This window comes from Protopterus annectens, chromosome 2.part2 (genome assembly GCF_019279795.1).
Source record: "Protopterus annectens isolate FY-2018-M chromosome 2.part2, PAN1.0, whole genome shotgun sequence".
Taxonomy (NCBI): Eukaryota; Metazoa; Chordata; order Ceratodontiformes; family Protopteridae; genus Protopterus; species Protopterus annectens.
The window spans coordinates 189,253,723-189,325,811 of NC_056730.1; positions in this window are offsets into that span (position 1 = coordinate 189,253,723).

The following is a 72,089-nucleotide window of genomic DNA, read 5'->3' on the forward strand; positions in this document are numbered from 1 at the left end:
AGCAGTAACCCCCCCCCCACACACACACACACACACACATATGCGCACACACACACACACACACACACACACACACACACACACACACACACACACACATCCATCCAGCCACAACCCTTTTTCACATTTTTGCACATAGGGTCAGAGTGTCACTTCAACGGTGACAATCATCTACAGACAATATTCACACCTCTGAATGGCTAGCCCTTCTATGGGTGTTCTTCCTTACCATGCACATGCATGCACACTCACACCTATGGCCAGTCTAGATTATCCAGTCCTCCTACTATGTGTTTTCTATGGGGAGGCACTACCATTGTTACCTGATTAAATTTGCCATGTTAGGCATTCTTATTATAGGGTCTATATCAGATTGTCGAATGCTGACAACTTCGACGCTTCACACTTCGAACTTGAAAGTTCGAAGTCTAAAAACATTGAATGTCAAAAAAAAAAAACCCACCCAAAACAAACAAAAAAATGCTCTATGCAGGGGGGCAAGCCCCCCTGCACCCCTCACCCCCCTGCTACTTAAATATACCAACTCCAAAATCGCACTACAGTGCAGTAAAGGGAAATCTTCCCTTCCTACACTTTATGGTGATCTCCGTTATATGTTTCGATGATTTTACACTTTGAACTTTCAAGTTCGAAGTTTAGTGCTTCGAACTTGTCAGCATTCAACATTATGATATATACCCTTATTATAAACTCATTATTGCATTTCACATGCTTTCTCCATGTGCTTGCTTACTATAGGCATTACCAACTTTAAGCAATCCTGCAAATTAAGTATTCTTTTTAATGTTGTCCTTGTGTTCTTAAGTAATGTCACTCAACCCTGATGGATGACTGTTATATTGAAGCTCAGATGAGATAAACCCAGCTGAAGCTTGTGGCAGCTCTCTAACTGCAAACAGTGCATAAGGTAGCAAGTAGTCACAGTATTTATCATCTGCATGAAAACTTTGATCAGCATGGATTTCAGTGTTTAATTAAACCTCTTTACTAATCCATCAATCTGCAGGTGGTAGACAGATGTCTTCAACTGTTTGACTTTAAGGCACTGACATTACTGATACAGTAACATTAACATAAAGGGGATGCCATGGTCAGTGAGTACCTCCTTAGGGATGCCCACTCTGGAGACTAAAATTACACATTTCCTCACAATAGCCATTGCATTAGGTTCATACCTATCAATTGTCTGGATGTTTGCAGAACATCAAGATTTTTGTTTCATATTTTCAGTCTGTTCCTCATAAAATTTGTGGTTTTCTGGAAAATAATTGGGGGATGAAGTAACTAAATAATGATGGACATTTGAGTTTCAGGCTTCATATCCTGCATATTCTTAAAGGATATACACACCTCCAGACTAGTAGCCCAGCATAATGTATCTGAGATACTTCAGATACAACTAGCATTAAGTAAGACGGCGATCCAGGTCATAACCTGCTATAGGTCCCCAACCATGTCCCTAGACTCTCACTCCATGTTCCTAAGCACCCTGGAATCTATCAAGGTCCAACATAACAATCTCATACTAGGAGACTTCAACTACCCCTCCATCAACTGGGTAAACTACACAAGCACCAATACACCGGCCCAGCACTTCCTGGAATTCATCATTTCCAATGCCCTGGACCAGCTCATTCTGACCACCACTAAAGGAAGCAACATCCTTGACCTGGTTATTAGTAACATGGGTGACCATTGCTCTACACCAATAGTTAACCCATCCCTGGTCAGATCCGACCATAAACTAATCACCATGGAAATCCACATCTCACCCACACCTCCCGCAAAGGTAATCACCTTGAAAAACTTCTCCAAAGCTGACTTTAGGCTCCTAAAAGCAGAGGTAACTAACTTCATGGCACCCATGCTAGTGGAAAATAGCTGCATGACTGCCAAATCATGCACCAATGTACTGTACGAACATGTACATAAATGCATGGAACTAACCATACCTAACAGAACCAAGATGCTCTCCTCCAAAAAAAGAAAGCCAATCTGGTTGCCCTCTGCCATTAATAAATTCTACAACAGAAGGAAGAAACTGTTGCAGAAAAAGGTGAAGACCCAAGACTGGAAAAACACCCATATTAGCCTCAACAAAAAGTTGAGAGCCCTCTTCAAATCCTCCAAAGGCAGCTATGAAGACAGAATTGTGGCAGACACTAAAAACAATCACAAAGCCTTCTATAGTTATATCAAGAACCTCCACTGCAATACCCAGATTTGCTCTGAGTTACTGCACAATGGTACCTCCTATACTGAGCCAACAGATATTGCCAACATACTGGTCGACAGATTCAGTGCCAACTTTACCCCCCTCTCCCCCTAAAGGACCAATCACAGTACTGAAAGAATGCCAGGCACCCAGCATTACTGCAGCACAGGTTAAATCTGCATTGTCCAAGGCCAAGAATACAGCTTCCATGGGACCCAATAATATCCCTGGCTGTATTCTACATGAACTACAACGTGAACTGGCACCACATCTGTATGCCCTGTTCAGTCACAGCCTCAACTCAGGCTTTGTCCCTACTGAATGGCGCACCACTACAGTCATCCCTCTCCATAAAGGGGGAGTGACTACAGACCCTGGGAATTATCACCCCTTTAGTCTGATGAGTCTGATATGTAAAGCTATGGCGCGCATCATCATGGATCTGATTAACAAATATATAGGAAATCTCCAAATTCTAGACCCCACATAATCTGACTTTGTGAATGGGAGATCATGCCTGCTCAACCTGGTTGACTTCTTTGAGTCAGTCACCAGGGCTGTGGATGATTGTAAGGCAGTGCATACAGCCTACTGCAATCTGGCCAAGGCCTTTGGTACCATTTCTCACTTGGGAATTATTGATAAACTCACCAAACTAGGCATCAACCCCTATATCACTAGGTGGGTTGCAAACTGGCTCACAGATAGAACACACAGTGTGAAAGTAGCAAACTCTAATTTAGATTGTCGACCAGTCACGAGTGGAGTCCCACAGGAATCGGTCCTGGATCCTCTCCAGTTCGGCATCTACTTCTCAGAAGTCCAGACCAACACAAAAGGACTCTGGCTGACCAAGTTTGCAGATGACTGCAAGCTGGGAGCCATTATTAACTCCCCAAGTGATGCAGACATCCTATAGAAAGGCTTCACTGAGACCAATGACTGGTGTCAAAACCATGGCCTTAAGCTTAATGCCAAAAAAATGCATCATCATCCCCTTTGGTAAAAACTCACTTCCCACTAATTACCACATCAATGGGAGCCCACTGAACACTGAAGATGTTATAAGAGATCTGGGGATGCAGGTTGACAGCAACCTCTCCTTCAACCACCACATTGTCACTGTGGTCAGAAAGTCCTTCTATGTGGCACATCTCATTACCAAGGGTTTTGCATCCAGGAAGAAAGAGGTCATTGTCTCTCTCTCTCTCTCTACTCTTCCCTCATTAGACTAATCATTGAGTATAATGCCCCATTTGGCATGTATCACTAGATACCTGCAATGGCTGGAGAGGCCACAGAAGTGCCTCACGAAGAGGAACCTAGGCATTAAATACATGTCCTACGTGGAGAAACTCAAAAGACTCCAGCTATTCTCTGTCTCATATCACCTACTTAGAGGTGATCTCTGCTTGACTTACAAAGCCATGTCTGACCCAGCTCTTTTAGAAATGCTACATCTAAAGAAATCCCAATCCCTCCACACCACATGCTCCAGAGACCTCAACCGCATTACCACAATCAACAGAACATGCTGGAGGGACAGGTTCATAACCCAGAGACTGCCCATGCTCTGGAATAGACTTTCCATGCATGTCAAGCAGAGTAGCTCACTGGTCCTCTTCAAGAGAAATATTGATGAGTGGATGGGTAATAGAAAGTTCACCCCGGGGATCACTCCAGTGACTCTACTTGATAGAAGCACTGGGAATTAACATCGGGCAGCATGATGTCAGGGCACTTTTATGGGCTAGGCTTGTAAAGTCACCAGAGTCATTAGCCTAGTACACACCTATGAACCTATGACAATGCAAATAAATGAAAATCCTTTTATTCTAGCAACTTTCTAAGTTTATAATAGCAATATTTAAAAATTGTCCCTATTTTTGGACGTTTGTCCCCCATTATTTTTCACTTAGTCTCGATTTCTTCCACTAAGAATTGAGAGGCATGATTAGGTTTATGTAATTGCACTGCTTCATGAAATTTGGCAGTATAGCTCATTGTGACTACTATGTATATCCATCTCTCTTTTTTACTAATGGTGCAACAATGTCCACAGCAATACATTTAAGGGGTATTTCTATGATAAGCATTGGGATCAAAGGACTTTTATTTATGGGATGAGGTGCAGTTTTTTTTTTTTGCCCGAAGGTGAAAGGTATAGCCCCCCCCCAAAAAAAAGCACTTGCTCTCAGCTTCTTTTATACATTCTCCAGAAAATGGCACTTCTAAACAAAAAATAAATCACCTTCTGATTCAGTTTCTCTGTTATCAGCACAGAGCACTTGAGTTCTGTTTTCCTTCACCTTCTTTCCCACTACCTTAGTGGAAATGAATACTACCCTCTCACTTTCTTTTCCTTCCATTTGTCACTACAAAGGGCAAGTCTAAACAGAATATATTGTCTGTTTAACTTTTTGCACGGTTTACAGATTTTTGCTACTTAGAGTCTATCTTCAGATGTATTCTTTGTTTTACACTAGCAGAAAGTTGATCAGAACTCTTTATTCTCCTGTTAATTTGACTTTGAGTACTCATTTTGCTTTGAGGATCCTCACACAAATGCATTTCTTTTTCTATGTTTATCCTCTCTGTTTCTGTACAAACATGTCTTTAAGTTTCTGGGTATACTTCCATATTGATTTTTTTACATTATTTATTTTATCATTTTATTTATTTATTGACATTTGTTTACTGGGAAATCTGACTGGATAATTGTATTCATTTTCAGTGGAGGCCCAGGGAAGGAGAAAGTACAGAAAATGCAAAAATATAGTTGAAAATTGGCATCATATTACAATCTAATGTAAATACACATTAATACACATATGGCATGTAGAATAATGCACATATACCTCATTAAAACAATAGAAATACAATATGATGGGGTACTGAAACATGTTGACATGTTAAGTGTGAGAGTTTATTACTCATTCATAAAGCAAATGTGAAACAGTAGTTAAGGAGCAGGAGACAAAGAGAGGGGAGATTGAGAAAAAGTATTTGTCAGAGGTAATACGTGGGGTAGCTATGGGAGGCAAGAGAAATAATGAGTAAAAGCAAGATTAAGAGTTAGGGAAATAAGAGTAAAAGAAATAAAGACAAGAAAAAAGGACAGCATGTATTTAGTTATTACAGAAATAGGAGTTAAAACTTTAGCCAGGAGAACAGCAAGTGCCAGGAGTCAAAGAGGAATTCACTTTGTTGCAGCTAAATGAATGTCATGTAGTACATAGATTAGTGCAGGGATTGTATTCCAGACTTCAGAGTTTCTATCTGTTCATCTTCTCTTCCTATACTGACATCTCTTACAGCTTTAGGTTTCTATTCTGCCATTATTACACATTTCCAATACCAGGGTCCTTTTAACTGTTTAACAGCAACCAAATTCTGGATTCTGTTATAGTTTCTATCCCTTACCCCCTGGTTTTGATTATAAACCACTATATGAGAATTACTGCCTCCGTGACCACTTAGTTCCCTATTCTTATACTGAATAGCTGTATCAAGTTGTTATTCTGTTTCTTTTTTATTAAGTGTATCGACCTGTCGCACTGTGTCTGTGTATTCTCCCTTCTCCCACGTTTTGCATAGTGCTTTAAGATAGGGAAAGGCTTTTTCCTAATGCTACATCTTTAGTTTAATCAGGGGATATGGCTACAGGATGCAATAGCTTTTCTTTATTTGTCTTAATGAATGGGTAACAGGACATTTTTTCAGTCACCATGAATGTGTATTGCATTCATTTTTTTGTTTTTTACTAATGATATCCTTATACAGCAAGGGATGCTTGACAAGGGAAATCATTCTTGCGGAATCTGGTTGGATTTGAAGTTACCTTCCTTCTAAAACATAGCTCATTTCATTACCGTGGTTAAAACACAGTGACGCAGGACTGGCTCACTTATCCGAGCTACAGCTTTATTGCAATACTTAGGATCTGCTTAATCAATAGCGTTCTTTTCGGGTTTTAGGTTTCTGCCTGTCGTACTTTTTCAGTAGCACATAACATTGTGATGTGAATGCTGCCCCCATATATATAATAAATTAATGCATTACCTACTCATTTCTGTTTCACAGCAGATGTTACATTTTTATTATATTTTTAGCCTTAAAAGCAGACAAATCAGTTTTAAACATTGCATCATTAACTAATATGTATTCTACTAAAGTTTATAGCTTAGCAGAGTTCTTGTGATCACTTTGTAGTATTTATTTGCTTATGTTATTAGGTAAAGCTAATTTAAACCTGTCTACTGCTAATATGTTTATGTTACTGCTACTATCAGGTTTAAGCCAGAGCTTTAGCATGTGCTTTAATTCAAACATCTGTGCACTTATTTGTTTTTTCCACATTAAAAGTCCAGTTATAAGACTGTATTACTTGTACTTCATGATTTATCCCAAGTGCTGACCAAAACTTCTTTCTTAAGTTTTTCACAGAACCAGAAGAATCAGTTTCTTCAGTTTCTCTATATGTTTTCAGCGCCTCTCTTGTCAGCTGGTATAATATGACTTTCTGCCCAAGCTGCACAATTCCAGGTGTCTGTGGTATCATAGTGCTCAAATGCCACAAAATAAGACTCCAAGACATCTCCCTTGGTTAGTTTCTTCATAGGCAGTGCAGTACTGAGGTTATCATAAATAGCTAGCCAACACAACCAGTTTTTATAATTCCACAATTGTGGTCAGCAGTTTCTTCTTGGTTGTCATTACCTGTTAACCAAGCCAGAAACAGACAAGTCACAGTGCTGTACACATGTAGTAGCCCTGTTATTGGTTGTATTATCTGTAATAATACATCTGTATCTTACCACATGAGTAGCAAACTGACTCAGTGATAGAACCCACCTAGTCAAAATAGGGAAAGCCACCTAAAGCAGTAGACCCGTAATAAGCGGCGTACCCCAGGGTTTGGTCTTGGGGCCTCTGTTATTTGGAATATATTTTTCTGAGGTGCAGGCCAAAACCAGTGGGCTATGGCTGACCAAGTTTGCAGATGACTGCAAGCTCGATGCTGTCATCACTTCCCCTAGTGATGTAGACATCCTCCAAGAGGGTCTCACTCAGACAAATGACTGGTGCCAGAAACATGGCCTCAAGCTGAATACCAAAAAATGCATCATCATCCCTTTTGGGGAGAGTGACATCCCCACACATTATCACATTAATAACAACATCCTAAGCATGCAATCAGTTGCGAGGGATTTGGGCACCCAGCTTGATAGCAACCTGACTTTTGACTACCATGTTGCTTCCGTTGTATGGAAAGCCTTCTACATGGCCCACCTCATAAGTAAGGGTATCTCATCCAGGGATAAGGAGGTCGGAACATCCCTGTATTCTTCCCTTCCCCAAAAGTTCCTCACCAGGAGAACCCAGGTCCTCAAACATCTACCATACACAGATAGGCTAAAAGCCCTATCCCTCTACTCAGTTTCATGCAGACTCTTCAGAGGTGACCTCTGTCTGGCATACAAGGCAATCACGGACCCCACCTTGATGGGACTGCTGCATATCCGCAAGTCAAGCTCCACTCGAGTAACTCACACATGTGGCCTCAACCTGGTCTGTGACATCAACAGACTTGTTGGCAGGACAGATTTGTGTCCCAAAGACTCCTCCATCTATGGAATTGACTCCCTCTCCACATCAAGCAGAGAATCTTGTTACCTCTTTTTAAGCACAACCTGGATAACTGGATGGGAAACAGAAAATATACCCCTGGGATTTCACCTGTGTCCCTGCTGGACAGGAGCATTGTGTGCTGACTTGTCTAAACATGGGCTAAACTCTTGGCTAGGCTTATAAGGGCTTCAGGGCCAATAGCCTAGTAACCTCCTATGATCTTATTTCCTATAATAAGTTATCAGACCTTCATGCATAGGATAAATTCCACTAGCTTCACATTCTATTTATTATGGAAACATGTTAAGACTTAAAATTAAAGATGAACAAATCATTCATCCCAGTTACACCATCACTAGGAAAGACTAAATAGGTAAACAGGCTGAGGACATGGCCATCATCTTTCAAGCCACCTTGCAAATCCACACCCACTTCCTAACTATTCCACAATACAGCAATGAAGAAATACTAGTAGCCAAACTCCACCTAAACAATCAGAAATCCACACTCATTTTAGCCACCTACACCCCCATCCCCCACGAATGCCAAGACTATCAAAATATACTTAGCTACTTATCATCTACTTCCAACCAAAAAAATCAATCTGCTCAGTGACCTTAACATAGATTGGACATCTAACACACTTAACTCTCCCCCATAGTATTAACCTCAATAATTTCACTTAGCTAATCCAACAAACAACCCAGTTTGACAAAGTATCCCAAAAAATCTATACTTGACTGCATACTCTCAACCAGCCCGGAACAAATAAGCTAACCAGCACCCTTCCAGAGACCTTCAGAAATCAATACCCTACCTGCATCAACAGAGAATACCACAAGCCCCACAAACTCCTATACTTCAGCTCTGTGAGAAACTTAACCAATTTTGATAAATTCATATTTAATGACATACTTAAACAACAAGACTGTGAACCCCTCAAACATCTGCCTCTAGATGAAGCTGTCTGACACTTTAGTAATGCTTTCTCAACCATACTAAACCAACAAGCTCCGCTAATAGATAAAAAGAGTGAAAATGAATTCTGCCTTATATCTAATCCATCAGACTAAACAACTCATGAAAGACAGAGACAATGCTTGGAAACAATGGGACAAACTAGGACACAATCCTACCTAGATAGATATCAGTGTCTCAGAAATGCACAAAGGCACACGTTCATTATGATAAAAGGTACTTCTTTTCCACAAATCAGACCACACATACAAAAAACACCCAAAAGATTCTGGCATTAAACAGCCTCCTAAAACCAGGCAGAAAATGTAACCCGAATCCTTTCCATATGAAACCAGCAGACACATTGCAGACAAATTCAACACACACTTCATATCCAGTATTCTACGTAACTCAAACAATAACAATACACACCTCACCTAACCTCCCTGACCATATTTTCTCACCCCAACTTAATCTAACAACCATCCAAACAAATGTCATCAAAAATACATAAAAAAGCCTGAACCTCACAACAGTAGCTCCAGACCACCTACCATCCAGATACCCCAGTATAGCTGCTGACACAATTTGCTACCATGTCTCTATCTTAAATAATAGATCCATTACAGAAAACTACATCCCAGCACTATGGAAAACTTCTTTCATTTGGAAGAGCTCTCGGATCATGTGGCCCAGGCAGGTATGACCCTAGCCCTGAGTAGCATCCTGCCTTCGCCCAGAATTATACCACAATATAAGGCCAAAATGATTGACTTCAACAATTGGCTAAGCTTCTGGTGTCATTCAAAGGGGATCCAGTATCTGTCTGCCTGGGACAACATGATTGACAGACCACGATGCTTTGCCAGAAATGGTCTGCACCTGTCGCCCCTGGGATTCAGATTACTGGCTAAGGCTCTTGCCACCCCTATAGTGCCTTTTTTAGGCAAAGTTCAAAGGACAAAACCACCACCACAACAGGTACAAGCATGCAAAATCTGAAGGTAATGCTACTCAACGGTAGAAGTCTAAACCTCAAAATGCACTCTCTTGAGGCACTCCTAAAAATGGAGAACATCGACATCTGTGCAGTAACTGAGACCTGGTTCAAGGCTCCAGAGAGCACCCCTGCAATACCAGGCTACAACTCTTACCACACTTTTTGGCCACCAAACCAGGACCGAAACACTAAAGGTGGAGGAGTGTCAATATTCACCAAGGATATTCACATCACCAGCTAGTTGCCCAACACAATGCATCTGAAATTCTCCAGGTGCAACAAACACTAGGTAAGACTGCAATCCAAATTGTAGCTCTACAGATCCCCCACCATACCCCAAGATTCTCACTACACCTTTCTAAACATACTGGAAAATATTAAGATAGAACCAAACACCCTAATACTGGGTGATTTTAACTACCCTGCCATTAACTGTTAAAACTACTCATGTACCAACACCTTTGCCCAACGGTTCTTGGAATTCATAAATTCCAACGCCCTGGATCAACTAATCCATAGTCCCACCAGGGGCTCCAATATTCTAGACCTGGTCATTACTAACATGGGAAATCGATGCTCCACACCTATGGTCACCCCCTCGTTAGTCAGGTCTGACCATAAGCTAATCACCCTTAACATCCACATCCCACCCCACCCCCCAGTAAGGAAACCTCCATAAAAAACTTCTCCAAAGTCAACTTCATGCTACTCAAGTCAGAAGTGACAAACTTTATGACACCCATGCAGACAGGAACTGAAAGTTCAACTGCTGAATCCTACACTAAGGCACTGTATGAGCACATCCACTCATGCATGAATCGTGCTATCCCAAATAGAACCAAGATGCTATCATCCAAAAAAACGAAGCCAATCTGGTGGTCCCCCGCCATAAACAAACTTTACAACAAAAGGAAGAAACTTTTGCAGAAAAGAGGAAAATCCCAGGATGCAAAAAACTCCCTTACCAGCCTCCGTAAGAAACTAAGATCCCTCATAAAATCCTCCAAAGCTAGTTATGAAAATAAAATTGCCAAAGATTCCAAAGACAACCACAAAGCATTCTATAACTATGTCAAGAATCTAAATGGCATTGCTCAGATCTGCTCTGAGCTAAAACAGAATGGCATAAAATATACTGATCCCAAGGATATTGCCAATATCCTGGCAGATCGATTCAGTGCCAACTTCACCCCCTCTCACCCTCTAAATGGCCCATCTCAATACCGGAAGATTGCCAAATTCCGGTAATAACGGTCACACAGGTAAAAAACACACTCTCCAAAGCTAAGAATACAGCATCCATGGACCAGATGACATCCCAGGCTGTGTACTACATGAACTACAATATGAACTGGCACCTCACCTAAGTGTCATGTTTAATCATAGCCTCACCTCAGGTTTCGTGCCCACTGAGTGGCACAGAGCTACAGTTATCCCATTCCACAAGGGGGGATCCACCTTGGATCCCAGAAACTACTGTCCCATCAGTCTGACAAGCCTTATCTGCAAGGCCATGGAGCATATTATCATGGAACTTATAAACAAAGACACTGGCAACCTTCAAACACTGGACCCCACCCAGTTTGGGTTCGTGAAGGGCCGATCTTGTCTCCTGAACCTGATTGACTTCTTTGAATCAGTCTCCAGAGCCATGGACAAAGGTAAGGTGGTCCACACAGCCTATCTAGACCTTGCCAAGGCCTTTGACACCATCCCCCACTCTGGAATCATAGATAAACTTACTAAGCTGGGCATTTATCCCTACGTCACCCAATGGGTTGCGAACTGGCTTACTGATAGAACCCACACTATAAAAGTGGCCGACTCCAAATCCAGTTCCAGACAAGTGACAAGTGGAGTACCTCAGGGTTCAGTCCTGGGACTGCTCTTGTTTGGCACCTACTTCTCTGAAGTACAGGCCAACACTAAGGGACTCTGGCTAACAAAGTTCGCAGATGACTGCAAACTGGGAGCCATTATTGAATCCTCAAATGATGTGGATACTCTACAAAAGGGCCTTACAGAAACAGATGTTTGGTGCCAGAGCCATGGGCTCAAGCTCAATGCCAAGAAATGTATAGTTATCCCCTTTGGGAAAAAACATGTATCCGTGAATTACCATATAGGTGGCAGTACACTAAACACCGAAAGTTGATAAGAGACTTAGGGACACAGGTGGACAGTGGTCTCACCTTCGATAACCACATCGTCACAACAGTCAGGAAATCCTTTGTGTGGCACACCTCATCACTAAGGACTTTTCATCCTGAAAAAGGAGGTCATTGTCCCACTGTACTCATCCCTCATTAGACCCATTATAGAATACAACGCCCCGTTTGGTATGTGCCTCTCAAGACATCTGCAACAACTGGAAAGGCCGCAGAAATCCCTCACTAAAAGAATCACAGGCCTAAAGCAGATGCCCTACGCTGACCACCTTAACACACTCCAGCTATACTCTGTCACATATCGTCTACTCAGAGGCAATCTCTACTTAACATACAAGGCCATGTCAAACCCAGAGCTGTTGGACATGCTACACTTAAAAAAATCCCAATCCCTCAGAGCCACATGCTCCAGGGATCTAAACCTTGTCATCACAATAAACAAAACATGCTGGAGGGGTAGGTTCCTGACCCAGAGACTCCCCATACTCTGGAATAGATTGCCCATACATGTCAAGAAGAGTGCCTCTTTGGCCCTCTTCAAAAGGAACCTTGATGATTGGATGGAAGAAAGGAAATTCACCCTGGGGATTACGTCAGTCGCCCTGCTAGACAGGGGTTCAGGGAAGTAAATAGTGTGGGAAGAAATAGCCATGGAATTGTTATGGCTAGGCGTGTATAGGCCCTAGGGCTGATAGCCTAGTACCAACCTATGAACCTATGAACCTATCATAATCCCATTACATAAAGTTGGCTCATCCACCAAACTGACAAACTATCACTCTATAGCAATCCTTCTTTTCTCTCCATATTACTTGAAAAATGCATACATCAGCAATTCCTAGCCTTTCTTTATTATAACTAGTTACTTTCTCCTACCCAATATGTTTTTTTTACCCCAACCAGAGCACTAAAACTGTCCAACTACGTTTCCTAGATACCATTAATCAAAGTAAAAACTCAGGTAATTTTGTCTCCGCCCTTTTCCTGGACTTGTCAAAAGCCTTCAGTATGGTTTCACATCAACCTCTCCTCCAAAGACTAAATCTTATATACTTCACAACGCTCTCAACTAGCTGGTTCACCAGCTACCTACACAATCACACCCAGTTTGTAAAATGGAATGACTCCTACTTCACATTCCTTCCAATCACCACAGGAATCATTCAAGGCACCAAACTTGGGTCAACACTTTTCAATATCTTCATTAATTATAGGTTCATAGGTGTGTACTAGGCTAATGGCCCTGGAGCCTATAGAAGCCTAGCCCATAGAAGTGCCCTGGCATCATGTCGCCCAGCATTAGTTCCCAGTGCCTCTCCCAAGTAGAGCCACTGGAGTGATCCCCGGGGTGAACTTTCTATTTCCCACCCACTCATCAAGATTTCTCTTGAAGGGGGCCTGTGAGGTGCTCTGCTTGACATGTATGGGAAGTCTATTCCAGAGCATGAGCAGTCTCTGGGTTATGAACCCATCCCTGCAGCATGTTCTGTTGATTGTGGTAATAAGGTTGAGGTCACTGGAGCATGTGGTTTGGAGGGATTTGGATTTCTTTAGAAATAGCATTTCTACAGGAGCTGGGTCAGACATGGCTTTGTAAGTCAAGCAGAGATCGCCACTTAGTAGACGATATGAGATAGAGAATAGCTGAAGTTTTTTTATGTCTGTCCATGTACGACATGTGTCTAAGGCCTAGGATCCTCTTTGTGAGGGACTTTTGTGGCCTTTCCAGCTGTTGCATGTGTCTAGTGAGGTACATGCCAAATGGGGCATTATACTTGATGATTGGCCCAATGAGGGAAGACTAAAGAGAGATGATGACCTCTTCCTTCCTGGATGCAAAACCCTTGGTAATGAGATGTGCCACATAGAAGGAATTTCGGACCACAGTGGCAATGTGGTGGTTGAAGAAGAGGTTGCTGTCAACCTGTGTCCCCAGATCTCTTATAACACCTTCAGTGTTCATCCGGCTCCCATCAATGTGATAATTAGTGGGAACTGAGTTTTTCCCAAAGGGGATGATGATGCATTTTTTTTGGCGTTAAGCTTAAGGCCATGGTTTTGACACCAGTCATTGCTCCCAGTGAGGCCTTTCCGTAGGATGTCTACATCACTTGGGGAGTTAATAATGGGTCCCAGCTTGCAGTCATCTGTGAACTTGGTCAGCCAGAGACCAGAGTCCCTCTGTGTTGGCCTGGACTTCTGAGAAGTAGATGCCAAACAGGAGAAGACCCAGGACTGATCCCTGTGGGGCTCCACTCGTGACTGGTCAGCAATCTGACTTGGAGCCAACTACTTTTACACTGTGGGTTCTATCTGTGAGCCAATTTGCAACCCACCTAGGGATATAGGAGTTGATGCCTAGTTTGGTGAGTTTATCAATAATTCCTGAGTGGGTAATGGTATTAAAGGTCTTGGCCAGATTGAGGTAGGCTGTATGAACTGGCTTGCCATCATCCACAGCTCTGGTGACTGACTCAAATAAGTCAACCAGGTTGAGCAGGCATGATCTACCTTTCACAAAACACATTGTGTGGGATCTAGAGTTTGGAGATTACAAGAATAATTGGAGAATTACATGCATAATGAGGCAAAACTAACACGCCACCATAATACAATATGCTGATGACTCAACTTTAGTTTGCTGAGCCCCAGATCTTTCCATCTTAGAAACGATCACATAGGAATTTTTCACAGTTATATAAAAAAACACTGACCTTAATGTTATCTCCTCTAACAACACAAAGACTGAAAACATCACCAACACAAGATTACTAAGAATGTTCATTGATGACAAGTTAAAAATTGATCTGCACACTCACACTGCAGTCCAAAAGACACACTGCAAACTAAGCCCTCTTTACAGAGCAAATTACCTGCTAAGTGATCATAGTAAAAAAAATATTGCCACCTCCCTTCTCCTTCCTACCCTCCTAAATGCATCATCAGTATTCACAAATTTCAACTCTTCTACCAAATGAAAACTAGAAAGCGCTTACAACAAAATTATCAGTTTCCAGCAACATCCCAAACTGGTCCCATCACTGCATAGCATTCAATACCTTCAATTGGATTGAACTTCCTCAACACATTACCCTATTCCAGCTACTCACAGCACACAAACTATGTAACCATCCACTTAAAACAGCCAAACTGTCAAATCTCAACCAATGACATGTACCAACTAGAACCCTAAGATTGATAGAACTTAATCTACCTTTTGCTAATAAATCTAATAATTATTACATTGACTCTTTATTCACTGTCACCATCTCCAAGCCATGGAACAAACTTCCAAATGGCATCAAGTATATAAATAACCTGCAACAGTTCAAATCCCCCCAAAACATTACCTGCAACTAATAAACTATGCAACTGTACCACACCTACAGTTTGAAGTATGCAGTTTTAATTCTGTCCACTATTCTACTTACAATATCTGGAAAACATGTATTTCCTTAATCTGATATGTTTGTAAATGATGTTTGTTGACTGTTTTCTTTGAAATACTTTATAAATAATGTCTGCTGACCATTTTTCTTTTGAATGGTACAAAATGTATTTCTGTCCTTGTTTTGGAGCTTTTCTCCCTGGGTCTCCACTAAAAATGGGTATTTCAGTTCCCAGATTGACTTTCCTAGTAAATAAAGGTAAATAAATAACTAAATAAGCTACAAATTACTGAAGCACTCAACATTTCTCATTACCTAGTGGTCAACAGTTTTTGTACTTATCTCCCTCAAGTTACTTCGAGGAAACAGCTCTAGTACTTCCCTCCCACACTTGTCTAGAAAAAAAAGTGATTATCCAGGCATGTCCAAGGGACAGCTCCCAGTGTTCTCTCCTGTCTACCTGATGAATCTGGACATCTTGGGGCAATGTAGCAATTGCTTCATGTACACTGACAACCCTCTCCTCCTACCACCCAATACTGCAACCTGTAAGAGATGCATTTATCTAGCCAAGCTGGAGGCAAAGCTCTCTCAAACCAAGACTGAACTTATCAGTCAGGAGAAGAAAGTAAACACTTGCTCCACACCACACTTATCACATAGTCCCACTATACCTACACCACCAACGCTTACACTTAGATAAACAAAAACATTCTCTGAGGCTTTCAACAAGAATCTGCCCAAGCAACAGAGACCTCCAAAGCAGAAACGCAAGCAACCTCCACCCCTCATCACAACCCAAAAGACACATAACACACAGACTCAGTGTGCCACTCAACCACAGCCAATAAGGCAAAACAACGTACCGAACAAATTAGTCATAGGTGACTCTATAGTCAGGCACACTGATGTCCCAGTCACCAGAATAGACAAGGAGAAGTTTACTGTTAGCTGCCTGTCATGTGCCAGGATCCACCACATAACCCATGCACTCAGTTCACTCCACAACAAGTACAAATATGACTCAGCCATTGTCCATGTTGTTGTGAATGACCTGAGATGTACCTCCCTGGACTACATGAAAAGAGACATGTCGGAGCTCTCCAATCTTGTAATCCAGGCAGGTATGACCCTAGCCCTGACTAGCATCCTACCTTTACCCAGAATGATACCACAATACAAGGACAAAATGATTGACTTCAACAATTGGCTAGCTTCTGGTGTCATTCTAAGGGGATCCAGTATCTGTCTACCTGGGATGACATGGTCAACAGGCCACGGTGCTTTGCCAGAGATGGCTTGCACCTGTCGCCCCTGGGATTCCGGATACTGGTTAAGGCTCTTGCTGCCCCTATAGTGCCTTTTTAGGCAAGGTTCAAATGACAAACACACCACCATAACAGATACAGGCAAGTAAAAACTGAGGGTAATGCTACTCAACGTGAGAAGTCTAAACCTCAAAATGCATGCACTCGAGGCACTCCTTAAAATGGAGAACATTGATATCTGTGCAGTGACTGAAACCTGGTTCAAGGCTCCAGAGAACACCCCTGCATTACCAGAATATAACTCATACCATACCTTTCGGCCATCTAATCAGAACCGGAACACCAAGGGCGGAGGTGTGTCCATATTCATTAAGGATAACCACACTTCCAGTCTAGTTGCCCAACATAATGCATCTGAAATTATCCAAGTGCAACTAACTCTGGGCAAAACTGCAATCCATATTGTAGCTTGCTACAGATTCCTCACCATGCCCCAGGATTTCCACTCCTCCTTTCTTGATATACTAGAAAATATTAGGGTTCAGCCAAACACCCTAATAATGGGCGATTTCAACTACCCCACCATTAACTGGGAAAACTAGTCATGTATCAACTCCTTCACTCAACACTTTCTAGAATTTATAAACTCCAGTTCCCTGGATCAACTTATCTACACCCCCACCAGGGGCAATAATGTCCTAGACCTAGTTAGTACCAACATGAGTGACCGGTGTTCCATACCTGAAGTCAACTCCTCATTGGTCAGATCCGACCATAAGCTAATCACCATAGATATCCACATCCCGCCCCCACCCTCCTATTAAGGAAACCTCTGTAAAATATTTTTCCAAAGCCAACTTCATGCTTCTTAAGACAGAAGTAGCCAACTTCACGACACCCATGCAGATGGACAATACAGTTACAACTGCAGAATCTTATACAAATGCACTCTATAAGCACTGACACGAGTGCATGGATCATGCTATCCCTAACAGAACCAAGACGCTATCCTCCAAAAAAGGAAGCCAATCTGGTGGTCCCCTGCTATAAACAAATTCTACAACAGAAGGAAGAAACTGTTGCAAAAGAGAGTAAAATCCCATGAGTGGAGGAGCTCCCTGGTCAGCCTCAGTAAGAAGCTCAAAACCCTCATAAAATCCTCCAAAGCCAGCTATGAAAACAAGATTTCCACTGTCTCTAAGGACAACCACAAAGCATTCTATAGCTGTGTCAAGAATCTCAATGGCAACACCCAGATCTACTCTGAGTTGCAGCACAATGGCACGGAAATTAAGGAACCAACTGATGTTGCCAAAATCCTGGCTGATAGGTTCAGTGCTACCTTTACCTCCCCCTTACCCCCTAAAGGGCCCATATCCATATCGGCAGAATGCAGTGCCCCTGCAATCACAACTGAGCTGGTAAAAATTGCACTCTCCAAAGCCAAGAACACAGCATCCATGGGACCGGACAATATCCCAGGCTACGTTCTACATGAGCTTCAGAATGAACTGGCCCTCCACCTACACACCATGTTCAATCATAGCCTCACGTCAGGCTTTGTACCCACTGAATGGCACACAGCAACAGTTATACCACTCTACAAAGGGGTAGCCACCATGGACCCTGGGAACTATCGCTCTATTAGCCTGAAGAGCCTAGTTTGAAGGCCATGGAATGTATCATCATGGAACTCATAAACAAAGACATTGGTAACCTCCAAACTCTGGACCTCACCCAGTTTGGGTATGTGAAGGGCAGATCATGTCTCCTGAAGCTGATCGACTTCTTTGAAACAGTCACCAAATGCGTAGATGAGGGTAAGGCAGTTCACACAGCCTATCTTGACCTTGCCAAGGCTTTCGACACCATACCCCATTCTGGAATCATAGATAAATTCACTAAACTGGGTATAAATTCATATGTCACAAGATGGGTTGCCAACTGGCTCACTGACAGATCCCACACTGTAAAATTTGTAGACTCCAAATCCAACTTCAAAGCTGTGACAAGTGGAGTACCACAGGGTTCAGTCTTGGGTCCTCTCCTGTTTGGGATCTACTTTTCTGAAGTATGGGCTAACACAGAGGGCCTCTGACTGATGAAGTTTGCAAATGACTGCAAAATGGGTGCCATAGCTGAGTCCCTTAATGACATGGACATCCTACAGAAGGGCCTCACTGAGACTGATGCCTGGTGTCAGAGCCATGGCCTCAAGCTCAATGCCAAAAAGTGCATTGTCATCCCCTTTGGTAACACCTCTGTACCCATGAACTACCACATAGGTGGCAGTCCACTTAACGCTGAAGGTGTGATAAGAGACCTTGGGACTCAGGTGGACAGTAGTCTCTCCTTTGATAATCACATCACCACAGTAGTCAGGAAATCCTTCTACATGGCACACCTCATCATGAAAGGGTTCTCATCCAAAAAGAGGTCATTGTTCCCCTCTGCTCAGCTCTCATTAGACCCATTATTGAGTACAACACCCCTTTTGGAATGTACCTCACAAGACATCTGCAACAGCTGGAAAGGCCACACAAATACCTCACAAAGAGGATTACAGGACTCAAACAGATACTCTACGCTGACCGTCTCAAAAAACTCCAGCTTTGCTCCATATCATGTCACCTACTCTGAGGTGATCTCTGCCTAACATGCAAAGCTATGTCAAACCCAGAGCTGTTGGACATGCTACACCTAAAGAAATCCCAATCCCTCTGAGCTACAAGCTCTAGAGACTTAAACTTTGTCACCACAATAAACAGAAAAAGCTGGAGGGATAGAGTCCTGTCCCTGAGACTTCCCATACTCTGGAACAAGCTACCTATCTATGTCAAGCAGAGTTCCTCACTAGCACTTTTCAAGAAAAATCTTGATGAGTGGATGGGAAATAGGAAATTCACCCCAGTGATCACTTCTGCGGCCCTGCTCAACAGGGGCACAGGAAAATAACATTCTTGGGTGCCAAAAGCCAGTGAACTTTGTGGGCTAGGCTTACACAGGCCCTTGGGCCAATAGCCTAGTACCTACCTATGAACCTATGAACCTATGAACTAAATATTTAGCAGGAGAGATATATATCAAGAAACCAAACATTTATATGTCTCTGGACAACTGCTTTTGTACACACCACCAGTGTAATTCCAAAGAACATACCTCTCAACATGCCGACATTGAAAATAAGTACAAACACAGTTAAAAAGGTAAAATAGCCAGGTAAAATATCTGGACACCTAATTAGCATAATATATAAATTCAGAGTAGTCAATAATGCTTCCATTTTCCAGAAGGATTATAAAAAACAAGTTTAAAAAATTGAAGGTCAAAAAAAATGATGCCCTCATTTGCAAAAAAAAAATTCTAATAATGTAATTTATTTTTGCAACTTAAAAAAGGAGATTGAATATGCAGTTCAGTTTTCTATATTCGTGATGTCACCAGTATTTTGATAATGTAGTCTTGTTTCCTGTGTATTAAACAGCTTCAACATTGTGTATGATAACATGATGGGGGTTCAGAGATTGGTATCAAGGGGAAATCAAGCCTGAAAATAGAAATGTACCTGCAAAAATAGTTCATATGAAAGAGTAAATCAAGCCTGAATCTATATATGGTTTGGTTTTTCCACCTAGTTCACAAATATGTTTATTTCTTGTGGCCCTTTAATTTTTTTTTAACTTGGTTGTCATGTGCCATTTTGTATCTGTTTGGTCACGTGAAATAGCTATCTATTTAAAGAAGCCATTTTGATTCGAACAGTTTTGGTTCTGATGAAATCCTCTTTTGAGTATATGGGATAAAGTTTACTGATTTATAGGGTCTATGTTGCTTCATCGAAGTTTCAAAACTTCGAAACTGATATGGTTGGCATCTTATCACTGAAGTTTTGAAACATTGAACGTTTTAATGGAAATCTCCATAAGGGAAGATTTCCCTTTACTGCACTATAGTATGATCTCGGAAATGGTATATTTAAGTAGTGGGAGATGTGGTTGGCGCAGCCCCCCACGTGAGGAGTCAACGTTTAGGTAAGTTTTTTTTGTTTATTGTTTTTTTTTAACATATTCGAAGTTTCAACACATCGATGATATGGTCTCGACCATATCAGATTCGATGTTTTGAAGCTTCGATTATGTGATATAGATGCATTTTATATTCTACTCAAAGAATAAGTTATTGTGAATTCCCAGTGGATTGTGTGATGTCATTTGTTTTCCCTGCAAACACTGAACACTACATGTGCCTTTGTGGTGTTTTTTACTTTTATCAAGTTTGTTTATGAGATTCAGAAAAATGTCAATCTCCCATGAGTAAAATAATTTTAGTGTTATTGCATTATTCATTACTTGTAAATGTTTAGTTTTTTTCCTGCATTCTTATAGGTCCATAGGTTCATTGGCAAGTACTAGGCTAGCTGCCCCTTGCAGGCCATTTTAATACTAGCCAGTTTCCTTTTTGTGCTCGAAATAACCTATCCCATTTGGTTATAGATTGACCTTACTCATCCCATGTCAATAATGGTATATTACTCCTAATGAGAATAACTGGGATCATACCACAGATGATTTTCTCTTGTTGTTTGTATTATAGCATGCTTAAAAGGTGCCCGTTATTGTTTCAAAACATACAGTTCTTTTGGTTTCAAGCCGAAATGAGGTAACCAAATTGGTGGGGGGAGTCAGATGTATTGGGCACATGCATTCTGTCCTGTTTTATCAGCTCATTTCCCCCATGATTGGGCATTAAATAGCAAAGTGTGTAGCAAAGACATAACAGTATAAGTCCACATTAATTAGATAAATATTTGCTTATTAGCCTATTATGATATGATTATTAGAGAGCGTGCTTTTAATAATCTTGCATGAATTAATCAGAGTATTGCATTCAAGCTATAACATATATGAAACAAACATATTTTAAAAGCACCTGCAACTTGTATCCAATACCTGTGAATTTAAAAAGGAGAAATAACCATGCTACACAAGGATGTGTTTTAGATACTGTCTAACAGATTGGGAAAGTTAGCGTATAAAAATGAACTAAAGAATAACATGTTGTACTTTGTAACTGTTTCAGACAACTCAGGAAACTACATGCTATTTTAATTAATGCCATATTATTTCCAAATGTATCAGTTAAGCAGCTTTAAGATTCTAGAAAGTAGATATGGTGTGGCTATAAAAGCCATGATACATGTTTAGTTAATTGTCCCTCCTGATTTACTTGCTCTCAGGACTCATGTTTGATAACCAGTGCCTGAATTAGTGAACCGGGTTCAAATTGTCATATTTAACATGGTTTGATTTTATATGATTAACTGACTGATTTTATGCACAGCCTGCCTTAGTCAAGCAGCTGCAGCTATACATAGTTGAATGAGGGTCCCTCATATAGTTTACAAGATGTGTTTTGTAAGTAACCAATTTTGTTTGGTTAAACTTGTTTGTTTAATCACACTAATTTTTAGCTGCAACTTGGTGTCTCAGCTCATTCCTCCATCTGTATTCTGGTTTTCAATTTAACCTCAGTATTAAAATACGACCCCAACACACACTAAGAGCAAGTCTGGCCCATAGTCTTGTAACCTTCATCTCAAGCTCCTACTCCTCGCTCTTGTTTTTTCAAACCACTGCTTGCAAAACTTAGCCCTTTCCTTTATTCATAATACTGTTTGGTTCACTCGACATGCATTGCAAAATCATCCAAGATGATTTCAGAATAAACATTTAAAAATAAACCCTTCAGGCCCAAAAGCAAATCAACTAAATGTTTTCATAAAACTCAGATGTCTATTGGTTAAAGGTTTATCAGTCTTTGTGACCACTGCCCAGTACTTCTTCACTGGTCCTATATAGCCTTAAAAGTAACACTGCATGTTACTATAGGCTGTGCCTTTACTAAGTCTAAGTAGAAAACACTGCATACCTTCTTGGACTCCATATACTGGTTATTTATCTATGCTCAATCCAAATATAGATCTGGACTGCTTTATCAAAAATATCCATAATTAACAGAAGGCTTAGTGACCAAACTTGACCCAGGCTAACACCAGGATTAATAAATCAGGCAAAGCAAAGAGACAGTGTATAAAAATGCTGGGAATTTAACCCAGCTGATGTACAAACTCCCCACAGTTGAGGATTAGCATAATGGTTAAGGTGTTTACATCCCAGACAAATTGTACAAGGTTTGATTCTCACCTTTGAGATATTAGCTAGGCTTAAAATGGCCCACAGGGGCAGCCAGCCCAGTATTAACCTATAAGATAGACTGCACATAGAAATGAGCTCAGAATTGCCATTAAGACTGCCTATCTAAGAAATAAACAGGAAGCCCTTTCCACCTCCGCAAAACATTACTGTAGGGTATTAAAACAATTAATAGCACAAATCTCAGGTAAAAAAATTCCTCAGCTCTTACCTCAACTATTAAATATTAACTTTGTGAGAAAATAAAGACAATTCCTTCTTGAAACAATTCACATATTTTCCTAAACCAAAGTACTCCACGATATTTTGATGAGGACATTATAATACAGCTTTATTCCTTGGCTGACCCCATAATTCTACATTCTATATTAAACAGATAATAGTCAAAGAAATGAAAACAAAAACCCACAGCTACATAATTTAGTTTCAAGCTAGGCTACAAAATACAATACATAAGACCCAGCCTTCTAAAAAATGGCAACATCCCCCAGTGCAAAACCAATTACACACATCTTTAGTTTCTCTCTGTACACTAGCAAAGTTCTCAAACTCCTTAAATGTTCATCATAATTCTGTGACTTAAAGCCATTGATTGCAGACCAGTATTGAACCTATGGCTACTGGTGAAGGTGCATGAGAAATTCTTTACAACCAAATATTCAACTACATCAATAGTTATGGGTTGCTGTGTGAACAACAAGATCATTTCTGCAATGCTTTCAGTACCATGGCAGGCCCTCCTCACAGCAGGATGTTTTGCTGATATGATTAGAGTATTCAAACTTGCAAATCATGGCCTCCTTCTTAATAAACTTAAGAAACTTAATTTTGGGCTCCATACTGTAAGTGGTTCAGAAGCTACCTAGAAAGTACAGTATATCAAGTTTATGACAATAGCTATTATATGGATAAGGGTGCAGCTAACAGGACTTGTATAAAAGGTTGGAGGTTGAGGTTAGTATAATGGTTAGGGTGTTTCCCACACAAACACAAGGTATAAGGTTTGATTCTCGCCTTTGAGGGAAATTGGCTAGTCTAAAATGACTCACAAGGCCAGCTAGCCTAGTACTTACCTATGAACCTATATATTGTAAGGCTCAGTACTCACTGAATTACTTTTCTCTCTGTTTATAAGTGATTTAACCGATAATCTGTTGCACCTAAATATAGTTATACATGCAGATAACTTACTATTACTGAACTCTAGCAAAACTATTTTAGAATTCCAGCAGATGCTGAAAGTCATTTTTGCATTTCTGTGCATCTGGGTATATGAAACGTGACAAATAATCACCCCCCCCCCAAAAAAATCTAATCTTACAAAGTTTGCTATCCAGCACAAAAACCTACAAGTCTTTCTCAAATTATTCTAAAAGACAACCTAAAGAATGTGATTTTAAAATGTATCAAAACAAACATATATTGGTGTTATATAGATTAATAGATTCATAGGAGATTACTAGGCTAGCTGCTTAAGGGCCATTACAAGCCTAGCCAATATAACTAGATTTTACCCAATATTTGACCCCTAGGGGCAAGACGATGGCATAAATTTGTGCCTGTGCATTGAGTATCTTACTAATTGTCCTTGTCCATAAGGGACATAGGCACTACCCTAGTTGTGAATTTTCAATTCTGCATCCATTGATCCAAATTGTATTTAAAGAGGGCCAGGGAAGTGCTCTGCTTAATGTGAATAGGGAGCCTGCTCCAAATAAGGGGCAATCTCTGAGACACATATCTGTCTCTCTAGCATGTTTTGTTTGAGTCGCTGACTAAATTTAGATCCCTAGAGTGGGTGACCTTCATGTTGTTTGACTTGCAGATGTTTAGCAACTCCATCAGGGCTGGATTTGTGAGTGTGTTGTAGGTCAGGCACAGGTCACCCCCTTAATAATCGATAGGAGACAGAGTAAAGGTATAAGGCTTTTAGTCTAGCCACATAGTTCATGCTGTTTACACCATGTATTTTCTTTGTGAGGAACCTCTGAGGTCACTCCAGCTGCTTTAAGTACTTAGTCAAGTACTTGCCAAATGGTGCATTATACTCAATTACTGGTCTTATCAGAAGTACAGCTGGACTATAATTTCCTTGGATCTGGATGCCATACCTTTACTTATAAGTTGTGCTACATAAAATGATTTCCTCACCACTGCGGATACATGGTGGTCAAAGTTCAGGCTACTGTCTCTCTGCGCACCTAGATCTCTAACTTCTGAGTCAACTCTAAGGGGCGTGCTATGAAGGTTATAATTTTCAGGGGCATTTGGCTTCCCAAAGGGTATGATAATGCATTTTTTTGCATTTAGTTTTAGGCAATGGTTCTGACACCAATCACTTGTCTGATCTAGACCCTCCTGGAGGATATCTACATCATTGGGCGATTCAGTGTGATTGATGCCAGCTTGCAGTTGTCAGCAAATTTTGTCATCCAGAGACCTTCCACATTTGCCTTGACTTCAGGGAAGTATGTTCTGAACAGGAGTAGTCCCACTACTGAGTCCTGTGGCACACCACTAACAACTGGCATCTTGCTGAATCAATCTAGATTCCACCACATCTGTCCTGTCCATGAACCAACTGGCTATCCATCTGGTAACAGAGGGATTTATGCCCAGGTTTGTGTTTGTTTATAATGCTTGAGTGGGGAATTGTGTCAAATACCTTGGCAGTATGTACAGTTTTACCCTTATCCATGACCTTAGTGACTTTCTCAAAGAAATCCACCAGATTTAGTAGGCATGACCTGCCCTTGACAAGGTTGAATTGGGTCAGGTCCTGTGTTTGGAGGTCTTCTATGTCATTATTTATCCCGTCCATGATTATTCTTTCCATGGCCTTACATATATGACCAGTCAAACTTATGGGTCTATAATTTCTTGGGTCAGTAAATGGTTCCCGTTTATGCAATGGAGTAACTGTTGCTATCCTCCACTCTATCTGGACAAAGTCAGCCAGAGGATAAGGTTAAATAGAGATAGTAACGGGCCTCTCAAGTCCTGATTTATGCTGTTTAAGAAGCAACCTGGTATATTTTCACGCCCCATTGAAGCCGTGCTTTTAGCTTTAGAGAGTGGCAACCTGTTCTTTGGTGATAATTGGCAGTGGAGTGGTGGAGGGTATTTTTTGGGGGAGAACTGGGGGTGATGGGGAGGTGAAATCTGAGCTGAATTTGCTGGCCAGCAGATTTTCTATGTCTTCCAGTTGAGTATAGGTGATGCCATCTACAACTAATTCTACACATTGTTGGGTGTTGCCCTTAAATCATTCACATTGCATACAGATTGACTAGTAAGCAAACTGGTTGTCCAGTTAAAACTCTGCTATAGAATATCTCATCTACTTTCCCCAAAGGGTCATAACAAGAAAAATGTTCATATAAAAGCTAGGATATTATCTTCCCCTTTTATCACTGCACCCCGGCACAAATACACATAAGCTCCATGTATCAGAAAACAAAATGTGCTACTTTGTTCTACTAGCTGACAACTGCATGCACCATTGTGATCTGCTAAAAGGAATCTGATGGCTACTGGCACAGAATAGAGCCACAAAGATTCATAATTTTAATTCCAGGTCAATGCTCTCCCACAAAGATCAGTCTATGCATAAAAGACATAATATGCATCCTCAAGGGTTACCAAGACAACTGCATTATAATTATTTAGGCCTCATTGTGCGTCATCAGTTTGTGAAAAAAGAAAACATTCAGTAATCTAGGTTAGGAGGCTACATGGAATTGTCTTCTGTCTGAAATAAGATCCAAAAAACATTAGAGGGTTTCAAGGTAAACTGAAAGAACAACTTCAGAATGAGGCTACATGTCCATACTTTCAGGACAATGGTTAACATATAATTGCATCTATCTGCTGCTTGCCCATTTCATTGTTACAACTTCTGTTGCACACATGAAAATGACACTTTGAAGCATTTAGATATGCTGCCAGTTAACTGCGTATGATATTTTCCATAGCGAACTTGTAGTACCACCAAATGTGATGAGCTGGTACAATCTAACTAAAGACAAGAATTCAATGCCTTTTAGAGGATCAAAAGCTCAACCTACTTTATGATGCATTTACAAATATTTATATCATAGGACAAATTACAGATGACTGGTCATGCTAGCCTATATAGTAAGAAAGGAAGGTCCATGTTAATTTTCTCTTGTCTGGTAAGATGTAATTGTGACGTAGTTACTTATTCCAAGAATGCATCAATATTTTTCACTGTGTATATTCCAGATTTTCCACTGTGTATATTTCTTTCTCAAAAGCTTATACTAGCTCAGATATTCTGTTTGTTAATAGATTGCCTTGTTTAAATGTTATTTAAGTGTCAGAATTATCCAAGGATGCCTTAAGCAATTTGTACAATTAGTTTGCGTCAGCCTGACTTGTAATTACAGTAAATTAAAATCATACAAAATCAGTTTCAAAGAAACAGTTGAATATTATCTCTCACATGAATTTGATAAGACTTTCAGTACATTAGTTCAAATTTGATTCTATCTAAAGGTGGATTGTTAAAGACAATTGTAAATATTGTAAACATTTCATCTCCTGTATTTGGTATATATTGGTTGTGTATTATGTTATCTATGTATCATCTATAAGTGTTTATATAATCTAGCTGTTGTTCCTCTGGGCCAGGGTCATGACTAAAAAGGACCACTTGACCATTTCAGTTTCATGACAAATTATAAATCTGCAATAAATAATACATACCTAAATAAATAAGGAGATTAGTGCCATTATACAACTTGATAGCTTCATTATCAATAGTTTTGTTGATATTTTTCAGCATTTATTCTCATTATTTCTAGGGACCTTCATAAAGATCAAATAAATTTTTAAACCAGTTTAATTTTTCAGAACTTCATATTTTTTTCCGTTGTTTAAATGCTAAATTTAAACTGCAAAAAATAACCCATGCTATCTTCTGTCAGAAGTCTCAAATCCCATTTCAGATGATTTTCCAACTGAGTTTTACATGACAGTTGTAAATGAAAACAGTAAAACCCTGGTTTACCTCTTTAACTCTTTGAAGCAAATAGCATATATGACTTTTATTTAAACAGATCAGAACCATATCTATTTCCACGTTCAGTACTGATTCCATAAACCCAAATAACTACCATCATACTGCTTTGATTAAGCCTGATTCAAAAACGTATGCTGCTGTATTAGCTAATATGATTAAGAAATGCATGCTTTATTTTGTCTCACCCCCGTATAACTGAGATCTTTAAAATTTAGGCAACTAGCTGATCAAATGACATTGACATTTGAGTCTTTGATATTTTTCAAAGAATATTTTCACTACCCGATATCCATCTTTGCTAATAAGGCTAACAAGCATTTCAGTCACTTTTTTTTAATCAATGGATAAAATGGGGCTTCCCATTTTTTTATTAATGGACTTAATGTTGTTTATTCAAATATCTTCACATATCTATAAATTAATGGTACCTCTTCTTCCTCAAGTACTATTTTAATGAAACTAGAGAAGATTGAATTTATTCTCCTTATACAGCATTCAGTGATGACATCAGTGCGTGCTAAAATTTCCTAAAGTATCTTGCAAAACTTTTACATGCTGTTTCCACTTTCTCTTCCCTTCCAAACTACTAAATTAATTTAAATAAATCTACATTTTTTATGTTTGATAACTTCACTTTTCTCTCCCTTCTCTCTTCTCACATCTTTAAAAATCATCTTCTAACTTAAAATTTATTGGCATTGTCTTGGCAAAAATTATTATAAACTAGAGTCAAAAGTACAAAAAACATGTTATATCTTCTGAAATGGAAAGTTATGAGGCATTCCTGGCTTTACAAAATCTTTATAGAAAAGACTGACATTTTTACTGTTTCTTCTTTTTCTTTGGCTTTGTGTTAGGCTATGCATCTTAAATATTTCAGTGCTGACATAATGGTTAAGGTGTTTACCTTAATGACACAAGGTGCAGGGTTTGATTCTCTCATGGCGTAACTGGTTAGGCTTCAAATGACCCAAAAGAGCAGTTAGCCTAGTACTAATCTATGAACCTATAAATTCATCTGATTCCATCAATTTATTGGAATTTCTTTTCTAGAGTACCTAGACTGTTTACAACTTTGTACAATGAGAATAACAATGGCTGGCCCCCTGCTTGGGTCATGATCTGATATAAACGAGTAACCCTAAAAACATGCAAACATTTATCTACACCCATTCTTTATACTTCAACCCTTCACAAACTGTATTGCCTTCTATTATAGGTTCATAGGCATTACTACTCTTTTAGTCCGGGGGACTACTGAGGAGCCCAGACCAAATTCCCTTTTGCCCCCAGTGAATATCTAGTTAAGTGATAGGTCTTGCAGCAGGAAAACATGGATGAGGAAATCAAACCCTGTACCACAGCTCACAGCCTTAATCCTCTATGCCAATCAGTGTTATTAATAATTTTAAATATCTTCTAAAAGATATAGATCAATTTAATATCTACAATTGTGCCAGCACATCACTTGTAATCCAAGCATTTTAGTTGGAGACACAATGGTAAATTGTGTTTCTTCGCCTTTTCTTCACTACTTTACTGTAAAGGAATTTTTTTAAATTAATTTATCACAGCAGTCAACTCATGGAACAAACATAATCTCCCCATGGGATACATTACCATGATTAATATAAAATGGGTCTCACTTCAAGCAACCTTTCATTTATATTCTGTTAATATAAATATTGTTTATATGCCAAACTGGTGAAAGCAGTGTTAGCTTCAATACCTATTTTCTCTACATGCTATCACTTTTTCAAAATAAATTTGGTGACCTTCCTTTCCACTCCTCATACTGGGCAATATAGACCCTCATAACTAGAAAAACAGTGGGACCAGTCATGACACCACTTGCTGTTTACTCTTCCATTTAAAAATATATTTAGTTAATAATATTTTAATGCATTTTGATTACTGCCAAGCACATCTCTTTCAGCTTCACTTTCTATTCTGTTTGTGGCTACTTTGTTCTTCTTTGCATTTTTAGTTATGTCATCATAGTTAGAAATTGTGGGACTTTGAATACGAGCGACACTAAATAATCATTTAATTACAAGATATTTGTCTTGGCAACAAGGTATTTTGGACTTCGGCATCCTAAGTTTGAAAAGGATAATTAACTTTTGTTAAGTATTGCTGCTGCATTTAGAAAAGTTTTACAGTACTACTCAGTGAATTACACTGTAGGATGTAAGTGCTAAAAACAGCTTCCTGTAAGCATGTCAAAATGCCTAAAACCATATGTTGAAATCAGCAATCTTGGATAAGAGAGTAAAAATATATCCATTGTCTTACTGTTCTGGAAAATAATGTAATAACTGGGAAACATTATGGTAATTATTGTAGCTGGTGATTATGACATAGTCATGGAGTTCATTTTTTCCCTACACAACTATGCTACTCCATCTGTTATGTCTTGGTGATTCTGGATTCCCACCTTTATATTTGCTAGTCTCTATTGGCAATATGCATGTATGTATGTATATATCTATATATATATATATATATATATATATATATATATATATATATATGTATGTATATTGTGTGTGTGTGTGTGTGTGTGTGTGTGTGTGTGATATATATATATATATATATATATATGTTTGAAACATATCTCTCTCTCTCTCTCTCTCTACATATATATATATATATATCTATATATATATATATATATATATAGATATATATATATAGATATATATATATATATGGATTCACTTCATAATCTGGAAATACTGAAACATTAAATTTCTGTATCTCGAGATCATAAAACCGAATCCACAAAACACCGAAACTAAAAAACCCCGAGCCCAAAAACACAAAATTCAAAAACCCAAACAAACCGCACACACCAAACCAGCCACATCACAATTTAAAACACAAAACTACACACATACACAACTCATACACACATAAGCAGGGGGGCAAGGATCAACACACAAACCCGGAAACAACGGTCTGGGAAATATTGAAATGTCGAATTTCAATATCTTGAGACTATAAAGCCGAATGTTGAAAATAGCGAAAGTTCATAATCGTGAATTAGAATATCTCAGTTATGGACTTACGCTACTTTGTTTCTGGGTTTGTGTGATGATGGTGCAGGGTGCCGTGTGTGGATCTAGGTGTTATGTCAGGTAAGTGAGCATTTTGTAAGGATTTTGAGTGGGAGGTAGAGTGTATGTGAGTGTACTGATATGTTTGATGTGTGTGTGAGGGAATGGAGAATTTGCATGTGTGATTTTGCTTTTGTTTCTTGTATGTGTGATCTCGGAGTTAGTATATATAAGTAGGGGGGTGGGGGGTGCAGGAGGGCTTGCCTCCTTGCTTATGTGTGTATGAGTTGTGTATGTGTGTAGTTTTGTGTTTTAAATTGTGATGTGGGTGTTTTGGTGTATGTGTGGTGTGGTGTGGTGTGTGCGGTTTGGGTTTTTGAATTTTGCGGTTTTTGGGCTCGGTGTTTTGTAGTTTCGGTGTTTTGTGGATTCGGTTTCATGGTCTCGAGATACTGAAATTCAATGTTTCAGTATTTCGAGATTATGAAGTGAATCCATATATGTGTATGTACATATATATATATATATATATATATATATATATATATATATATATATATATATATATATGTGTATATATATATATATATATATATATATATATATATATATTTTTTTTTATATATCTATCTATCTATATATATATATATATATATATATATATATATATATATATATATATATATTATATTTGGTTAGTTGTCTGTCAGGTGCCAGAATCTGCCACATCATGCACGCACTTAAGTCTCTCCACAACAGGTACAAGTATGACTCTGTCATTGTCCATGTTGGTGTGAATAACTTGAGACATACCTCCCTAGACTATATGAAGAGAGACATGATTGAGCCTTCAGAGTATGTGTCCCAGGCAGGTATGACCCTAGTACTAAGCAGCATCCTACCTTCACCAAGAATGATACCACAATACCAACAAAAAATAATTGACTTCAACAATTGGCTTAGTTTCTAGTGTATTTCCAAGGGGATCCAGTATCTCTCTGCCTGGGATGACATGGTTGACAGGTCTCGATGCTTTGCCAGAGATGGTCTCCACCTGTCACCCCTGGGGTTCCGGATCCTGGCCAAGGCTCTTGCCTACCCCATTGTGCCTTTTTTAGGCTATGTCCCAAAGACAAATCTTCCAACATAAAAGATCTGTCAAAAAGCAAATTGAAGGTCATGCTGCTTAATGCTAGGAGGCTTAACCTGAAAATGCACTCGCTGGAGGCTCTTCTCACACTGGAAGATGCCAATGTCTGTTCAGGGCTTGGTTCAGGGCTGCACACAGCACCCCATGCCTTACCAGGCTATACCTCATTCCACACTTTTTGACCCCAAAATGAGTTTGGAATAACTAAGGGTGGTGGAATCTCTATGTTCATAAAGGAGAGGCACACCTCCAAACTGGCATGATGCACTGGAATTACTCCAGGTGCAACTGACAGTTGGCAAGGCACACATCCAAGTTATAGCTGGCTATAGACACCTCTCCATGACTCAGGACACCCACTCCTCCTTCCTGGACCTACCCTGATCCTTGGTGACTTCAATTACCCCACCATAGACTGGGTGAATTATTTCTGCACTAATGCACTCACCCAATGATTCCTTGACTTCATCAGTTCTAACGCACTACACCAGCTTGTCTCATCCCCCACAAGGGGAGATAACATTTTGGACTTGGTTCTCACCACCATGGGTAATTCCTGCACAACTCCCATAGTATGTTCTTCCCTGGTGAAATCAGATCATTGGTCTGTCTCATTTGAAATTTCTATCCCACCCACCCCCTGTAGCCATAGCCAGGCTAAAAAACTTCTCAAAAGCTGATTACAACCTCCTAAGGGAGGGTATCATTAGCTTCACACCTCTGCCCCCCCTCAGAGGATGCAGACAGCTATGCTGAACAGTATGCCAGTGCAGTATACAAGCACCTGTACAACTGCATGGACTCAGCCATACCAAACAGAACTAAAACCTGCTCCTCAATGAAACACAAACCTGTCTGGTGGACATCCTCTATCAACAGGCTTTACCACAAAAGGAAGAAACTGTTGTCCAAGGGTAAAAGGAACAAATTCTAAACTGGAAATATACCATCCGCAGCCTCAACAAGCAAATTAGATCACTAGTGAAAATCTCCAAAGCCAATTAGGAATTGAAACTAGCCTCCAAAACAAAAGGAAACTGCAAAGCCTTCTTCTGCTATGTTAGGAACCTCCATGGCAAAGCCCAGGTTTGTTCCAAATTAATACATAACAGTACCACTTACACTGATCCTGTTGACTTAGCCAACCTGCTAGCTAATAGGTTTAGCTCATTTGACATCCTCTATACTTGTCCCGCACCTCACATCTCCATAGATCAAGTGTTAAAGGCCCTATCTAAGGCAAAGATTGCAGGTTCCATGGGATATGATAGTATCCCAGGCTGTATTCTGCACCATCTCCAGCAAGAACTAGCTTTGCCATTGAGCACTCTATTCAAGCACAGCCTAATTACAAGCTTCATTCCAGCAGATTGGAGAACGGCCATTGTCATCCCCTTGCACAAAGGTGGTGCTACTACTAACCCAGGAAACTATCACCCCCATTAGCTTGACAAGTCTGATCTGTAAAGCCATGGAGCGTATTATTATGGATCTCATAAATAAGGACATAGGCAATCTCCAAGCACTTGTCCCTACTCAATTCGGATTCATCAGGGGCAGATCTTGCCTGTTGAACCTGGTTGACTTCTTTGAGACTGTCACCCAGGCCCTGGATATGGGAAAGTCAGTACAAAAAGCTTACCTTGACTTGGCCAAATCCTTTGACACAATCTCGCACTAGGGCATCATTGAAAAGCTAACTCAACTTGGCATAAATCCCAGTCTCATTAGGTGGGTGGCCAACTGGCTCACCGGTAGGACCCAGGTCCAGGCAAAGACAAAGGGCCTGTGGCTGACCAAGTTTGTGGATGACTGTAAGTTGGGTGCTGTTATTAATTCATCCAAAAAATGACTCTGCATATATGGCTAACATAAGGCAGGCAGACAATATAAAGAATTTGTTGGAACTACTAATACCATGTTAGAAGGTACATGTAATGTACATAATATTTCTTCTAAAATTTTGCCTGATACTGAAACACAATTGTTGAATAAAGGTTTAAATTTTGTGCTCATTTTTTTGTTGGGGAATATGTTCTTGCCAATGATGTTGTTGCTTTTTGTCGTTTACTTAACCTTAAACTATACTTTGGTTCTGATCTTGGATCTCAAAGATCTACTGAATTTAAATTCCACATGTCATCTTTTATACCCCCCATGCATAAGCACATGTTTATTTTTCAGGAATGTGTACTTAAAGATTTACATTTCAAGACATGGGAATCCAAAATAATGCGCTCTAATCTTTCTCAGACCAAACAACAGGTCTTAACCAATCTTAAGAACAAAAAGGAGCTGGTTATTTTACCAGCTGATAAAGGTGGGGCCATTGTTTTATTTATTTATTTATTTATTTATTTATTTATTTATTTACAGTTGATTTACCAGGATTGTCCATTGGGCCCGAAGTACCCATTTTCAATGGAGTCCTGGGGAGAAAAGCTCCTGAATAAAGATACAAAACATTACAGAAGTTTACACATTAACACATTCAGTCAAATTAATACAAATTGACAAAAACATTGGTAAAAAACTTTAACAGTGGTTGACAAAATAGAGAAATGTGTGTTCAAGACAAAAAACAGAGGAACAGGTGACTACAAGCAAAGAATCTTTGGTTATGCTATATAAGACTAGCATTGCATTGTTGTAGAAAAATATGTAGTATTTAGAATGGAATACTAGAGTTTAAGAATTATTAGGGTGTTATTGCTTTAGCTAATTTATAGTTTCTGGTATATATGATGTGGTGCCTGTAGGGGGCAGGCTAGACTAGGAGGGATGAGAGCAGGAGCATTCCCAGGAAGATGTTAAGTGTGAGTGTAGGAGGGATGAGAGCAGGAGCATTCCCAGGAAGATAAGTGTGAGTGTAGGAGGGATGAGAGCAGGAGCATTCCCAGGAAGATGTTAAGTGTGTGTGTAGGAGGGATGAGAGCAGGAGCATTCCCAGGAAGATGTTAAGTGTGTGTGTAGGAGGGATGAGAGCAGGAGCATTCCCAGGAAGATGTTAAGTGTGAGTGTAGGAGGGATGAGAGCAGGAGCATTCCCAGGAAGATGTTAAGTGTGTGTGTAGGAGGGATGAGAGCAGGAGCATTCCCAGGAAGATGTTAAGTGAGTGTGTAGGAGGGATGAGAGCAGGAGCATTCCCAGGAAGATGTTAAGTGTGAGTGTAGGAGGGATGAGAGCAGGAGCATTCCCAGGAAGATGTTAAGTGTGTGTGTAGGAGGGATGAGAGCAGGAGCATTCCCAGGAAGATGTTAAGTGTGTGTGTAGGAGGGATGAGAGCAGGAGCATTCCCAGGAAGATGTTAAGTGTGAGTGTAGGAGGGATGAGAGCAGGAGCATTCCCAGGAAGATGTTAAGTGTGAGTGTAGGAGGGATGAGAGCAGGAGCATTCCCAGGAAGATGTTAAGTGTGTGTGTAGGAGGGATGAGAGCAGGAGCATTCCCAGGAAGATGTTAAGTGTGAGTGTAGGAGGGATGAGAGCAGGAGCATTCCCAGGAAGATGTTAAGTGTGAGTGTAGGAGGGATGAGAGCAGGAGCATTCCCAGGAAGATGTTAAGTGTGAGTGTAGGAGGGATGAGAGCAGGAGCATTCCCAGGAAGATGTTAAGGTGTGAGTGTAGGAGGGATGAGAGCAGGAGCATTCCCTGGAAGATGTTAAGTGTGAGTGTAGGAGGGATGAGAGCAGGAGCATTCCCAGGAAGATGTTAAGTGTGAGTGTAGGAGGGATGAGAGCAGGAGCATTCCCAGGAAGATGTTAAGTGTGTGTGTAGGAGGGATGAGAGCAGGAGCATTCCCAGGAAGATGTTGAGTGTGTGTGTAGGAGGGATGAGAGCAGGAGCATTCCCAGGAAGATGTTAAGTGTGAGTGTAGGAGGGATGAGAGCAGGAGCATTCCCAGGAAGATGTTAAGTGTGAGTGTAGGAGGGATGAGAGCAGGAGCATTCCCAGGAAGATGTTAAGTGTGAGTGTAGGAGGGATGAGGACAGGAGCATTCCCAGGAAGATGTTAAGTGTGAGTGTAGGAGGGATGAGAGCAGGAGCATTCCAGGAAGATGTTAAGTGTGAGTGTAGGAGGGATGAGGGCAGGAGCATTTCCAGGAAGATGCTAAGTGTGTGTGTAGGAGGGATGAGAGCAGGAGCATTCCCAGGAAGATGTTAAGTGTGTGTGTAGGAGGGATGAGAGCAGGAGCATTCCCAGGAAGATGTTAAGTGTGAGTGTAGAGATTTTTTAAAAGCTGGAAGGTTAGCAGTGGTACGGATGGAGGGGGGAAGGGAGTTCCAATTGCGTGCCAGGGAAAAGGACAGCAGATTTTTCCCTGGCGAGTGAAGAGGTTTGTACAGTTCTATCAGATTTTGGTTATTAGATCTTAGGGCTCTTTGTGGCATGTGCATTTTAAAGGTAGAGCTGAGTGAGGGACAGAGGGATGGATGGAATATGAGTTTGTGGGCAAAGCAGAGCTGAGTAAAGGTGAGATAGTTAGGAAGCTCAAGCCAGTTTAGTTTGTGGAGAGATACACAGTGGTGGGTAGATGCTTTGTGGCCAGTGACAAATTTGGCAATTTTATTATAACATGAGGACAGTTTTGTTTTAAGGGATGATTGAAGGTTTGTTAGAAGAGGAGCCCCATATAGAAGTGAAGGAATGAGGAATGTTGTAGCAAGGGTATGTTTAGTAGATGTGGAGAGGAATTTATTATGTCGATAAAGCATGCCAAGTTTATAATGGGGTTTTTTATGTTTAGCAATAGGTGGCTATTGAATTTGAGCTGGTCATCTATCAGGACCCCTAACAGTTTGCTTTCAGATACTAGTTCAAGAGGGGTGTTGTTTTGGCTGATGATAGAGAGTAGATTTTTGTTAATGGTTGTGTTTTTAGAGGGGGTAAATACCATAAGCTTGGTTTTAGATGCATTGAGTGCTAGATTATTGTTTTTCATCCATTGTTCTGTGGTAGAGAAGGCCTCTTGGGTTAATTTTAAGAGAGTGGGAATGGATGTGGCTGTGCAGATGATTGTAGAGTCATCTGCATATTGAACAAGTTTGGCATGGGGAATTGAGTGGGAGAAGTCATTTATGAATATATTGAAGAGGAGAGGACCCAAGATGGAACCTTGGGGGACACCAGTGGGTGTATTTAAAAAGGAGGAGATGGCTGTTTTCCATTTGACAGCTTGTTGCCTATGAGAGAGATAGTTGGTGAACCAATTGATAGTGGCAGGGGATAGGATAAGGTTAGATAGCTTAGTAAGGAGAAGGCTGTGAGATATGGTATTGAAGGCTTTAGAAAGGTCGAGAAGGAGAGTGGATACAACAGAGCCAGAGTCTCAGGCAGTATTTACTGTTTCCAGGAAGGAAAGGAGGGCAGTCAAGGTGCTGTGGCTGGCTCTGATACCATGTTGTGTGGGGGTTAGTAAGTTATTATCTAGGAGATAGGGAAGGAGTTGGAGATGGATGCATTTTTCTAAAAGTTTTGATATAGGAGAAAGGATGGCGATGGGATGGTAGTTAGTGATATCATTGTTCTTGCCTCCTTTATGTAAGGGTATGATGAAAGCTCTTTTCCAGAGTGTGGGAATAAGACCTTCTTGGATAGAGCGATTTATTAGGATGCTGATGGGGAAGGCAATGGCATCGGCAGCAATGTTAAGGAAGTATGAGGGTATGTTATCAGGTGCATTAGTACATGGTTTTAGCTTTTGCAGGAGCTTTTCTATGGTAGATGTAGGGATGGGTTTTAGGGAAAAAGTTGTGAGTTGAGAGGTAGGAGATGAGGGGGGAGGAAGGAGGTGGGATGTAGGTGTAGAGGGTGTGGTGTTATTGGAGAAGGATGTGGTAAGTTTAGAGATGGAGTCTAAGAAGAAAGAGTTGAATTGGGTGGCGAGATTGATATCTGGAGCACTTGGGTCTGGGCTTGGGTTTTCTGCAGTGCCAGGTTTTAGGAGTTTATTGATACCTTTCCAGAATTTTTGAGGGTTGGTTTTATGGTTGTTTTGAAGTATGGAGTAGTAGTTTTGACAATCTATTGTGATAAGCTTTTTGACTTTGTTGCGAAGAGTTTTGAATTCATTTAGGGTAGAGGAAGTTTTGTTTCTTTGGTAGTGTGCCCAGGCTTTGTCTCTCAGTAGCATGATAGTTAGTGTATTTTTTGTAAGCCAGGGGGGGCGGTATTGTTTCGAATTCGTTTGGTTTTTATGGGGGCTAGACTATCCAGGAGTTTCAGGAAATTTGTATTGAAGTATGCAACAGCGTTATCCAGGGGTAGAGTTTTTAGTGGGTTCCAATTTGTTGATTTTAGGGAGTCTGAGAAGGTTACTGGGTCGAAGTTTTTTAGGTTTTGAGTGCTGATGTAATTATGTGTTGCTTGTAGTGGACATGGAAGACATTTGGTGAATATGGGAAGATGGTCACTGAGGGAGTCAGGGAGAGTTCCACTGTCGGTGTAGTAGTGGGGGTGAGATACTAAAATCCAATCTAGGGTACTGCCAGTGGAGAATTCTTTAGAGGGTCTGGTAGTCTGGTTGATGAGCTGAGAGTATTTATAGAGGTTAATGTTTATGGGGTGTGTGGGGGAATTAATGCAGGACCAATTAATGTTTGTGTCACCCATGATAATAGTTTCATTACTGATATTGATAGAAAGCCAGGATAGGATGTCTTCTAAAACAGAGACATTGTCACCAGGGGGGATGTAAAGTGAAACTATGCAGATTTGTTTGTGTTTTTTTAATTGAAATAAAGCTAATGTTAATTCTGCATTGGAGAAATTTGGAATGGGTTTGTTATAGGGAGTAATGGATAGGGTGGAAGAATAGAGTAAAGCTACCCTGCCACCCTTTTTATGGATTCTGTCTTTTCTGATTATTGAGTAGTTTGGAGGTAGAACTTCAGTGTCTTTTATATGAGGTTTTAGCCAGGTTTCGGAAATAGCTAAGATGTCGGGTTTGTTATGTAGAAGCCATGCTTGTAGATTAGGGATTTTGTTTGCTATGCTTTGAGTGTTTAGAAAAGCTAGTAGGATGGATTTGGATATGGAGGAAGTGGTGATTGGGCCTGGCTTAGGGTGTATATCTCCAGATAGGAGTATGGTTGTAAGATGTTCAATTAAATTTCTAAGATGATTGGATTGCCTTCTTTGAATGTTGTAGGTTTTCAGATATTTGTGAATATTGGAGCTTGGGAAGGGACTAAAGAGTTTGTAAGAAGTGTTTAGTTTATAGTGAAAAAGTAGATGGGGGTTAATGGGATAGAGTTCAGGGACTATTGAGATAAAAGACTTTAAGTCAGAAAAGGGGAGTGTGCTGGTAGAGTGAGTGGGTGGAAGATAATATGTGGTGTTGGGTTGGGTGAGATAGTGGATGTAAGTAAGGATGAGAAGTAATAGTAGATGAATTGAGTGATTTGTATGTTGTAGTCATGTTGTGGTTTTGATAAGGTGTTATATTTAGTGTAGAGAATAAGTGTGTGAAGTAGATGTGAAATTATAGGATATGAAGGGAGGTGTGAAGAGGAGTTTTATGAGGGTGGCGTTGTTGGTGAAAAAGGGAGGGGTGTAGTTGGTGGAAAGTAAGTAGGATAGGATTAAGGGGGATGGAGGGGGTGGGAGGAATGTTGTGATTAAGAGGAATTGGTGTAATTGCTAGAGAGGAAGTGAGTGTTGTCAGTGAAGTGTGGGAGGAAGTGGGAGTGGTTAGAATGGTATAAGTGTAGATGCACTGGGGGTGGGTGGAATTTGGGGGTAGGGTAGGGGAGCGGAGTGAGCCCGAAGGGCGAACGGAGTGGGATACACCTAAGGAAGGTAGGCAGCAGGACAGTGTGAGAAACAATCAGTGAGGTGGAGGTAAGAACAGAAGAAGGTAAGCAAGGTGGTACGTGTGACTCTTGGAGTGCACTATAACTGAGAAAGGAGAGGACAAAAAGTAGAGATAGAATGGATAGAGCTGTAATTTAGCAGTTAGTATAGGGAAAGATGTTAAAAAGGGGTATTGAAGTCTATGGGAAGGAGTGAGGAAAAATGATTAGGTAGGTGGGTAGGCACTACCCCCTAGTGGACAGAGCCTAAATGTATAAGAGAGGCAGACTGAATGGTGAAAGAAGGAAGGCAGGTCAGGTATAGGGACAAGTTGTAATGGACTGGTCACCTTATTTGGCTGATGCCAACAGACAATTGTCTGATGGCAGGTTTTATATGCATATGCCTTTGGATCCCACACTGAGGTTTAAAAAGGAGATTGCTGAGTTTCTTAGATTGGCTTTAGAGGAAGGTATTATCAATAATTTTGACATGTTCTGTCTTACGGTACCTGATCCCCAATGTCAATACCTATATTTGTTTCCTAAAATACACAAGGATCTACACAAGCCACCTGGTAGACCAATTGTTTCAGGCAGAGGTTCTCTTACTGAACCTTTGTCCATTTCTTTGACACAATCCCCGGGATTCATAAAGCTTGGTACAAGGCCAGCGTTAGGCTTGTGCCAACCGTGTGGCGTGAAGATGGCGCAGTAGCACCAAATGCATATTAATGAAGACGCGCTATCGCCACAGCCATGTGCATAGGAAAGGAGCGCGAGTGCATAGGGCATGTTGAAGTGCCGCACGGAGGCATGGAAATGTCAGCTGTCGACGTGCAACCTAAAATGCTTGCATATAACAATTTGCAAGCAATAGTAATCACATCTGTCAGTGTCCGTGGATACTGAAACATATGCAAAGCATGCAAGACAGTTCCTGCAAACACAAAATGAAGAAGCAAACACAAATGCACAGTAGGGAATAACGGGTCCCTATCCCTCGAACAAATGACATTGAAAACCGTGTGCCCGTAGTCCAACGCAGTGTAGATAGTTATACCAAGTGGAAGTGAAACGCATCATGTTAGTGCGCCGCCAATATGTACATCCAGCCTAATGGTCAGGTTCACCAGCTGACCCATATTGTGAGGGAGAGTACACAGCTGGGCAGATGTGTCCATAACAAAAACCACGATAAATGTAAATATCTAGCGACCGTATGACAGAATTATATCCCACAATGCATGTAACAGTCACATAAAATAGGTATGTCCGTATTTAACATACCATATGTGACAGGAAATAGAATAAGCATGTAAACGAAACAGAAGGAGCATATAAACTGCTACAACAATAAGGCAACATGTAGGCTTAAAGGAACAGTATTATCCGTAGCGTTGACTGTGGGTACATGTTGTCCAGTACAATCGGATATGTGTCCGGAATATATCCCATCTTGGACATAGGAAAAGGTGGCATCCTACCAATGATTAGAACAGTTGGCCAAAATCTGCACATCTGCGGTCCAAGCCATACTTGTCAGGATGTGTCACAGTTGAACGGGTATTACCCGGGTGTACCAACCATGTCATGAAAGTTAAGTATAGGCGTGTACCTATGTGCGTGATGTATAGCATGTGGAAGGTGAAACATGCCACGGTAGTCCACACAACCATACAGGTACCTGACATATGTAGTGTATGCAATGTGTTACCTTGACCGTGTCATGGGCCATCAACCAAAGCAGTGATGGATGGAGTGTCAAGAATATGTGTGCGGGGGGATGGGTAATGGTATACTCCTCAAAGGCGAGACTGTGTCGTATGCAGAATAGGTGAACTGGAGGTGTATGAGGGAGCAGCGGGTGAAGCAGAAAGAAAAACAAAGAACATGTATACACATCTGCAATACAACCAGATAGGCCATATTGTAGAACACAATCTCACAAACATATGAATATTAAAATGTGCGATACAAATGTACAGAAATGTCATCGGCACATACCCACAGATTGGTCCTGATGGATCTGGCCAAATCAAATGCAACACACCTGGATGCATAATGGACTACCCTGCATCCCCTCCACAGCACACAACCCGCCCCCATACCTGAACGTCCACCAAATCCAGCCATACTTGGACTACTAGTTTGGCGCAGCCACATCTACACATAGTGACCACTACTCATATGTAGTAGGTAGTGTGACCCTAGGCAGTTTCAGGATTGCAAACTATGTATCCCTTGCATGTAAAACCACCAGCACATTTTCGTAACGCCAGAAGAATGGTCGGTATCGGTCTTGTTAAATTTTTGGATATCTCTCATGGGATAACCTGTGTAAACACTAGAATGGGTATCAAGACATGATTTCCAGTCCTGTAGACATCTGGACACAAGCTGGAATGTGCAGTAGTGGTGCACGAGACTGTCCAGCCCTAGATGGTCATGCAGAACGTACTACCCAGAATCAAACACCTGCCCATGACGCACGTGTCCCGACACAAATAATTGAGAGAATATATTGCACACATTTGCATAGTCGCACATGGAAAAAGGGTGATGAAGGCACTGACATAAAGAGGATACCCCCTGATCCACTGTGTGAGGGACAGTTACTGGGTGGGTAGGTGTGTCCTGACCAACAATGAAACAATGTCAAATGTCCTGTGATTGTAGGAAATAACTATGTACCATACTGCATGTAACAGTTGCCTAAAGCGGTCACGTCAGGGTAAAAAATATGTAATTCATACAAGAAACAGACTAACAACTAAAGTGCTAAAGGTATAGACTCACAGCTAGGAAACTAATGAATGTTCTGAACCTGCACTGACCGTGGGTATGTGTTGGCCTAAACAATCTGGTGTCCCCAGAATATATCCCAACCTGTACATATGACAATGTGTCAACCCTACCAATGGTCAGAGCATTCGCACAATAACTGGCCAGCCTCTTAATCACTCACAAAGCCAGTGACCTTTGGAGGAAAGGTGTTGAATGAGAATGACTACTTACAACAATGAAGAGTAATAGACGCATTTCACTGCAGAAAATTAGAAGTAATACGAATCTGTCAACACATTCCAAATTAATAGTACTAATATGGTAGAAGTGTCCGTGATTGTCCCTGATTTGTCATAGCCTTGTCCCTGTCACTGTAGAAACTAGTCCCCGAGTATCACAGAGGTCCGTACACATATGTACACCAACCGTCACATCTGTTGACAGGACTATTGCATACCTGTAGTGAATTTATAACTGATGTCCAGAATAATATTCATTGTATCTATAAATAAATAAAATAGTCAAATGTGTAGGGAAACACATGGAAACTCAACACGGGTGTGCTGGAGAAACTATGGATATGCGATTATGGACACAGGAGTGCTAGGGTATGTTGCGCCAGTTGCAATGGAGTGGCCCGTTGAGGTCAGCTAGTACGTAGGTGCGATTCCCAGATCAAGCGTCTTCTGCGTGGAGACATGGGTGAATGGGAGTATCGTTGTCGGTCGTTGTGCGTCAGGGCTGGCATCCCGGCATGTAAATCCTAAACGCCACCCATGAGCGGAACAGAGTTCTGCTGTGACAACCCGAAACCGGGAAAAGCAGAAAGACACAACTACATGCAGACATCAATATGTTGACGTACAATCTCAGTAACACAAACACTCATTCTATTAACATTAATAATATGAATGTGCACAGAAACAAACACAGTAGCAGGAATAATAGGCTGCACATACGAGTAATAGGTCAAATGTCACTGTATCACATCACACTTATCAGCGGCACCCCAGACATGAAAAACGTGCGACATCTGTCCGCTGTATAACGTGCAGTATACTGATCACAAGTTCACCGGAGTGAAGTGTCGGTGTCATAATGACTAAGGCAATAGTATGCTGTTGAAGCAGAGATAAAACCCAATATGCATGTGTAAGTGTCTATGTCCGGGAAATGTATAGGTTAATGGACACACAGATGTATATATAGATAAAAACATATATATATATATATATATATGTATATATATATATATATATATATATATATATATATAGATTTATATACACATATACATTTATACAGTTTTATATATATATATATATATATATATATATATACATACACACACAAAGATATACTACAGATATATATAGATAGATATATATACACAAACAACAGGTATTGATATATACATATACACACAAAACAAATATGTCATTGTAGATATACACATGTACATAACTAGGTTACTTTACAGCAATTAGGGGTAACATATATACAGCCTGGGCATATGTGACTGGGAGGTCCAATAAATAAATGTTGTACCCCCCACACTGCCCAGCTAGGCCGGTCAGACATACAGACAGGCAATAAAGACTACTACACTGCTGCTGTCCAAAACACCGGCAGGAAAGTAGCAGTGGGAGAGATCTGCAAGGTCTACACTTTAAACATGGATAACGGTGTCCCTTGCGGGACCCCAAAAAGTCAGTGTATGTGTCAACCTGTTGTCATCAATGCGAGCAGGATGTAGGTGTACATGGAACAGTAGGTTGTGCAAGTGTGATAATACATGGGTTGACAAAATGTATGACATGTGTCCCGAGATGGGGAGAGTGGGCAATGTGTAGGGGTGTGCTCATACCTCAGCTGCGCTCACAGTAAGTATATGTCATGAGGGCTGTAGAGGGGTGCCAGGTAGGTGGACCATGGGTATGCAATAATGGGCTTAAGTGTGTAGGTGCTGGTTGGCAGAGATGTAGTAGGCCCGCCCAGTGGAAGTCATTAATATTCCTATGTGGGCATAGCAGACGCCTATATGTCCCAAACCTGAAGAGCACATCTACCGGATATTCTGTAAACCATTGGGGGGAATACATAGAGACCAAATCAGTGTCGTGTACCCGATTAGCATGGAAGTCCATAGTTATGAATCAGAATGTAACAAAGTCCAAATGAACACTTCCAGAACTAGTGATATTAGGTGGACAGGTGGCGGAATACAGGTAATGACAGATGACATGTATGAGTCATAAATGGCATGTACCTCGACAAATGTGAATGAATACATATGCTCTGTGACTGTCAATGTGTCTGGTTAATAGAACCAATCGTCTAAATGAGTCCCACAGGGTGTTATTCAGTGTTCCTGATACAGTGTTAATTCTCCCCCATTGGTATGTGAGGTCTGCTAGTGACAGAAAGTGCATAATTAGATGAACACCTCAGGTAGATGATAGCATAATAGATAAGGTTCCACACCTGTACACCTTTGAGTGACACACCCATCTGGGCAGTTGTGTCCTGCAAAATGAATGTTATGGCACATGGCCTGTGAGTTTGGGAAAGGAGGCCATATATTGTGTGTAGTGGTGTCAGAAATTAATTTGTTGTATCAGAAACAGCTACATGTAATAGGAAACAGTATTAGCAATTATAATGCTACAAGAATAACCTTAACGTATGCAAACCGTGGAAGTAGTCAGTTTACAACCGGCTGTGGGTATGTGTTGCCTTGACACATGTGATAGCTCTACATATAGGATCTATAGGGCCGCCACCATTCTGAATGGCCAAAGTGGGACCTGCTCTGTAGAAATGTCAGATGTACCAGGGCAGAACATACCTACAGCCATGCATAGTACAGCAATGTACATATCAGCACAAATCAAAGCGTAGTCTAGCAGCTGTAAAGTTGCTTATGCTACTACATATAACATATCGACATGTCAGGTATACAAGACCTGTAACAAGCAACCACTACAGACATGTAGAATATGAGAATGTCCCCTAATCAGGACAGTTGCAATGGCTAGAGTATCGTCACATGACATATGCCTAATGAGGGACTGTCCCATGCAAAGTGGGAAAGGTGCTATTCCTACAGTCTCCCGTCGTGCAATCTGAAAGGTGGAAAACGTACAGTAGTTATGCAGTAGCATGACTCGCCAGACAGCTACGTTAACAAAATCATATTCACATGTCAACATTGCAGAGTATCGGTTCCCATGTATCAGGCAGATGGGAGCAGATCGTATGAGGAGCACGCATATAATATGATTACGTCACTGAATAGGCCGCCGAGTCTGTACAGTCGAACGCCTGCCGTCGCCAAATGTTTAGACATACCCGATACTGTAGTCATGTAGTCCAATGTAATACGCATCACAAGGGATTGAGTGACAAATGTAAGCAGAAATTTTGGTGAGCGAGCGGCTGTAAGCGTGTTTGTCTACCAGTATGCCAGTAGTGCACTGTCAAAGAAATGTGGAGTCTAAACGGGTAAAAGGTGCTGTAACCAGAGATCAGCAGTGCTTAACACTGTGCAAACCCACACACAACTGCTCCCACCTGCTGGAATGTGCCTTACCCAGTCCGTATCCAAAGGCGTCAGTCTGTCCGCAAACAAAGAACTGCCCTATTCACGTGTTGGTAGCAGTACCCTGCGCACATAGCTCATGTGAATTAACAATGGACCATGGATTATGTACAGACAATAGACCACACACACACCATGCAGAGCAGTCATCCAACAGTATAGCAATGTACTGGCAGATATGTCCGGACCACTAGTGTATGCATGCCTGGCCGTCCTGTGTGTCAGTGTGTGAGCATGCCCAGTATGACTGTTACGCATGTTGTCGATCAACATTACCGTCATACCGTCATGTGTGTGAGCATGCCAAGTATGGACAACTGTATCGCATGTGCCACATGTCCAGATAGTCAGAACTGTGTTGCCGACACCTCTGTTCTACACAGACAGGTGTCATGCTGTGTTTGCAGGGTAGCTAATAGTCATGTGGCATTGACAGTTGCTACATGTCTGCATAGTGTGGGGGGACATCCAACCGCATCCACAGTCCTACACAGCACCGTGGGTGGTGCACATGACTCTCACATGTGTAGGTTAGACGGGGGGCACAGCTGACAGTTGTACACATCTGCCGCTACTGTACTGGTATGCCAGGTACTCCATGTCAGTGTGTGGACCTACCTAAATTGCCAGTTGGAGGGATACCAGTGTACGTCAGATCCCAGCGTTAAATACCAGCACAGTGGTATTGGACGTCCTAGCTTTCACAACCTACATCAAACCGCCTGGCCTGCTGTAATCTGTGTGTGTCTTTGGGGGATGGGGTCATTCATTGGGCATATCCATAGGCCATTGTATATCATTTGTCTGTATTGGTCCACACCTGTCCAGCTGCATGGAACGTGGGTGGGCTGTACAGACACACATGATGTTCATCCCATAATCTGCAGTGGGTTAGGACACCCTGTGTACTACTGGCTACCATTGTGACCCCTGTATGTGCTACAGATGTCATGGTGCCACTATGGACATGTACTGTCTGCTGCCCTAACAGTTGGCCACCAAAGTCTCTTGTATGCTCACATGCATACCATAGCAATAGGTAAATACACATTTTAATACAACTGCCAATTTTTAGGTCGATAGACGTACCCTGAGGGTGTTCTGGACCTGAGGACTGTGCCGGAGGGCTGCCTATGTCGGATGCACACAATGCACCTCATATACATGGCCGAGCACAGGTAGTGTCATGTTTGGTATCCATTGTACTGTGTGCAGGTCAGAGAGGGGACATCCGTGGGTACCTACTGTGTCAGTGCATATGCCTTGTGTTGCCTCTTTGCCAAGGGCAGGTCATACTGTGCACGGCCTATTGCCGACTGGGCCCTGCTCAGGTAGTTCCTTCGCCAAGTCACACTGTGCCTGTACAGGCCTTGGCAGTGGTGTTGGTCCATGTGGCCCTGCCCCATGCTGTTCCTGCAGCAACTGTTACTGCAGGATCAGAATGTGTAGCATAGCAAATACCATAACAAATCGTGTGCATGCAGCTAGTGAATACTGCAGGGCTTCACCGGATGTGTCTGGATACCAGAACCATGAACTGAGCATCCCAAACACATGCTCAATTACATGTCTTGCCTGTGCATCCGCCTCATTATGGTGTGAGTGTTCAGGTGTGTGTGCATTGCTGCAGGGTGTCATCAGCCACGACACCAGTGGTTACGCAGCATCTCCCACTAGGACACTGTAGGGGATGTCCATATTGGCAAAGGTGTGGTACAGCTGTGTCGGAAGTCATATATCAGAATCCTCATAGCTTCCAGGGCAGACAGCACACACATTCAGTCTAATGCCCTGGCCATCGCATGTGGCCTAGCTGTTGGAGGGTATGTTCCTGCAGTGACTGTAGGCCCTACCCCACTCACCAGGTGGTGCTTTGATGTGTATGTGTGTGCAGGCTATAGCACCCAGTACCCCAGGGTAGTCATCCATGTCGTTGAAGAGATTCATATTGCTGGTCTACTAATCACGTGTGTTGAGGACATGTACGTGCTCACTAGCATGTGTTGACATGGCGTCTGTGAACTGGCACAATACTCTGGATGCAGATGCCTGTGAGATCCCCATGATATCCCCAGTTGTGCTTTGTGAGATACCTGTGGCTAGTATACCAAGGCCAACACATACCGTGATATCCACTGTGATGAGTTTCCCTCGGCCTGTTTGATGTGTCAGGTGTGGCAGGCACAATTCAACAAGCCGCTGTAGGAGGTCTCTGTCCACCCCATAGTGCTCCACCATCCCCAGCTCATGTAGCCCCTGGTAAGTCACCATGGGTCTATAAAGTCTTATGTCACCCCAGTAAGGGATGTTCGGCAGCATACACATCCTCACTGCCCTCGGCCTCCTGCACATGTTGGTCTATGTTGCCTGCTGCAGCCTTTCTCATTTGGTTGGACTGTGTCGTGAAATGTCCCCGCAGGTATACACCGGTGGTGTAGAGTGCGGAAGAAACCTGTGTGTATGATGCTTGCTCACATTACCGTACTGTTCAGGTGTGGACTGGCCATGTCATCTGCTGATTGTGCTGATCATCACCTGTTTGTGCAGCCTGTACACCCTGACAACCCCACCACTGCTGTTGTCCCTCCCAATGTCACCAGGCAGGTATAGACACACCCCTAGCTTAGGTGTGCTAAGGCAGGAGCACTCCCGAGGCACAGTTCTGCAAGGGAGTATGCCTGACCCCCCTCCCATGCTATCAACTATATTTGAGCCCTGCACCCGGCTAACTACACACATACACTCCAGGTATCTGCATCACACCCTGGGGATAAATGGGATACACCATTGTCAATCTCATCTGCATAGTATAGTCTTCTAATGAATAGTTATATGACCCATACCGAACCTCCAAATTAACAACCACTGCTTAGTGTCGCTCAGATCCATACACAACTGGTAACAGGTGCCTTACTATCACCATATTCGATGTCCCATGGTCTTCCCAGCAACAAAATAACCTGTGTCTACACGACTACAACCCGGGACCCTGCACACAACAGATGATGTGCTTTACCACTACGCCATGGCAGATATACATACATCCCAGGTTATCACGTATAGATCATCTGGCACAAACATTCAATAGTGCTGATGTCCCCAGACATATATGTTTATATCTATGTCTATCTCTCTATATCTACATATATCATATATATTATTTGTATACATATATACATAGATATACATACACACATATACATGTACACACATATGTAGATGTTGCATTTATATCACAACAGCGGACCACATGACAGCAAAGCATTAGACAGGCATGAAAGGAAACTACATGTGCCACCTGCATCATGTAGTGTTGTTACTATCAAGGCATGTGTGTTCTGTTGCGTCACATGGGTCAGACTGTATTAAGGGTAAGAGTAGGGCTGCTGACAATTACTCATTAGACCTCTTGGCGAATGTATGTGTTGACAACCCAGTATCTTGGCAGAATATGCGGGCTGTGGACACTGTATAGGTCAGCAACAAAACACAATGAACACATCCCGCAGCTAGCCACCCACAGATACCAACACATAGGGTATAACTGCCAAACATACACACCTGCCATGCTTTGGAATCGAGCACCTACCTGTCTAGTCTACCACACTACAGCATTACGCAGTAACAGAACGCACTACTGAGTTTCAGCATCACCACACTCCCAGAGGCATACTTCTAGGTGGATGACATCATCAGCAAAGGCTAAGACGCCGATAGGGAATGTATGGAGAGGGAGCTGTCTAAAAGCATTACTCTGTCACCAGGAAGCTGAACACACACACATACATTTGACAGGGCTGGGAGTTGACCATACACCTAACTACCTTATCACACTACTGCATTACGCAGTTACAGAAAGCGCTACCGAGATTACTGGAACACAGCACTCCCAGAGGCATACTTCTAGGTGGATGACATCATCAGCAAAGGCAAAGACGCCGATAGGGAATGTATGGAGAGTGAGCCATCTAAAAGCATTACTCTGTCCCCAAGCAGCTGGAAACACACACACACATTTGGCAGGGCCGGGAGTCGAACATACACCTAACTACTTTATCACACTACAGCATCACACAGTTACAGAATGCGCTATGAAGATTACTGAAACACAGCACTCCCAGAGGCATACTTCTAGGTGGATGACATCATCAGCAAAGGCAAAGACGCCGATACGGAATGTATGGAGAGTGAGCTGTCTAAAAGCATTACTCTGTCCCCAGCCAGCTGGAAACACACACACACATTTGGCAGGGCCGGGAGTCAAACATACACCTAACTACCTTATCACACTACAGCATTGCGCAGTTACAGAACACACTACCGAGATTACTGGAACATAGCACTCCCAGAGGCATACTACTAGGTGGATAACATCATCAGCAAAGGCAAAGACACCGATAGGGAATGTATGGAGAGTGAGCCGACTAAAAGCATTACTCTGTCCCCAAGCAGCTGGAAACACACACACACACACACATTTGGCAGGGCTGGGAGTCGAACATACACCTAACTAGCTTATTACACTACAGCATTACGCAGTTACAGAACGCGCTACCAAGATTACTGGAGTACAGCACTCCCAGAGGCATACTTCCAGGTGGATGACATCATCAGCAAATACGCTGATGGGGAATGTATGTAGAGTGAGCAGTCTAAAAGCATATTACTGCCCCAAGGTAGATGTAGACAAACACATGGCAGTGGTGTGAGCGGGACAACTGCCTATCTACGGAGCACTATTACAACACTACATGGATACGAGACGCGCCACAGACAGTACACCCTTCAAGACAGTCCCAGTGTGTTCAATGTAGGAATCCATCCTGACGTGGGGTATGGACATCTGTTGCCTGGATGACCACTATCGCTATACAGGATTTCAATGGTCATGCCCATACACAGAGGCACATAACTGACACAAGGTGTCACTGGGCATGCTCACACACTTAGTAGCACACGTCCGTTTTGAATGTACTGTGCATCCATCTACACAACGGCATACTGGGCATGCTCACACACTTAGTAGTAGCGAAGGGCTGTCTTGTATGCACACGGATTCTAAACATGGAAGAGCACAGTTTGGAATGTACTGTGTGTCCATCTACACAATGGCGTACTGGGCATGCTCACACATTTAGTAGTAGCGAAGGGCTGTCTTGTATGCACACGTATTCTAAACTCGGAAGGGCACAGTTTGGAATGTACTGTGTGTCCATCTACACAACGGCGTACTGGGCATGCTCACACACTTAGTAGTAGTGAAGGGCTGTCTTGTATGCACATGGATTCTAAACACGGAAGGGCACAGTGTGTCGATAGTGAACATTGTTAGCACGAACGCTGCACTACACACATCTGACACCGGTCGTCAGTGCTAGCTGTGTAGCGTTTGTGATCACAGCTGACAATCCAGATCCAACAACGGGGAATACAGACATCTCTGCAGTTAGGAACACCTGGTATATGGCACAGTTGTGCACAATAGCACTACCACCGTATAACTCAGATACAGACATATGGGCCATAAGACCATGACGGACCACTCCAGGTGTTACTGTCCCCACGTACATGAAGGCCACTCACATGTACTGACCAGTACACACTCAAGAGCCATCACAGATGTCTCAGGTGCAGATCACAATGGTAAATGCCGCAGTCTACTATGGAGCCCTCGGACATCACCATATCCTTGGACCAGCAACACACATCCATACATTTCTACACCACCATGTTACTCATGACCAGTGGACTGTACATAGGTCTACAGCAACTGTGCAGACTACACATGTACTGACAGGGTTCCATCATGTGGTATGCAATGCAATGATACCACGGTTCATAACCAGGTCGGCTCTACACATAACAGGGGCCCTGGGTCTTACACAGCTGTAACAGATGACTGTCACTGTACACCAGAAAACACTCATGTTTGGATATAACATACATGTATTCACAGTGGATATGTACATGGCCCACACACACACAACGCATATGTACATAGCATAGCTTTTGCTGTCCTCTGTGCAGACAAGTGGCTGCAGCAATCACACACATGCACATGGAAGGTAGGTCCATGGCTGTTGAATGCTAACAGTACATAAGGTAGCAATGTTGACTGAGGTAACATTCCCTCTGTACTAGTTACCCATGACAACCAACATATCATACAACAGTCCATGTGTCATGTATGTCATCACACATGTCCACCAATTGCAATGCATACAAACATGGCTACATGACATGGCTACATGACAGGAATGTAGGACCAACACACATGTACATGTAGTGGTGTGCATGCAGCTACCATGCATGTGCAGTAGCTGATGTATGTCGTTCATCTGTGTCTAACTACAACATGCAGTTGCAATGCAGCCCCATCATTGACACCTGTATATGGTGAAATACTGACAGTACGGTAGGATGTACATCAGGTATAGATGGATGTGTGTACATGAAGTGGTGGTCCACCTTTTGTGTCACAAGCCATCCTACCATTACATGTGCAAACAGTACGCTATGTTACTGTTACTTGAAGGTGAAGACATACAACCTACACAGCGGTCAGGGTGTTACTGACTGTACATCACTTGACACATGCAACACTTACGTCCTCCCGTGTGCATATAGCACCACAATTGCCGAAGGTAGCGTTGGTACACATAATAAGGCCAGTACAGCTGCATGTCTGTCAGACGTATCATCATATAGCAGATGTATGATTCAGAGTACTGCCATGTGTGTTTGCTTGTGTGACCATATATGCTACGTATGGTGGGGAATACATCCCAATTGTTACACACCCCTGTACACTGTTGTAGAGATCTGTACATACTGCAGTGTAGAAAGCAAGACGTAAGCAGGGGTGGTGTGTGTATCACACACATGTCAGCTATCTGTATGTGAATGACATTTGTGGACACCACAGTGTGTGTGTGTGTGTGTGTGTGTGTGTGTGTGTGTGTGTGTGTGTGTGTGTGTGTGTGTGTGTATGTATGGCTGTCTGGTGCATGGAGTGAGGGTGTATGCTACCATATAGAACAGACAGGATCCCTAACCCCTCATGGTGATGCAGTCTACTACCCTGTTGATGCCATCGGTCTCAGCCTTACTGGCTACCTGTACATGTTCATTCTCTGTGCCGTGTCATGTGGGTGCACAGTACTGTGAAGGTGATTACCACATAGGCAGGGTTCTCACCTCAACACTATGAAGTGTGCTTTATAGTGTTATTGACCCCATGAGTGTGGTCATGTTACTGTGTGATTCTGTGTATGTCTGTGCGTGTTCTCATCCTGTAATGTGACAGAAAATTACTGCTACACAGTGTGGCCTCATGCTATCAACTGGCCTCTAACGTTGACATCAGCCAGACCGCTGTGTAAACCCCCCACACCATGTCACCATACCTGTAATGTGACCCAGTATGGATGTCACGTCTCTAGCCACTGTAGCCTATTAAACAGCTCACATGCGTCTGGATCAGTAGATGTGTGGACATCTGTGGAATGGTAGCCTTTCTAACAGTGAAGTTGAGGCTATGTATAGCATGCTAGTATTGCCATACATGCCTGTGAGTACTCCACATTTACACATGGGAAACTGCAAACACTGCTACTTATTGGCACATGCAAGTAGACCTTAAGGAGGGAAGCAGGGCATCATTACCAACATGCTGTTACTGTTGTTACCAAGACACATACTGTGAACATATAACAATGCATTCTAAACCTGTACTGCATGGTATGTCTGGTGTGTGTCAACAGTACATAACAAATGTAATATACACTTCTCACTATTCTGTTCACCCTGTGCATCAGACCATATGAGCATGTCCCTGCACCGATGGTGTGGATGACAGGGATGCGGCACAGACATCATCATATGCACAGGGTGATAATGTTTGCCAGGGGCATAGGCTGCAACAGTGGATGACATCATGTGTGTGGGTTAGGGCTGGTGATCTGATTGGACATGTGTGGTCGTTATGCATGTGGGTATTGTGGTGCCCTACAGATGTTTCTGCTGTGTGCGTGTATGTGTGCACACAGTTCTGCCATGTGTCCAGCCTACACAGGGGTATTATTGACAGCTCCAGATTGTACAGACCAGGATGTACAGCTCACTGTGTCTGGCCATGGCCATGTGACCTGTGCCTGCCAGGGGTTGAACGGGCACTACCAGGCAGAGGTACAGATTGGCTACTGTCCGATGACACATGTCCACTGGAACCATGTCCCCACTGGGAATGTCCAGAGCCACATCCACATGACCTGCTGTGTCCTGGTGTGGACAGCACAGCACCAGCTGCACTGCTACCGGCACTGTGGGAGCAGGCATGTGAGGTGGCTCGTTCACGTTGACCTGCACCAGGTGGTGTAGCTGGCCTATGTCCACGTGGCCTATGCCTCACTCCTACCAGATGTTCCAGCACAGACAGCTCACGCTCGCGGATTGCCATGCCACGGTCAAGGATTCCAACCATGTCACCCAATCGCCTGTCCAAGAACATCAGCGATCTGCTGTTGAGCATTTGCTAATGCCTGGATGTTGTTGTTTAAAGAACAGATAGCAGCCCTCTGAAGCCTCTGCCCTTCTGTGTTCTGCCATTCAGCATGTGCCTGTGCTGCCATTACAGTCTGGAACATGCGTCTGGTGACACCAGCTGCTGCGCTCTGTCCTGCAGGTGCATGTCTGCCAGAGGTCCTCCTACGAGCAGCACTGGCCACATGCCTGTGTGGCACATCTGCAGTCATTACAATGACACCATGGTGTGGAGACACACCTTCTGTAGCCACCACACGTTCCTGTTCCAAGCTAACACACGCTGACTGCCCTTCCTCTATGGCCACTGGTGATGGGGTATGTGTTGGCAAGAGTACTGTGTGCGGGGAAGAGGGGGACATAGCTGGGATGGCAACCATTGGCACAGATTCAGCCCCTGACAACCCTGCCTGTACCTCATGCATATGTTCACCACTGCTAGTATCTGTGGGGACACTAACATCAGATGGACCGCAGGAGGGTAATGCACCTACATCACCTGTGAATGCAAAGAAAAACTCTACATTACAATAGATACACAGACAGACACACAGACACACAGACTCACAGACTCACAGACTCACAGACACACAGACACACAGACACACTGACTCACTGACTCACCATGCATGTGATTTGACAGACGGCATGCAGCATGCATGTGATACAGCAGATGGCATGCAGCTCAGACATTAATAGTGGTAGTCAGCATACCTCCCTGGGTTGCACAAAACAGCAAGCCACTACCCCACTCAAACTGCCTTCAACTTACAACCCACCTCCACCTTCTACATTCGTACCCTCCTGAAAAAACTTAAACCAACCACCCTAGCGGCTGACCTACTCCCAGCCAAATACTTACAAATAGCATCTGATGCCATAGCCTACCCTGTATCAATCTTAATTAACCGGTCTATTTCCGAAGCCTCTATTCCCTCAATCTGGAAAATCTCTTATATCATTCCTCTCCACAAAGGAGGGTCCTCCACTGACACAACTAACTATAGACCCATAGCAATACTCTCCCCCCTATCCAAAATTATGGAACACTGCATTCACAAGCAACTCATTACCCACCTCATACAAAATAATCTCCTGTCCAACACCCAACACGGCTTTCGCCCCCATCATAGCACAACCACGGCTCTCCTCTCCTTTGTTGATTCAATTAACCTCAACCGGAATAACAAATTAATATCCTCTGCGCTTTTTCTAGACCTATCGAAAGCCTTTGATATGGTCAACCACAAACAGCTGCTCCATACACTGGAAACCTTTAATCTTAGCAAAACTACCATAAGTTGGTTTAACGCATACCTCTCCGGTAGAAAACAGGTGGTACAGTGGCAAAACAGGATTTCAGACCTACTTCCCACTAATATCGGTGTTCCCCAAGGATCTATTCTCGGTCCCCTTCTTTTCTCCCTCTTCATTAATGGTCTACACTCTATCCTCCCTAAAGCCACCTGCATTCAATACGCGGACGACTCCACCCTAATCTGCTCAGACGACTCTCTCACCAAACTCCAAGTCACAACCCAAAACTGCTTTTCTATAGTCGAAAAATGGTTCTCAGATTTAAAACTCCTACTTAATCCAACCAAAACCAAATTGCTTCTATTCTACCCCACTCCAGCTACTACGTACGGAATGGAACCTCCCTATACCCCCATCTCAACCTTCGCTGTGTCCTCTAATAATGGTACCAAAATCTATCCTGTCACCCACACCAAACTACTTGGGGTGACAATAGACCACAAACTTAGATTTGACATCCATGTTAACCAGACCATTAAATCACTTAACAAGAAACTTGGGTCCATGTATAGAATAAAGAAATTCTTAACCCCTCACACCAAACTAACCATTGCCCGTACCCACCTCCTCTCCACACTCCTCTATGCCTCCCCAATATTCTCCTTCCTTCACAAGAAAGAGCTTAATAAACTATCCACTACCTATAACCACATAGCCAGATTCATTACCGGTATGCCCTACCGCACCCATCACTGCCTAAATCTAAAAACACTGGGATGGCTAGAATTGCCCAACATCCTCAAACTCAACCAACTTACTGAGGCATTCAAAATTATTAAACATCCTGATAAAACTCCCTCACTGAACAATATACTTACCCTCTACTCCAATCTTACATCCCTTAGGTCATCCAAAAGTATTCAAGTGTTAACCATTAAATCTAATAACTCGGGTGGTGAAGCTCTGTATGCCAATTCCATTGGCAAACCCTGGAATGCCCTCCCAAGCAACCTTAGACTTACACCCACTCTGCACCAATTCAAAATTCAACTCCAAGCTCTATTAAAATCCCAATGGCTATGCCCATGCTCTAACCCAGACTAATAGCTCAGGCCCCCGGCTCAACCTGGCTTACCCAGGCCTCCACCCAGCCCTTAACCTTAAGGGTCCACTATGTAGTCCTGATTATCCATCTTTACTAACTGGTATCACTAATGAATTTTTATACTATTACCTACTGTTTTATTTTGCATATAAATGTTAGCTGACTTAATTACTCTAAGTTTTGTCACTATATTTGTTTATGTACCTCTGTTCTTTGGAGCTTTTCTCCCCGGGTCTCCACTGAAAATGGATATGTATCCAGTTGGACCAACCCGGTCAACAAATGTAAAATAAAATAAATAAATAAATATCAGAAGCCATGCAGTTCACACAATCATGGTAGTAAGCATGCATCCCTGTGGTACACCATGTGGACCAGCACAGGTTAACAGTACACATGGCTGATGTGACCTTGACATTGACATGTAGTATGACATGTAATCTGCTGACGTGTGCATTGACATGCATACATGTCTGACAAAATGGTGTCCTGACACATGTACAGTGGTGTAATAGGTATCACATTGCAGTGTTGTCTGTATGCCCTACAGAAAGAAAGCACTTTTAGCAGATGTGCATGAGCATTAAAGGGTAGTATGAGGCATCTACATTGCTATACAGTGTGAAGTACAGACACTGTGCCATTGCATGGCATCATGAGGCGCCTATATTCCTATACAGTGTGTAATACACACACAGTGCATAGCCATGACTGTGTGCAAACACATGACATAACTACTGTGGATTGTGACCCACGTCGCTGAGGTGTATACACACCAAAGCATGCTGTATCATGTGACAAGTCACTGGAAGACCTACGGATGACACCCCTGCATAACTACTAACATGTCTTAGCTGCCTGGCAACCGTGTCCACACATGGCAGACTTGTCAATACACCATGTCCCACATGACATTTATGTACCACACACATGAGGTGCACGGCTGACAGTGATGTCCAACAGCAGCAAGGGAAATGTACGGTATTTGTGGCCTGATGTGGTGTCTATGTCTGTGGAAGCTGTACAGGTGACTATTGTCATGCTATGACACAGTCATGATGTTCAACACATCTTATATGGTCGAATTAAGTGACACCTCCACAAGCTGTGCACAGGCTTTTAGGATGTCCCGCGTTCCACATCAACTATATAACCATTCAACAAAGGCTATAGTTGGACCATGTGTGGACAATGTGCAGCAGGGTGTATACACATCACATCTACTGTGTGGCTACATGTCTCCACATGTGTGAACATGTGTTGGCCAAATGTTTGTGATGGCCATCTATCTCATATGTCTGTGTTGTCCCATATGACATACACCCATAGATGTCAGATACGTCATTGTCCACAGGGTTATGCAGACAAAGTGTTGTATGTTTGGTATGTGGGGTATGTATTATGGGATAGTGAGACAATATTGCAGCCGGAACACTACATGTCTGGGACTTGTCAGATGGCACATCACAATGTGTGCACCCATTGCAGGGGCATATTACACAATGGTGAATCCTGTGGGCTGCCCACATCCCAGCTCACTGTGTGGTACTGTTTGCGTACCACACATGTGTTGTTCCAATGTATAGTACATATGCCTACATTGAACAACACCTCCACCATTGTATGCACAGCTGTCCACACATCTAGCAATGACAGATACTGTGGTTTCATGTCGGTGTTTCATTTAGTCTGTTTATATTGCACATGGGTAGCCAGTGTGCTTGATGACAGATGCGACCTGTATATCATGACTGGACCATACATTATGTGTACATGTGTTAACTGGCCACATGGCGAATAGATATATGCATTAACATGCCTGATACTGATAACTGTCTCACCTGCAACGGACTGATGTCTGTGCAGCATGCTAGAGGTACCTGTATAGGGGTGACACAGCAGTTTGAACATTATCAATGACTGTATGACAGCTACAGGGTGCACTGTGCATGTTAATACATTCGCCTGTACAATAGCATATAGTATGCACATGTGTGCATACACAGGGTAGCAAACTATAGTATGCGGCATGTGTGTAAACATACCTTGCATATGATGTTACATTACATATTGTACAGTGACACATGCAACTAAATGGGATATAATAGTCATATGTGCAGTAGTGACTTACCAGGCAACTCCAGGCTCAGTGGTTGGGAGACACTCACCTCCACGATGGCAGCTATTATTTGTGGATGCTGTTCTGAGGGTGTCCCCAGGCTGGCCAGTAGCTCCTCGGTGTGTGTGAGTGGGGATTGGATTGGTGGCCCACCACCTGTTCCACCTTGTTCCCTGGCAATTGCACTGGCACGCTGTTTTGCATGTCGTATCAGGTCCATGCAGTGTCTGCGCACCTGCTGGTAGGTGCGGTTATGGCCACCCAAATCATTAACCCTCCTGCATAGTTCCTGCCACAGGTCATCACACTGCTGAGCATGCTGTGGCACATGGCTGAACAACACCTCATAGTTATCATGGAGGTATGGGATGAGGGCATCATCCTCCAGGCGGCTATATGCTGGCAGGTGTGAACGAGGCATTATCTGGAAGACATAATGATGGAGACAGGTCACAGTATCACAGAGATGTACAGAGATACAGCTGCACATACATTTGTATTAAATCTAGTACATATGAACAGTTATCTTTGCAAATCGTCATGACACTGACACGACTGACATGTTTGTGTCACACACATGTAACACCCGTTGTGCATTGGATATCGTCACCATATATGTGTGTCACCTCATTACGTTGCTCATACTCAATGTGAATGCTTTTTTGATGTGGGCATGTCTGTTTTCCTGTACTGGTGTTCTTACCTATCAGCACATGCCTGGATGTGTCCACAGTAATGCTGTTGACCTTGATGCTGTGTATATGTCACATATCAACACATACACTGCCTTAATGGACATGAGCAGTGACAATGCACACATGCGCATGGAAACCTTTACATGCATGTGTTTTGCCATATACATCTACACGGCACTGTACAGCAGTTCAAAATCCTGCCACGTATCGCTTGTGTTGCACATGTGATACACATGGGACAATGGCTAGCCGGACGTTATTCGCAGGGATGGTTATCAACCATAGCATGTACGGGCAAGGTTTTCTAGCTGTATCCAACAGCCATTTTGCACTGCCAGGTGCATCAGTGCAACATTACTGATCCAGACAGTTAATGATACATCTACCATGCGGTCATCGCACCATGTTTGACAGAGATGACATGTGCAGCTTTGATGGACAGGGTTGCATGGTATGGCAGGAGTATGTAACATGTATGGCACAGGGATCTGTCCAGCATTTGGCGATCATTGTAGTAGGATGGTGGCTGTCCATGATGTATATCTTTCAGATCAGGATATGTACATGCAGCATGTCCAACATCACAGTGTAGCACATGTCTTTATGCAAGGTAGCCAGCATGCTGCATAGTGGAGGTGAGGATTGTGAAGGCTGGTATCACCCATCCACACATGGCCAATACCCCTGAAAGGTGATATGTGATCCGATATTGGTCACCCGAGTGCTGAGTATGCCTGTCCAATGATCTCCATGCTTATGGATGGCACCCTGTCATGACATGGGTGCCTCGTATGACTACCCAATAGACCTGGAGACGTCACCAGCTCAGGGAGGTGAACTGCACAGCACCATCCCTTACACACAGTGTCCATAATGTTGACCGCTGCCTAGGTGGTAGTTAATGTGTACAGGGTTATTCACCTAGCGGTGACAATGCTATTATCAGCTGTCAGATTGTGCACATATGTCACGCACCTCACCCACAAAGCACATTCTGTATGTTGTCCACAACACTGAGACAGCTATTGCTCCTAGGTCATGGCCATTCACATCCTTACATACGCAGATGCCTCCCATTTGTCTGTGTGGTATGGGCTACAATGAGGGGGGAGTACAAAACATTAACCCTGTTGCACTGTAGCTGCCACTGGCATGGTATACACATGTCACTCAGACACCTTTTGTAGTGTTGCTTCTGTCAACAGGCCACTGGTAGACCACTCCTGTGACATACAAAGGTACATCTAGTATACTCAGTGTAGCTGGAACACAGTATGGGTGATGTCCTATGACCTGTCACAGGTATGCTATGCAGTGTGAAATCATCCGTACTGTCATCTACATCTGTACTGCTAACATCTACATTGATAAAGGTTCATAGACTTGCAGACCATACTCAGCAGGGTAATAGTGCAGTGCCTCCAATTATGACTGGCGTCTCCTCTTGTGGGTTGCAGTGGGTTTATATTATCCAACACCCTATCTGTATTGCATATTCATGCTCAGCACTTGTTCAGAACGTGTAAGCACTTTATGAGCTACTAATTACTATAGCACACATTCCAACTCATTTCTTACAGGTACACTGTCTGTCCTTACATTTCCAGCTTGCTTACAGTACAACAGCTGTTGTACACACGTAACTCACATATCTTGTGAGACATGGTTGAATATACAGGCATGTCCAAGTGTCACTTACTAGTGTTATTGCCTGTCTATATGATGAATATGGCAAACATGAGGCAATAGAGTAATTGTCTCATGTAAACAGTCAATGCTCACCTCCCAACATATGACACTACAGCCTGTGGGAGATGCACATATGTAGCCATGCTGGGGGTAATGCTCTCACCAACCCAGACTGAACCTGACATTCATGTGGGGACATTTAACATTTGCAACACACCCCACTCATCACATAGTCTCACTAAATCTCCACCACCACAGGCCACACATAGTATGACTACAACATTTGCAGAACCTCTCCATACTCTCTGTGTAGGCAACAGAGGCAGCCCCCATCACCAAACACAACACCAATTACTTATAGCCCACAGACTCATGTGTGCACATCAACTACAGCCAATAGGGTGTCATAACATACCCAACACACCGGTCATAGGTGACTCTGTAGGTGGTCACACTGATGTCCCACTCAGCAGGCTACACAAGGCGATAGTCGCTTACATCTGGCTGTCGAGTAACAGGATCCGCAGCATAACCTATGCATCCATGCCACACCTCACCAGGTACGATTTGACTGCCATTCTCCATGTTAGTGTGACTGCCCTGAGATGTAACTTCCTGGACTACATGTACAGGGACATGCAATAGCTCTCCGGTCTTGTAGCCCAGAAGGTATTGCCCAAGCCCTGAGAAGCATTCTGCATTCATCCAGACTGATACCACTGTACAATGACTGAATGTTTCACTTCAACATTTGCCTATGCTTCTGCTTTCATTCCACAGACATCCAGTATCTGTCTTCTTTGAATGACATGGTCAACAAAAACACGATGCTTTGGCACAGATGACCTGCACCTGTCAGCCCTGGGAGTACAGATAACATGTAAGGCTCTTGCTGCTCCTATACTGCCTATCTTGGACAGCTTACAATAACATTCACCACCAGAACAGGAACAGGCAAGCAAAACCTGGTGTACTGTTACTCAATGCTTGACATCTTCATCTCTAACACACTCAGGCGAGGCACTTCTTATAATGGACCACTTCGATATCTCTGCAGTGACTGGGACCTGCCTCTAGGCTCCGGAGAGCACACCTGCACTGACAGGTTACACGCAGACCACACCTTTCAGTCATGTAACCAGGACCGGAACACCCACGGCAGAGGTGTGTCCATATTTCACAAAGATGTACACACCTCCAGGCTGGTTCCTCAGCACAATGCATCAGAGGTGATCCACATGCAACTAACTGTGGCCAGAATTGCTATACACATTGTAACTTGCTACGGATTCAGCAATATACCCCATGGTTACTGGCCCTCATTTCTTGGTGTACTGGACAGTAGGGTTCAGACAGGTGCTACTGATGTGAGACTGACACTACCCCACACTTAACTGGGATACCTACTCATGTACCGACACATTAGGCCAACGCTTTCTGGGATTCATATCCTCCACTCGGCTGGATCAATCCATACACACCACCACCAAGACCAACAATATCCTAGACATGGACATTACCAACATGTGACTGGTGTTCCACACCTGGGGTTATTCCCTCGTAGATAGTTTCCGAACATATGCTAATCACCCTTGTTATCCACATCCCGGCACCACACCCTTCATGGAATACACAGTACAAGATTTCTACAACGCCTACTGCAGATGTCTTATGACAGTGGTAGTAAACGTCATGACACCCATGCAGATGGACAATGCACTTACAAATGCTGACACATACACCAGTGCACTTCATTAGCGCTTACACGACTGCATGGATCATGCTATCCCAAACAGAGCCATGATGGTACCCACCAGATAACGGACGCCACTCTTGGGGTCCAGTTCCATGCACATAATGTACAACAGAAGGTGGTGGCTGTTGCAAAGTGGAGTACAATCCCATGGGTAGGGTAGCTCACTGGTCAGCCTCAGTAGGAATCCGGGATCCCTTATCACATCCTCCAAAGCTAGCTATGTAAACATTACTGCGACACATTCCAAGGACTACCACAAAGCATTATGGAGGTATGTCAGTACTCAATGGCAATATCCACATCTGCTCTGACATATGACGGTTAGGCAGGAACATTACAGACTGACTGCTATTGGCAACATCCTGGCAGATAGGTTCAATGCTAACTTTACACCCTCTCACTCCCTACAGGGCCAAAATCCATACAGGAACAATTCAGAGTCCCTGCGGTCACAACTATGCAGTTCCAACCTGCACTCTCTAAGGCCTGGAACACAGACTCCATGTGACCATCCAACATCCCAGGCTGTGATTTACACAAACCTCAGAATGACATGGCTCCCTACTTGGCCACCAGATTCAGTAATAGCCTTGTATCAGACATTGTGGCCCCTGAATGGCACAAAGCAACAATTATCACACTCCACACAGGTGACACCACAATGAACCACAGGGACTATTGCAATATACACCTGACTGGACTGTTCTGCAAGGCTGTGGGGCACATCATCATGGAAGTCATTCACAGAGACATTGGTGGCCTCCAGACCTTTGATTCCACCCGGGTTGGATTTGTTAGGGCCAGACCATGGCTCCTACACCTGGTGGACTCCTTTGGTACAGTTACCTGGGTAGTTGTTGATGGTAAGGGGGTCCACACAGCCTACATTGTCCTCTCATTGGCTTTCAGCACCGTTCTCCATTCTGGTATTGACGACATACACATCCACCTGCACATCGACCCCTATGTCTCGGGAAGTTATGCAAAGTGGCTCAAGGACAGGATCCACACAATGAGGGTAGCATACCGTGGTACCTACTGTAATTCAGTTACACTTGGCGTACCACAGTCCTTGGTCATAGGGCCCCTCATGTTCGGTATATGCTTCCCTGTGGTACAGGCTAGCACAAAGGGATTTTCCCTGAATAGGTTTCCAGATGACTGCAAACAAGGAGCCATGATTTATCCACCAGCTGATACAGACACCCTCCATATGGGTGTCACTGTGACGGATACCTGATGTCAATAACATGGCCTCAAGCTGCATAACACAAGGTGCATAGACATCCCCTTTGGATTACACCAATCACCCACTGACTATCACATAGGTGGTAGTCCCCTACATATATGTGACATTGTACGGGATCTTAGTACACACGTATATAGCACCCACTCCTTTCATAGCCATATTGCCAATGTGGCGTGGATATCCTTCTACGTGGCCACCCTTATCTGTAATGGGTTTGTAGCTGGAACAAAGGCACCCATTGTACCTCTATACTATTGACGTATGACACACGTTCAAGGGTACAACACCCCTTTTGGGGTGTACCTTATGGAACAGCAACGGCTTTACATACCACAACATTAACACACCATGAGGATTATTGACCTCCGAAGGATGACGTATGCGGCACAACTACGGACACCACGACTGTACACATTTGCATACTGCATACTCAGGGGTGACCTCTGCTGAACATACAGGGCCCATGCCCACAACAATATTTATGGATATACTCCACATAAGCAACATAAGCAAAGGCCACTGAGAACAACATGCTCATGGATATGTGCACAAACGCAACAATGAGTGGGATGTGCTTGAGGGATACATTCCTGAACCAGACACTCACCATGCTTTGGAACATGATTCCTATGTACATCAAGCAGGGACACTCACTAGCACTCTTCATGAGATACCTTGATGGGTGGATGGGAGACACACATGTACGCCAGGGATCACTGCAGTGGCTGTACTGTACTCAGGTGCAGGTAACACATGGCTCTGCTGTTCACAGACGGGACACTACCCTAGAGGTGCCGCCAGTGAAAACACTGTCATTGGGCTTACACATGGACTTGGCCAGACAGCATAGTACCTCACTATGAACCTGTGAAGCTATTACATGTCCTTTGTGCATGGTTAATTGAGTAGCTCTTCCATTTCAATTAACTATCATGCTGTTACAGTGTCCCGTGACTACAAGCCATATGTATCCTGTTATTGTGTATTGTACATGCCAATAGACGATACCCTTTGTTTGCATGATATAACAGTTATGCTGTGTAAAATATCTCACATATCTACCTACAATACTGTACATTACACATATTTTAAACATTATCCCATAATGCAAAGCATACTTGCACAGCAGGACCACCTTAGGCATGTTATTCTCATTATATGCCCTTACACATGCCTACTGTGACAGTATATCAACATATACTATCCCCTGCTATGGCACGTACTTGTTGGACAAACCCTACCACTGACAGCGGGTGGTGTGGAATTGTTGTGTTTAAAGCCCTCATGTAGCATCCCTTGTGGTGTATGTGATGTTTACCTTGTGGCCCACAGCAGGACACACAATTTCTGCAAGCGTTACTATGCTCAACAAGACATCACTACATAATACCTTTTCCCACTTTATGCATTGCGTACATTTTAAGTACTACAAAACAGGCTCTACATACACTGACATACTGAGTGTTCTACATACCTTGTTTCCGAGTCTTTGTAAATATCTCTCTTACACCTTTCCTGTTTAAATGGTTCTATGGTATGAGCTTACAGTTTGGATGTATGGCAAGGCATCCTTATATACGTCGATACCTGTAACGTGGTATCCTGCCGCCAATTGGTGTTCCTGAGTAAATTATTACATGCACATCAGCTGTGCCGCTACTCCATTTGCCAATTACGCGGCAACAGTAGGGTATAATTGAATTCTCCACTTGGGCATTGCCCGTTTGCCCTACCTTCGGGGAGATGGCCTGTATGTGTTTTGTTGTGAGGAATTGCAACTGCTATTTGGTGAGACACGGATATTTTGAATTCATGTCCCCCGTGGATTGTGTGTGACAGCTAGAGTATGTGGTTCTACATGTGAGTGTACCTGTCATCTCAACCATCTGATAAGGGACTACTGCAAACAAAACCTGTAACATCGCCGTCTGTTCCATTATACAACAGCTACGATTTCACATGGCGCCATTACAAATGTGTCTCTCACAAGGTATGTTAACGGTTCTGCAGATGTAATTGAGTGAGTGGATGTTTGTGATGTTATTACAGTCTGTATTGCAATTGTTTCGGGTGTGGGGTAGATATAGTGTGTGTACATAGCATATACAGGTTTGTGGGGACTGAATTTCTACATATTCCATATATGTGTGTGGGCTCCTTCCCTAATTGAAGACCTATCATTTAGTAGACTGAGAAACTATGGTTGTTACGGGCTTATACATTGAGCCATTGTTAATTGGTTTCTATATAGCATGCAGGTGAAGTTGATACTTCAATACCTCTGGAAATACATCGATATGTAAGGGAATGTTACTAAATGACAGCTGTCTTGTGTATTTCTGTCACAGATATTTGCACTCATTGCAGTTGTGTTGGTGACTGAACCTCTTTGGCATGGGTTGCCACCTTTTCAACTGGCCATAGTGGGACATTTGCAGGACACACATCGATGTTTACAGGCCAACACATACCCACGGTCAGTACACAGGATAGAATATACTTTTATCCTGAATACATACTTTTTCTTGAAGCACTTTAGCTACTTATCATGTTTTATGTAACATTTACGTATTTTAGATACAGGCATAACTATTTAATGCAACTATTACATAATATATGGGACATCATTATGTCCTACAATCTTGGACATTATCCCTTTTTAATATTTTTTGTCAGGACACAACTGCCCAGGGAGGGGCTGTCCCTCTTAAAGTGGGACAGGTGGCAACCGTATGCCTACGGCCAGCTATGACCACACCTACCATTATGATCTACCTCCGAGTTAGCACTAACAGACACATGATGCAAACACACGCACACACATTACACTCCCACAGAAATGCACACGGCACCCTCAACACACACATACACAGACTACAGCAATCACAAACACAGTTGAACACAGTACCTACCTGGACCGCAGCACCGGCAGCGATAACTAAATGTCCCTTAACATCGTGATAATATTACTCTCGGTTCTAGTGCTCCGGTACTGTGGTCTTTCGGTCTTTCAGCCTTGTGATTACATGTGTCGGTATGTGACACATTTGATAGTTGGCAGTATCCTATTTATTTGTACCTCCATGGTTGTGTACATGTCGTTGACCTATCTATATATTTGCAGATATAGGTGAATACATATATATCAACTTATATCTCTCTATCACCCTTTCTATCTCTAATATATATATATATATATATATATATATATATATATATATATATATATATATATATATATATTTATATATAGAGAGAGAGTGAGAGGAAGAACACACCTTTCATTGTGTACATGTCGGTGTATACTGTTTCCTGGACTCCGCACGTTTGTGTTTTAACCTGTCACAATATACACCTGCCACTGGTACATCTCGGGTAGCTTAGTGTTAGGTGATTGTGTACATGATTGCGTGTTCTACTCCTGGCAGTGGTCGTTTTACCCTTCTGAGCAGGCACTATTAGTACAAGGGTGAATAATGCTAGTTTCACCTTTTCTGGACATCGTTGACTGTGATCTGTGCGATATTCAGAAAACCTTAGCCCTGTTTCACGCATATCCGTATATTCATGTTTGAACGACGCTTAATAATATATATATATATATCTATATCTATCTATATATATATATATATATATATATATATATATATATATATATATAGATATAGATATATATATATATATATATATATATATATATATATATATATATATATATATATATATACATACATACAGTGGATATAAAAATGCTAGACACCTCTGTTATAAATCATTTCAACACTTTTCTGATAGGGGAAAATATAAAAAATAAAAAAGGTACAATAAGTTGGTTGCATAAGTGTCCACACCCTTAAACTAATACTTTATTGAAGCACCTTATGATTTAATTACAGCATTCAGTCTTCTTGGGTAGGAGTCTGTCAGCATGGAGCATCTTGACTTGGCAATATTTGCTCACTCTTCCTTGCAAAAGCACTCCAAATCTGTCAGATTGCAACGGCATCTCTTGTGCACAGCCCTCTTCAGGTCATCCCACAGATTTTCTATTGGATTTAGGTCAGGCCTCTGCCTGGGCCATTCCAAAACTTTAATTTTCTTCTGGTGAAACCATTCTTTTGTTGATTTTGATGTATGCTTGTCATGATGAAAGATGAAATTCTCTTCATCTTCATCTTTCTAGCAGATGTCTGAAGGTTTTATAGGTTCATAGGTTCTTAGGTCGGTACTAGGCTAGCGACCCTAGGGTCTATACAAGCCTAGCCATAACAATTCCCTGGATATTTCTTCCCACAATATTTACTTCCCTGGACCCCTGTCTAGCAGGGCAACTGATGTGATCCCTGGGGTGATTTTCCGATCTCCCATCCAATCGTCAAGGTTCCTTTTGAAGAGGGCCAAGGAGGCACTCTGCTTGACATGTATGGTCAGTCTATTCCAGTGTATGGGGAGTCTCTGGGTCAGGAACCTATCCCTCCAGCATGTTTTGTTCATTGATGACAAGGTTTAGATCCCTGGAGTGTGTGGCTATGAGGGATTGGGATTTCTTTAAGTGGAGCATGTCCAACAGCTCAGGGTTTGACATGGCCTTGTATGTTAAGCAGAGATCACCTCTGAGTAGACGATATGCCACAGAGTATAGCTGGAGTTTTTTTAGATGGTCAGCATAGGGCATCTGCTTTAGGTCTGTGATTCTTTTAATGAGGTATTTCTGCGGTCTTTCCAGCTGTTGCAGATGTCTTGTGAGGTACATACCAAATGGAGCATTGTACTCTATAATGGGTCTAATGAGGGATGAATACAGTGGGACAATGACCTCCTTTTTTCTGGATGAAAAGCCCTTAGTGATGAGGTGTGCCACATAGAAGGATTTCCTGACTGTTGTAGAGATGTGGTATCGAAGGTGAGACCACTGTCTATCTGTGTCCCTAAGTCTCTCATCACACTTTTGGTGTTTAGTGTACTGCCACCTATGTGGTAATTCATGGGTACATGTTTTTTCCCAAAGGGGATAACTATACATTTCTTGGCATTAAGCTTGATCCCATTCTTGGCATTAAGCTTGAATCCATGGCTCTGGCACCAAGCTTCTGTTTCTGTAAGACCCTTTTGTAGAATATCCACATCATTTGGGGATTCAATAATGGCTCCCAGTTTGCAGTCATCTGTGAACTTTGTTAGCCAGAGTCCCTTAATGTTGGCCTGTACTCCAGAGAAGCAGATGCCAAACAAGAGCGGTCCCAGGACTGTACCCTGAGGTACTCCACTTGTCACTTGCTGAAGCTGGATTTGGAGTCGGCTACTTTTACAGTCTGGATTCTGTCAGTTAGCCAGTTGGCAACCCATCGAGTGATGTAAGGATTTATGCCCAGCTTAGTAAGTTTATCTATAATTCCAGAGTGGGGGATGGTGTTGAAGGCCTTGGCGAGGTCCAGATAGGCTGTGTGGACCACCTTACCCTCATCCACAGCTCTGGAGACTGATTCTAAGAAGTCAATCAGGTTCAGGAGACAAGATTTTCCCTTCACGAACCCAAACTGGGTGGGGTCCAGTGTTTGAAGGTTGCCAATGTCTTTGTTTATAAGTTCCATGATAATGCTTCCATGCCCTTGCAGATCAGGCTTGTCAGACTGATGGGATGGAAGTTCCCAGGATCCCCCCTTGTGTAGTGTAGGGTTGTGTGCTGTTGGTGGAATGGTGCGTGTGTGTTATGTGGTGTATGGTGTATGTATATTCGTGATTGTGTGATTCGGGATTGTGGATTTCAATATTGTGAATGGTTCGACTTTATAGTCTCAGGTTACTGAAATTCGGGATTTCAGTAAGTCGAGAATATGAAGTGAAACTATATATATATATGTATATATATATATATATATATATATATATATAGATATATAGACATATGTATATCTGTGCCACACACAGCATCCCAGAGGACCTCGCCCAGGCCATCAAAATGACAGGTGATTTTGTAGAGAAGGCACAAATCTTTGACCAAGTAACCGGAATCCCCAAAGACAATGCTATTCCTCAGATGTGAACCAACTTGAGGAACTATTGGCCCCTATCACACACAACCCCTTCTAAGAATTAGGGGTGTTTTCCAACCTCCATGGCCTGATCACAAGATGTGAACAGGGCACTGGAAAAACCTCCACAGGAGCCTCTAAACACCTCATCCATAAACTGTAAAAGTCAGTAACTCTATACAAAAGCATAGAGTATGACAACTACTATCTAGCAGCATGTATCTCCAGGGAAATAGTACCCAAGGATTTGGGTGTACAAATTCCCCATCAACATGGAAGAAAACAGTTCCATCTCCAACACGTTGTGCCAAATATACAACAATACTGAGCTGAAAGTGCTTACTGCTCTGGTGGACCATAACAGAACTAGAAAGATTAGCCTTGTGGAGCAGATTAGAAAGCTTCACCTTGACATTATGAGGCATATACACTTCCACCAGTCTGGGTACCTTTGGGATGAGATCCAAGCAAAGATTTCCTGCTACGTAGCCACCATGATTAAAAGGAAGAAATGGAAAACAGGGCGAGAACTCAGATAATATAGCAACAAGGTAGCCTACCTGCCCTCTAGCAACAATAAACACAAAAAGAACAGACAGCACCAGAGAAAACAGGACCCAGCTGCCCAACTGGATCCCCCTGGACACCAAGTAGAACCATGGTGAAGACCAACCATCAGCATGCCAATATGAGCAGAGGTCCCGCCATTGGTAGAATTCACCAATCAAAGCCAGCCACCACCAGACTTCCACAAAGACAAGCCAGCCTTAGACCACCACCAATTATCCACCCAGGCACTAGTAACACAGGAGACTACCCCCCAGAGGACTGACAACAAGAAGAACCCACCAGATAAATCAAGAATACCAAGAACAATTTTAGACCCATCCACAGCCCAAACCAAAAGGAAATGTTTTTAGGGAGAGGTCTAGCAACTCACCATTCCAACCAGACCACGGAATGGGGCAGAGGGAGAGGGAGAGGATGGCTACCCACCAGGAGATTAACCTAATGACTGTAGTGGCCCAGCATCACCCATCCCCATCCACCGGGTCAGTATTCAACCTTTTTGACACTGAACTTGACCAGGACACTACAACACTGCTCAGGAGAGGGCTCAATTTCATACCAGCTCAAAGATCCAAGCTAGCAGATACAATTATAGACACCAAATTGTGCGCAAGGAAATTGAACTTTATTTAATAATGGAGGACCCAGAGCAACACCTCGAGGCTAACTCCACAATCACTGATGACAGCAGTGAGAGGGTGAATGACAGCAGGCAGAGGGGAAACAACCCCAGACCCATCACCCTCAGGGACTTGGACACATCACAAATGGGCTATGAAACTTG